The 72,089-nt window shown below is 39.8% G+C and overlaps 1 protein-coding gene across 2 annotated transcripts; it reads right to left on the minus strand.

Moving 5' to 3' along the window:
• Nucleotides 1-19,518: 19,518 nt before the first annotated feature.
• DCTN4 (dynactin subunit 4) lies at nt 19,519-52,647 on the minus strand (the record flags this gene model as incomplete). Of its 2 annotated transcripts, XM_084252030.1 has the most annotated exons (14): nt 19,519-19,770; nt 22,490-22,587; nt 23,565-23,672; nt 24,650-24,704; nt 25,969-26,042; nt 32,253-32,362; nt 32,656-32,768; nt 33,015-33,088; nt 33,500-33,520; nt 34,679-34,786; nt 36,908-36,951; nt 47,641-47,819; nt 49,892-49,962; nt 52,513-52,647. In XM_084252030.1, the coding sequence occupies 14 exons, from the start codon at nt 52,645-52,647 to the stop codon at nt 19,560-19,562; spliced, it is 1,401 nt and encodes a 466-aa protein (XP_084108156.1). In that variant the 3' UTR covers nt 19,519-19,559. The 2 variants fall into 2 exon arrangements, with proteins under 2 accessions (XP_084108156.1, XP_084108157.1); XM_084252031.1 differs by lacking the exon at nt 33,500-33,520.
• Nucleotides 52,648-72,089: the final 19,442 nt, after the last annotated feature.

The following is a 72,089-nucleotide window of genomic DNA, read 5'->3' on the forward strand; positions in this document are numbered from 1 at the left end:
GGGCCTCCCCGGTGGCGCAGCGGTTGAGCGCTGGGTTGCGAGGCTGCGCGCGGCCTCTGCGGCGCCGGTTCGATCCCCGGCTGCTCCCCGGCCACCAGAGGAGGGTCCCACATGGCGTGCAGACCTCTCCTGCCGCCTGCTGCTCCCCTCAGCAGTGTACTTCGGTCCTTCTGCCTGCTCTGCTCCCCGCTCTGGCTCTGGTGAATTCTCTCACCCTCCCGCGCTTCTGACTGTACCCAGTGCATGTATAAACAAAAACAAACAAACAAACCAGCAAACAAATAAATAAAGCATGCCTCTATAAAAAAAAAAAAAAAAAGAAATACCCTGCAGAGAGGCAGGGGGAAGTAGGGAGATTTAGGTCTGCATGGGAAGGATTTCAGGCTCTCTTTTATACTCTGTTTTTGCTTGGGGCGCCAGTTGTTTGGGATGTCTGGTCTCAAGTGCCGGCCTTTGACACAAAAGATGACTTGGCCCTGCTTCTCCATTCCTGGAGTTGGGCTGGTATTTCTGGTCAGAGTGGCCTGTCTTATGGCCCAGTGGCAACCTTACTGATTTCCTTATCTGTTCAAATCTCCCTCCCCAAACTTGCCTGCTGGGCAAGGAGTGGGGGCTTAGTTTTTAACCTTATTGAATGAAACCCCAGTAGAAATGGGCAAGCCTCACTTAACAGTTATCTAACCCTAGATAGTGCCCAGTGTCCTGAAGTCTCAAACAAAGGTTGCTCATTCAAGATGGTGCCATCCCATCAAAGAGTGCTGGAGCATGTGGTGCACCTGCAAAGAGCAGGCCAGGCTGCAGCTCATGGTGGCAGGTGGAGGTGGTCAGAATTTGGAGGGCAGGAACAGAATATTCTTTTTTCTCGGAATCTGGGAACAGAGTCCCTTAAGCTGACTTCTGCCCTGCCTTATATCCTCTTTCAGGGTCCCCTACCCTACCTTCCTGATTGGATCTTTTCTTAAGCTGGCTGGTTGGATCATTTCTATTACAAGTCAGTCCAATCAACATTTCCCTTCTACAATCCAGGCACAAAATATAAAAAAAAAAAACTTACTGTTTTGCAACTTGTCTGCTGGTGGTGGTGGGCAGAGGAAGGGGAGGGGAGTCTCGCTACCTGTGTGGTCATGTGTACAGCTTAAATTTAGGGAGGAGAGCTGGATTTGTTTCCTGTGGCTGCTGTATGTTGTGGTTCTTAGGTCCATCCAAGAAAGAATTCAGTAGAATTCCCATTCATTAGCATATGGTAAGTTTATTAAAGAAAAGATAAAAAGAAAAGAGAGGTGCTGGCATAGAAACAGACAGGCAGAGAGCTGCATCCCACCAGGCCAAAGGGTATTCCTTTATTGAGTTCTTTGGTGAAATTACTATGGAATTTATCTCATTGGGGTCAGGGTGGATTGATTGATAATCCTCTCTGCCCCCACCTCTGACTGATAATCCATGTTCCCTGCCCCCACTTAACTATAGGCAAAACTGAGGATCCAGGTGAAGCTATTCAACACAAAAAGCAGATGGATGTGCTCAGGGGGACACTGAAGAGAGACACTGGAGGGAGACATGTGGAGAAGAGTGTCCTTGCTTCTTGGCTTTGGACTTGCACAAGAGACTTGGGGGACATGGAAGGAGACACATGGAGGATAGACTTGTAGAGACACTTGGAAGAGATGTGGGTGAGAGACATGCGAGGAGGCTAACAATGAGAGCTGTCATCTCGCTTTTTACTTTGATTTTTCTCCTTTTGAAACAGAATGGCTGCCTGAGCCTCAGGCAGTTTTGCTGGGCCTGATCCACTGCAGTGTGCTACTTGTGGGCCGCCCCCAGCCTGCTTCAGCAGTAGTGGTTTTCTTGCCTTGCTGCCCCACTGGGGCTCCTGCAATGAGTTTTGGCAGCCAGCCCCATCACATGCAGTCTGCAGCCTGGCACCAAACCCTGAAAGCTATGGCCAACATTTCCTTGTCCAGCTAAGAACAAGTGGCCCTGAGGCTGCAACGGAGAGGCTTACTCTGGCCTGTTGTGAACCAGGGGAGAAAGACCCACATCATGCTGGGCCAACATGGCAGGTTCTGAGTGGCAGAATGCACAGCAGTTTCTGGGATCCTTCACCAGCTCTGGTACAGGCCCCCCTGCATCATTACACCCAGCCCTGCTGAGGTGCACTGGGTGCAGCAAGCCTCCAGTCCTTCCGAGGCCGGCTCTGGCTGTGGTTCCCTTGAGCACACCACTGACGAGCCTACCCTGACCTCAGTGCAGGTCAAGTCTGGGCAGACTCTTGGGGTTTCCCTTTTGAATATGGCACCAGGATCCTAAATAGACCAATCAAGTTTGAGCTTAATGGACCAATCGGGTTCAAGCTTTCCAGCTCCATTCAAGGTTTTGAGTCCATTGAAGAATTGAAAGCAGAGTGAGCTTAACCAGCACCAATCAAACAGAATTGAAAACAGTATAATCAGGCTGAACAGATGGGGACCCTGAAGGGGCTATAAGGCAGGGCAGGAGTCAGCTTGATTCATTCAGGAGATGGCTTCAGAAGATGATTCCGCAAACTTCAAGAACTTTGCAGACTCCAAGACCTTCACAGACTTGGAGACTTTCTCAGACTTCCAGACTTCTGTAGATTTTCAGACCCCCAAAGACCTTCACAGAGAGCCTGGCTACTGCACCTGCCTCTGGCCCTGCCCTCTGACACCACCTGAAATGAGCATCATCAGCCTGGGCCAGAGTCTCTTAAAAAAGAGATCATTGCTGTTGGCTTATGTCAACAGCTCCCAAAGAGTTGAAACATTGGTGTCTCTGGCACCACCTCCTGGTGACTGGTGCTGACTGATAACTGGCACTCTGTGTCTGGCTACCTTTGAGAGCTGTCCACCACTTTTTATCATCTGGCACCACCTCCTGGTGCTGTTGTGTCTGGTTCTGTTCTGTCTAGCATCTGGTCTTGTGCAGCCTGTCTTTCAGACTGTTGCTGTGGGCTGCTGTGGTGTCACCTTAGGGGCCTCACCTGTGATCCCCTCCAGCTTGCCACCATGAGTTGGATCCTGGTCCACTGCTTACTCGTGTGTCACCAGTTCCAGGAACTCATTGAAGGGTGTAGGGTAAATGATGGTGAGGCTTTGCTGCCCTCCCGCCATTAGGATTGATGATGAATCCCAGTGGTCCTGAATGCATGCCTGATGATGGACACCTGGGGTAGGGTGTGGCCATAAGTAGGTGGGTGCACCAGGACTGAGACTGGGGCTTATAAGGGGCATCACGGGATGCCAGAGAAACGGAACCATTAGGCACAGAGCAAGCGAGAGACCGGAAGAGAACCAGGAGTGAAGCAAAGGCCACTAGAGAACGCCAAAGAGCCCAGAAAGAGCGAAGATTTGCCGGGGGGGGGGGGGGGGGGGGGGGAGGGGGGGGGGAAGCTGACCTCCCAGCTCCCCGGCACCCCCTGCCTGCCCTGTACCTGGTGAACTCAATAAAACCCTGAAAAAACCACCGAAGGCTCCAGGACTCTCCTTTACCCGTCTGCTCGGGTCATAGAGAATCTGCAGTGTGCCCTTCCTGTCCCTACACAGTGCCATCCTGCACAAATGGACCTTGTTGTGGATCACTGGACCCTGTGGACACTATGGGGTGAGCCAGCCAATCAGTTGTAGCCTTAAAAGCTCTCTCCTTTCTAATCTCCCCATTGTTAATAAGCCCCTTTGTTGTTGCACTCTGAGCCTGAGTGGTATCCTGCAATTGTGAAGGCACACGTGAGAACCCACAGATCTGTACCCCACCTTGGCACTGTTTTACTTTCAGCTCAGATTTGCCTGGCCTTTTTTGCCCCCTTCTATGGTTTCCTGTCAGAGGTGCCTTAGACTTAGGACCAATGAGGCCCCAGAGCTTGCCATACTTTGGGCCAATCCTATTTGGCTGGACATTTACCTAGTGGGGATGGATAACTTTGGATGTTTCATTGGGAAATGATTATCCCTTTTACTCTGCTCTCTCCTTTTTACTCTCTGTCCTTTTTACTCTGCTCTCTATGGACAGCATCTGCAATCCTATTCTTTTACGCTAAGTATGCTTTGTCTTTGTGAACGTGGATGGCCAGTACCTTTAGAGTATGTGTATTTGGGATTCCAGGGTACCCCTCAGTCTGCCTGCAAACAGATCCCTGGGATTTTTTACTGTCATTAGCACAAATTTGTCCTTTTAACAATTCTTTTATGTTTTTGTTTTTTTTTCTCTTACCTGCTTATATGATGGTCAACACTTCATCCTCCCATACTCTGCTATAGATGGTTTCTCCTTGGAGGGGTCTGTCCTGCCTTGAAATTCAGGCTATTTGACTACTCTGCCACATCAGTTCTCTGATAAATCCAATAAAATTTATGATTTTGTCACTTAACCATTTTTTTTTTTACTTGAGTGGGGGTGACACTCATCACAGGCAGAAATGGAACTCCAGAGTCATCTCATTTTTACTTAAATATATTTTAAGAGGACAATTTTTTTATCACTTCTACAAATGGAAAATGAATATCATATTGTGAACATAGTGTAAAACTTTCTGCCTGCTCTCCCATTCTAAGAGGGAAAAGCATCTTTATGGACTTAATAGGCTCCATCACATCACAATGCAGCCTAAATGTTAAACCAGCCTTTCAACCACACTAATGACCAAAGAGCCAGATAAAGATTTTCGTGATGAATGGCTAGCATTTGCAACTCCACAGCATGTTCTTTAGAATCAGGGAAGTGATTAAACTCCAGCATTTGCCTCCCTTTGGCTATGGACAGCATCTGCATCTCTTTTCATTTTGAATAACCTATTATTTCATTGTTCCAACCTATAAAGTAAATTTAAAGTGTGTTTCTTGGAAAACAGTTCTCAGAGGAAAATCTGAGACTGCTTCCCAGGTTCTAAGATTCACACTTGATTCCTTAATTAACTTACTTAATTTTGCTTACCCTCATCTATTTCAGTTGACAGTGTTTAGATGTAGCCTTAAAATGTGATCAAAATGAAACAGTATTGGGCCTCCCTGGTGGCTCAAGGGGTTAAGCACAGCACCATGAAGCTATCCACAGCTTCTGCAGCATGAGTTCGATCCCCGGCCTGGAAGGGAGCAATCCACATGGCGCAGCAGACCTCTCCTGACTCACCCACTGCTGCCCTCAGCAGTGTATGTCAGTACATCTGCCTGCTCTGTTCCCCACTCTGTCTCTGGTGAATCCTCTTACCCCCAACACCTCTGGCCTGTACCCCAGCTCTTATATGCGTAAATAAATAAATCTTAAAAAAAACAAAACAAAATGAAACAGTATTTTGTGTCAGTAGCTACTATTATCTGCAAAATGATCTGAGCCAGAAACCTATGTTAAAAACAACTAGGAAGTATTATATGTTATAAAAATAAGATTATTAGGATAATTTCCTCTTGATTTAACCAGAAGGGTAGGGAGAAAACGTGACAAAGAAACAACTTTCTCATTATTTGATTCCATGTTATTTATTTTCTTTGAAATAAGGTAACATTGGTTTACAACACAGTATATTATTCAGAAATGATAGGATCCCACCTCTTCAGGTGTATATTACCATGCCACACTCACCACCAAGGCATCTCTAGTGTTCTGCCACAATCTATTGTGCCTGCTCATCCTTGCCAGCATTTGTTGTAGTCAGGTTTTTTTTTTTTAAATATAGGCCATTCTTATTGGTGTGAGGTGGTATCTCATTGTTGTTTTGATTTGCATTTCCTTGATTATAAGTGATGTTGAGCATTTTTTCATATGCTTGTTAGCCATTTGCATTTCCTCTTTGGAGAAGTGTCTTTTTAGCTCTTCTGCACATTTTTGACAGTGTTGTTCACTGCCAGGGACCAGCCTCCGGCAAAATGTCGTGTCAGGGGTTCCTGAAAGGATGAGACAGCCTCGGCGACCTGTAAGGGGCTGAAACTTAAGGGCGGAAGGGAAGGGGATGAGGTAGTGAGGAGACACTAACACTTGGATGAGGTGCAAGTATCCTCTGCCGAGAGACTCAGCAGGTCTTTATTTATTCATTTTTAGTAAGCAGAAAAAAAAAAAATACATTGTCATGTGTAAAGCAGAAACAATTAGTGTATTTTATTCCCATGGACTACTGGCTCCTACGGGTCCCAGCTAGACGGTAGCCTTCAAGGTTAATAGATAAAAAACCAGACCTAACACTAAAACTTATTTTTTCAGCTAGACAATTATCTAAGACAGTGGATAGCCGCCAGTGCATCCCTATTAGCTAAAGCCTAAGCATCAAAAGACTATTTTATTCACATGGCCTTCAGTCAGAGACCAGCTGCTACTCAGCTATCAGAACTTTTTCTGCCTACAAACTTCTTAACACAGTTAACTTCATTTAAAAACTTTCCTAAGAAACTTCTAAATAAAAAGGAAACTTCTGAAAAAACAAAACAAGGATATACTATAATTGTTATGCTGGATTGCTTGTCAGATATATACAATAAATTGTCTCCCTTTGTTAATTGGGCCGAATTGTGTAGTAACTAATTTCTAAACAGGTAATTTTTCGTGCCAATTGCTTGCAGTCTGCTGATACATATAATTTATTGCCTAATGTACTTTTCTGATAAATTTTTCTCTTTTTATGACCAAGAACAAAAAATGAAGGAATGTTAGATCTTCAGCCCCATGGTGTGAGGCACAAGGAATCTTCAGCCCCACGGTGTGAGGCTCTTTAGCTTCGGCCCCACGGTGTGAGGCCCTTCACCTTCGCTGCTTGCCAGTGTCTTATCTGGCTGGGGCATCAAGGCCTCCTGCAGCAGTTCACTTCATTTTTGTGGAGTTCTGTATGTTCTTGTAGATCTTTGATATCTATCAGTCCCTTATCAGTTGCATAGAATGCAATATTTTCTTCCAATTTGTGGGTTGTCTCTTCGTTTTGGTTATTGTCTCTTTTGCTGTGCAGAAGCTTTTCAGTTTAATGTAGTCCCAGATTTTTATCTTTTCCTTCATTTTCTTTGCTTCTAGGAAAGAGTCTTTGAATGTATTTTTGAGATGTATGTCATGTAGTGTGCCTGTGTCTTCTATGTATTTTATGGTTTCGGGTCATACATTCAAGTCTTTTTGTCCATTTTGAGTTTGTTTTTGTGTATGGCATGAGGCAGTAGTTTAGTTTCATTCTTTTGCATGCAGTGGTGCAATTTTCCCATAACCATTGATTGAGAAACTTTTCTTTTCCCAGTGCATGTTCTCAGCTCCTTTGTCATAGATTACTTGATCATATATATGTGGTTTTTATTTCTGGGATTTCAATTTGATTCCATTTGTCTATGTGTCTGTTATTTTCCAGTACCATGCTGTCTTAATTATTATGGCTTTGTAGTATAGTTTGAAATCTGGGTTTAATACCTCTATTCTTCCCCTTCTTGGAAAAGAGATCTTTGGCTAGTCAAGTTTTTTTGTGATTCCATGTGAATTTTAGCAATATTTGCTCTCTTTCTTTGAAGAATACCATTGAGATTTTTATTGGAATTGCATTGAATCCATAAATTGCTTTCAGTAGGATGGCCAATTTGATAATGTTAATTGTTCTGATCAATGATCAGGGAATATCTTTTCATTTCTTTGTGTCTTCTTCTACTTCTTTTAACAATGTTTTGTAATTTTCTTTATTTAGTTCTTTTACCTTTTGTTAGTTTTTTTCCTGAGGTATTTAATTTTTTTGTGTACAATTGTAAATGGGATGGTTTCCTTGATTTCTTCTTTAGACTGATTGTTTGCATATAAGAGGGCTACTAATTTTTGTGTGTTGATTTTGTAACCTGCTACTTTACTGAACTTAATATTTTAATGAGTTTTTCTGTGGAGTTTTTAGGGTTCTCTCTATATATTATCATATCATCTGCAAATAATGATAGTTTTACTTTTTCCTTCCCTATTTGGATTCGTTGTATGTCTTTCTCTTACCTAATTGCTCTAACTAGGATTTCCAGTATTATATTAAATAGTAGTGGTAAGAGTGGACATCCTTGTCTTGTTCTAGATCTTAACAGGAAGGCTTACATTTTTTCACCTTTAAGATTGGTATTAGCTATGGGTTTGTCATATATAGCTTTAATTGTGTTAAGGTATGTTCCTTCTACACTGAGAATTTTGAGGGCCTCCACCATAAATGGATTTTCAACTTAATCAAATGCTTTCTCAGCATCTATTGATATGATCATATGGTTTTTATTTTTTTTAATTGTTGCTTATGAGGTAGATTATATTAATTGATTTTTGAATGTCGAACCAACCTTGTGTTCCTGGAATAATCCCTTGGTCATGGTGTATTACCTTTTTGATGCATTGTTAGATTCAGTTTGTAAGGATTTTTGCATCTGTATTTTTTAGGGAGATTGGTCTCTAGTTTTCTTTTTGTGTGTAGTCCTTGTTTGTTCTTGATATGTGTTTAATGCTGGCTTTGCAAATGTATTTGGTAGTATTCCTTCTTTCTCAATTTTTTGAAAGAATTTTTGTAGGATAGGCACCAGTTCATCTTTGAATGTTTGGTAGGACTCATTTGTGAAACCGTCTGGTCCTGTGTTTTGTTTTGGGGGGGATTTTGATTATTGTTTCAATTTTGCTGCTTGTAATTTGTTTAGGATTTCTACTTTATTCAACTTTGGATTCTTGTATAGTTCTGAGAATTTGTGCATCTCCTCTAGATTGTTGAACTTTTTTGCATATAAATATTCATATAATCTCTGATGATCCTCTGGATTTCTGCTCTGTCATAATTTCTCCTTTTTCATTTATTATCCTGTTTATTTGAGTTTTCTCCCTGTTTTTCTTTGTGAGCCTGCCTAGGGGTTTGTCTATTTTGTTTATTTTTTTCAAAGAACCAGCTTTGGTTTCATTGATCTTTGGATTATCTTTTTTATTTATGTTTCATTTATTTCTGCTTGTATTTTAATTATTTCCTTTGTTCTACTGACTTTCAGGGTTTATTTTTTTGTTCTTTTCCTAATTCTTTGAGGTGGAAAATTAGGTGATTTTTTTCCCTTCTTTCTTGTTTCTTGATGTAAGCCTGTATTTCTATATACTTTCCTCTTATTACTGCTTTTGCTGTGTCCCATACATTCTGGAAAGTTGTTTTCACCTTCTCATTTTTCTCAATGTATTTTAAATTTCTTCTTTGATTTCCTCATTAATCCAGTGGTCTTTCCATAGCATGGTCTTCATTTTCCAAGTAGTGAGGGGGTTCCTTGCTTGCTTTCTTTTTGTAGTTGATTTCTAGTTTGATGCCTTAATGGTCAGAGGAGATAGTTGGTTTGATTTTGATCTTCATGTATTTGTTGATGTCTGTCTTGTGGCCCAGTATTTGGTCTCCCAGAGAATGATGCATGAGCGCTTGAGAAAAATGTGTGCTCAGGCTTTTTTTTTTTTTGGGGGGGGTGGTGTACAATCCTACAGATGTCTGTTAGGCCCATGTGGTCCAGATCTTTATTTAGGGCTATTATTTATTTATTTATTTATTTATTTAGTCTCAGTAATATGTCTCTTCCTGGTGTAATGTCCCCTTGATCACTATAAAGTGATCATCTAGGGCCTCCCCGGTGGCGCAGCGGTTGAGTGCTGGGTTGCGAAGCTGCCCGCAGCCTCTGCAGCGCCGGTTCGATCCCCAGCTGCTCCCCGGCCACCGGAGGAGGGTCCCACATGGCGCGCAGACCTCTCCTGCTGCCCGCTGCTCCCCTCAGCAGTGTACTTCCGTCCTTCTGCCTGCTCTGCTCTGGTTGGTGAATTCTCTGCCTCTGGTGAATTCTCTCACCCTCCCGTGCTTCTGACTGTACCCAGTGCTTGTATAAATAAATAAAAATAAATCTTTAAAAAAAAAAATAAAGTGATCATCTATGTCATGTTACCTTTTTTTAAAGTCTATTTTATCTGAAATAAGCATGGCTACCCTGCTTCTTTTTGGGGGCCATTGCTTTTAGAATTGTTTTCCAACACTTTACTTTCTATCTATGTTTATCTTTAGCAGTTAGGAGTGTTTCCTGGAGACAGCAGAAGGTTGGATTCTGTTTTCTTATCCAGGCTCCTACTCTGTGTCTTTTTATTGGTGAGTTTAGTCCATTTATGTTTAGGGTGATTATTGATACATAAAGTCTGCACTTGCCATTTTATTCATTTCATGTTTCTATTTGGTATCTTCTTCAGTTCTTCCCATTCATTTTTCTGTTGGTTTAGAATTAAAGCTTCTTGTATTAGGTCTTGGAGAAGGGGCTTAGTAGAGGCAATTTTTTGAAAATTTTATTTTTCAGAGAAGATCCTCATTTGTCCTTCACAGAGGAAGGAGAGCTTTGCAGGATAAAGTATTCTTGGATGACATTATTTTGTCTTGGCACTTTTTGAAAATGTTACTCCATTCTCTTCTAGCTTGTAGTGTTTCTTCAGAGAAGTCTGATGTCAGCCTAATAGATTTTCCTTTATAGCTTATATGTTTCTTTCCCCTAGTCAGCTTCATTATTTTTGCTTTGTCTTAAAACTCTCAGTATCTTAATTATTATGTGTCTTGCTGTAGTTTTCCTTTCGTTATAGTACTTTGGTGTTCTAGCTTCCTGTATATCTATTTTCATTTTCTTCTTCAGATTTGGGAAGTTCTCTTCAATTATTTCCTTCAATAGATTTTTCAGTTCCTGATTCTCTCTTTTCCTAATGGGATTCTTGTGAGTCTTTCCTTTCATCATGGTGTCATATAAATCTTTAAGTTTTTCTTCATTCTTTTTCCTTTGGATTTCATTTCCTTTTCTCTTTTGGTCCGTTTCATATCTGTATCTTCCAGAGTAATTATTCATTCTTCCATTTCATTTATTCTATTTTCATGGCTCTTCCCAGAACTTTTTAGCTCTCTATTGATGCTTTAAAATCTTGTTCATTATAGTATGTGAATTAGTATAATTCACATTAGTATAATTAGTTCCCTGGTATTGTGTTATCAATAGCTCTTTTAAGGTTTTTATAGTTGTTTCTGATTTTATTTTGGTTGCCATTTGTTTGTTTAACTGTCTTCCAGTCTTTAATTCTAAGTCTGTGCTAGTCTTTGTTGGCAAGGTGATTTTCTTGTAACAACAGAAAGCTGGGTTTTATTATCCCTTATTATCAGGGAAATGCAAATCAAAACCACATTGAGATACTACCTTACACCAGTAAGAATTGCACATATCAAAAAAACTAGCAACAACAAATGTTGGCAAGGATGTAGTGAAAAAGGAACTCTCCTACAGTGCTGGTGGGAGTGCAAACTGGTCCAACCACTATGGAAAGCTGTCTGGAGGTTCCTCAGTCTACTAAAAATGGAGCTACCATATGACCTGGCAATTCAACTCCTAGGAATCTACCCAAAGGACACAAAAACACTGATCCAAAAGAACACCTGTACCCCTATTTTTATTGCAGCACCATTTATAATAGGCATACCTGGAAACAACCCAAATGCCCAAAAATATATGACTGGATCAGGAAGATGTGGTATATATACACAATGGAATATTATTCAGCAATCAAAAAAGATAAACTCATGCCATTCACAGCAACGGGGATGGAGCTCAAAGGAATTAAGCTCAGTGAAATAAGCCAGAAAGAAAAAGAAAAATATCAGATGGTGGGTCTCCCTGGTGGCACGAGGGGTTAAGACGCAACCTATGAAGCAGTCTGCAGCCTCTGTAGCATGAGTTCGATCCCCGGCCAGCCAGGGAATAACCCACATGGTTCAACAGACCTCTCTTGACTTGCCCGCTGCTCCCCTCAGCAGTGTACTTCGGCCAATCTGCCTGTTCTGTTCCCCGCTGTCTCTGGTGAATCCTCCCACCCGCAACGCCTCTGGCCTGTGCCCCAGCTCTTGTAGGCATAAATAAATAAATCTTTAAAAAAAAAAGATCGGATGCTTTCACTTACAGCAGGAATATGGGGAAACCAAATAAGACATCAGTGTAAAAAAACAGTAACAGTACAAAACACAACAAAGCAAAAAGACAATTATAAATCAGAGACATACTGCAGGGAACGGGGAGGGAGCAGGATCAGAGGAAGGAAGGGAGGGAGGAGCATAGGGGACTGAGGTGATGGTGCACGGGTGCATTGGTAAAGGAAATTTTATGGGGACTACACCTGAGGGGGTGGGGGGAAGCAAATATTGTTTAAAAATGAATAATGATGTAAAAAATAACAAAATTACTAAAAAATAAAAAGTTGGGTTTTGTTTTGAAATCCATTCAACCACTTTACATTTTTTGGTGAATCCAGGCCATTTATGTTTAAGGTGTCTATCAAGACATAAGTGCTTATCCCATTTTTGTTTATTTATTTTTTTTAGGATTTGCCACTATGTTTTAAGAGCCATTTCATTGTCTTATATGTTTCCTCTATTACTATTTGAGGATTCTACTGTTATTAGCATATTTTTGTGACTCATTGGACATTCAGGTGTCTGGGTGTGTTTTCCTTTTAATAATGGTGGCTTTTTTGTGCATAAGCTTTTTAGTTTGATGTAGTTCCTTTTATGTACTTCTACTTTGGTTTTCTTTGCTTTAAGAGTTGAGCCCCCAAATACATCACAGAGGTCAATATCATGGAATATTTTGTCTGTTTTCTTCTGTTTTATGGTTTCAGGTCTTACATCTAAGTCTTAATCAACTTTGAGTTAATTTTTTGTATATGGCGTGAGATAGCATTCTTGTTCCATTCTTTTGCATGTGACTGTCCTGTTTTTCCATCACCAATTTTTGGGATACTCCTTCTTCTAGTGTATACTAGTAGTTTCTTTGTTGTAAATTAACTGTCCATAAGCATGGGTTTATTTCTGGTCTCTCAATTCTATTCCATTGGTTTATGTGTCCATTTTTATTCCAATGCCATACTGTTTTTGATTACTATAACTTTGTAGTATAGTTTGAAGTCCAGGAATGTGACATCTCTAATTCTTCCTCCTTTTAGTCAGGATTGTTTTGACTGTGTGGGTTCTGCATGAATACAGTATCATTCTATTTTTTAAAAAAAGGTCAAGACTTTTATAGGTATTGCATTGAATGTGTGTACTGCTTTGTTTAAGATGGCCATTTTAAGATGATTCTTGAGATCTATGAATGGGGAATATCATTCTATTTCTTCAGTCTTCTATTTCTTTTAACAATATTTTGCCATTTTCATTGTACAGGTTCTTCAGCTCTTCTGTTTAGTCCTAATTACTTAATATTTTTGGATGTGATTGTTGTTTACTTACATGAACACAATTGATTTTTGTAGATTGATTTTTGTACCCTGCCACTTTCTTGTACTGATTTGTTGTTTCTAATGGTTTTTTAGTAGAGTCCTTTGTGTATTCCACGTGTATTACCAAGCCATTTGCAAATAGTGATAGTTTTAATTCTTCTTTTCCAATTTGGATTCCTTTTATATCTTTTTTTTGCCTGATTGCTCTAGCTGGGACTTCCAATGCTATGAATAGAGTGGTAAAAGTATTTTTGTTTTATACTTAAATCTTTGAGGAAAAACTCCCATTTTCACCACTGAAAATGATGTTAACTAATGGCCTTGTCATATTAACTTTTACTATGCTTAGATATGTCCCTTTTGCTACCTTGTTTTTGAGGCTTTTTATCATAAATGGATGTTGAATCTTATCAAATGCTTTCTCTGCATTTTTTGGATATAATCACATGGTATTTACCTATCCTTTTGATTTAGAGTTTTTGTATTGTGGGAGACCTTTGATTTCTGTTTCAGTTTCCTTGCTTGTAAGTGGTCTGTTCAGGTTTTCAATTTTTTCTAATTCAATCTCAGAAGGTCATATATCTCTAAGAATTGTTCATGTCTAGGTTATTCAGTATTTACAGTAGTCACTTATGATACTCTGTATATCTGAGATGTTATTTACTTCTTTTTAAAATTTCTGATTCTATTCATTAGATTTCCCTTTTCTTTTTCTTTGTGAGCCTAGCTAGAATTTTTTTCTCTTTTATTTCTTAACTGAACCAATTTTTGATTTCTTTGATCTTTTGGACTGTCTTCATCTATTTATTTCTATTATTTCCTTCTTTCTATTCATTCTTGGTTGGTTTGTTCTCCTCTTCTAGTTCCTTAAGATTTAATTTATTTGAGCTCTTATTTCCTTATGTGGACCTACCTATATTGTATATATTTCTCTCTTAGTACTGCTTTTGCCATGTTGCATGTCTTCATTTTTTATTTTCTCCCCTTATTTTTTAAAATTTCTTCTTTGAGACCCTTATTAACACAACACTCAGTAGTGTGTTGCTGAATTTCCATATATTAGAGGTTTTCTATTTCCTTTTTGTGGTTGTCTAGTTTGATGTTCCTGTGAACAGAGAAGATACTTGACCTGATTTCAATCTTAATGAGTTTTTTGACACATTTTGTTAATTGGTCTATCCTTGAGAATATCCCATGTACACTTGAGAAGAATGTGTACTATTTTTTTGGGGGGTGGGGTGGGCACAAGGTGCTGTGCCCTATAAATGTTAAGCCCATGTGGTCTAATTCCTCATTTAAGACTATTGTTTCCTTGTTGCTTTTCTTCCTGATTGGTCTGTCCACTGATGACAGTGGGATGTTAAGGTCCCCTACAACTATTGTGTTGTTGCCGTGTCTGTTTTCAGTTTGTCATATAGTTCAGTGCTCCTTCATATAGTGCACATGTTATGTATCCCTGATGTACTATTCCTTTAATCATTATAATTACATAATGATTGTCACTGACTCTTGTTTTTTCAGCTGGGAGTCTATTTTATCTGCTATTAATTATGGCTGCCCCTGCCTTTGATCCCAGTTTGTTTCTTTCAGTTAGCACTTAAAGTCACACTCTTGTTAAAGGCTTATCACACTGGGAACTATGTCTCTACAGATAGCTCTTACCACCTGTAAGTGGGGGTATATTCAAGTACTGCAATTGAACAAGCAACTCAATTTCAGTTGCGAAGTTTGCTCCAGTCTGCCCTTTAAATGAAATATGGGAAAAACAGCTGATAAAGGGGGTCTGGTTATGAAGGGAGTTGCAATCCAGTAAAGGAGCTACATGCATACAACATGAAGAGTAAATGTCCTAGAGATGTAGAGGGCTAGGGATTATGATCAAATATACATGGGAATAAGGGGAAATGGGAGCAAAAAAGTAATTCTGGAGAATTTGGAGAGGAAATTGTATTCCAAATACAGAAAACACTAGAACAAAAAAAGTCCAAAGCAAGTAAAAAGATATTTGGCTTATGACAAAGAGAGCTATGACATTTGGCTTATGACAAAAAAATCAAGTTACAAAAGAAAAGGACTACAGTATTAACTTACTAAACAAATACTATTATTTACCAGGAACTATTCTAGGCTTTGTATTAAAACAAAAACAAAAATGACAAAAATCCCCGTTATGGGGAGCCCATGTTCCACTATATTGTCAGAAAATAAGCAAGTGATGTATATCATATGCTAAATGATGATAGGTAATACTGAAAAAAAAAAAAGAAAAAAAATAAGGCATAGCAAATATGCTTAGCAGAGAACAGTCTACATTAAACAAAAAGGCCAAGCCTCATAAAGAAAATATTTGACCAAATACATACTCAGGGTAGATGTGGGTTATTGATATCAGGGAGAAAAGTGTTCCAGGCAGAGGACAGTCATTGCAAAGGTCACGAGAGGGAAAGCAGACTCATGCCTGGGGTGGAGTGAGCAAGGGGAAATGGAAGACAAATTTTGGGAGCAGTAAAAGTGAGGCTTGGCTTTCAGGTCAAAAAAGCTATTGTAAAGAGTTTGTACTTTTTTGCTTTTAAAGCTTTATAAGCTAAGAAGCCAGCTTGAGTTTAAAGATAGAAATTACTTAGTCACTGGGTGCTGTGTTAAAAATTGACTCAAGGGTGGGAGTAGAGAACAGGGTGGTTTAAAGACCAGTTTGGATGCTACTGCAATAATCATCTAGGAGTGTGTGTGTGTGTGTGTGTGTATATATGTGTGTGTGTGTGTATATATATATATATATATACACACACACACACACACACACTGATTTAGCCCAGGATAATGATGTTTGGGAGGGTGTAAAGCAGTTGTAGTTTGAAGACAGAGCTGATGGGATTTCACTTATTGGCTATGGTATGTAAGAGGAGGCACTGATGATGGCAAGGTTTGTTATAAACAACTGAAAGGGACAGTTAGTTACAGACAACTGCAGGACAGGAAGATGTGAGACAAACTCCAGGTTGGGCTTTCAGACTATTCTAGCGTTGGTATGTAAATTTAAGAGATGGTCTAAAAAAATAGGTGAGATTAAGAGAGAGAAGTATAAGAAAAAGAGACCTGGTATACACCAAGGTTGGAAAGATGGGGAAGACCTATCAAAGGATACAGAACAGCAGTTACCAGTAAAGTAGAAGGAAAAACAGGATGCTGGCTCTGGAAACCAAGTGAGGAAAGTCTGTCAAGAAGGGGATCAACCATCGGCTGCTACCGAAAGACGCAGATAAGGACTCAGAATAGACAGATATCTGGGGACCTTGACAAGAGCATTCTGGAGATGTGGTGGGGCGGTAGCCTAAGAATGGGTTCAGGTGAGAAGAAGAATAGGTAGAGTTGGAAGTTTGGCTGTGAAGGGAGTACCGAAAATGGGTAGTAAGCTGAAGAAGGTGATGGGTGTCAATTTCTTTTTAAAAAGAAATCATAGGAGGCTGATGGAAACAACACAGGAGGAGGATTGCTGAATAAGTGAAGAGGAAGAGGTTGAGTACATTAAGTAGTTGGGCTGTATTAGGAGTGTGAAGGATTCACCGACAGTAATAGGGAAGGAGGCTAGAGTACAGGAGGTAGATGAGTGCTACTTGTTGGGTTTAGGACATTTTGTGTATTTGGAAGAGTAAGTTTGGGAGTGATCATCAGGATGAAAGCTGGAGAGCTGGCTGAGGCCTAACAAAGTGAAATCAACAGAGTGGTTTTGAGAAAATGTTCCTAAAGAGTGCAACATCCACTTACATCTCATGTCACAGCGAACTAACTTGACAGGATTTAGCTTAGTTTGTTTACAAAATGGAAGGAGTCGCATACCCCCCATCATGACTCATATGATATCCCTTTACTCCACCCATCTTCTGAATCTGAGCCGTGAAATTCCCACCTTGTTCACCACACCAAAAAAAAAAAAAAAAAAAAAAGGCACACTCAAGCTTTGTCTGCTTTATTTCACTACATGAAGTTAAGCAATAAGGCAAAACAGTAACCTGTCATTCATAAAGATAAAGGAATGCCTCTCATTCTCACAGGGGTCAAAGGATTTTTCTTTACAAATATGCACGACGCTACCTCATTATGCCTATAAGCACTTTGAACAAAAAACTTTGGTAGGTTAATCAAATCACAAATCCAAATTAACTTAGCTTTAAGTTTCCAAAATTGTAGTTTCAAGTGCTAATGACATCGAATTCTCCTGCAGTGGTGCACAACTACTAGGCATTAAAAATCTTACACCTAATTTAATATAAAAAAGTAACAAATAAAATTCCAAACTCACCAGCTGCAGGTGTTAAACCATTTCTTCTAGCACACAGAACATAAGCTTGCACTGAAAACTATCTCAAGGAAACATTAAACCAGGGGCTCTGCTATTCTGCAATTTGGCTTCTTAAGAAAAAAAACTCCTATGATCAGAAGTGTCTGTTTTTGTATCACATGGGGCTGATGAGACCCATCACGTCAACATTATTACTTTTGGGAACAAATAACAGTGATATGCCGTAAGTGCACGGCCAACAATGGTGTACAGTCTATGCAAAGGTGTAGACATCTAAAGCTAGTCTCTATTTAGAGGCCCAATCCTTCCACTGGCCAATAGTGAACAGTGGTTTCACAGCAGGCTCTAGTAGGTCAGGAAATAAAAATGAACTTGACACTCTGTGGGGTCACAAAAATTAAACTATTTCTATAGTCTGTAAATTTGTCATTATATAACCCCTGTCCCACCACCCCAACTCCTAAGAGGCTAAACCTTATTACTGCCATAATAGTAGAGATAGGATTTTTTTCCCTTACATTGAAGCAAATATATTAATCTGTGGAATATTGTTTCATAAAACTGGCCTGACCTTAAACGTACAATTTAGTGTCTTTCAAAGGCTTTCTATTTATTTTTATCCTCTCAGTGGAGCTGAGAAGTTACTATGTCCTATCTGTATTCTAGATCATTATATATCTTTCTTTTTAAAAGTAAAGACTTCAACTTAAAAAACAATCAGGGTAAAAAGAAAATTTTTTCCCCAAAAGTATGTTGGCCACTTGCTAATAGTTCACTAACAAAAAATGTCACACAACTTGTCTACTTTGTGAAGTCTCACTTAGAAACTATCATAGAAATTAAGGTGAGTAACCCCACACCAGGATGCCAGGCGAAAACAGCATGTGTGCTGTTAGGCAAGTGTTCTGAGCGATTTGCTGAATTATTTATGGTTTACAATCAAAATGGTCTTGTTCAATATACCATATGATAAGTCTTAAACACAGGAACATAGTATTTTTCTTAGCATCTAGTTTTGGATTTAAGAGATGAAAAGTTGTAATTTCCCTTTCAAATCAGTGGAAAGAACATTAATTCAGATCATGCTAAAAATCCAACCTTTAAATATTTTCTGTATGCCAGAAGTGAACTTGTCCATCAAGGATTCTTTGGGCTCTTTCCCAACCCCAAATACTCAGAGCAATTTACTGAGTTAAAGAGACAGAGTAGAGATGAGAGGCCACAGAGAGTAAAACACAAAGGCTGCCTCCCCATGGCCAAGTTAACTATGACAAGATTTACAAAGAATGGAATTTGCCACCCCCTTGACAGGATGTAATTGCCTACTTCTTAAATTCTTCCTAACTAGCTCCACATTCTACTGGGAAAGATTTTTTTTTTAACTGATAGGTTAAAAAAAAATATGGATTAATATTTTGTATTCATTTGGCAGAGGACACATGAAGTGCCTTAAGAATGTCACAGGTTTTCCCAATCACCACAAAACTAAAGATCTTAGTTTTTGATCAAATGGAAACCCATGGAAAGATGGAAGCCATGGTGGCAAGTGAAGGGTAGTTTTGACAATGCGGCTGTATCTCATGGACTGCAAAAACCAGTGGGTGCACCGACAGGGCATGAACAGCAGGCCCCTCTTTCATTAACATTTAAAGTTTTATCTGTGAAATTGTGATTTTTTTTTTTAGTGAGATCAGACTGGGAGATAGTACGGAAAGTTTCTCGGGTGGCAAATCAAAGGCCACTCCAAAGAACAGCCATCCTCTATCTTGGGATGGGATTATGCTGTGGTTATTCAACGTGCAGGGTTCAGTGAGGGAGACACAGATTTACTCGTTAACAGCAGTGAGAGCAAGGGGATTGGCGGTTATACCCTGTGTCCCCAGTGCCGGCCTATGCTCACACCCCTTATAGGAACAGGATTCAGTAGTGCATGGGTACATCATTATAAACAAGGCCTAGTGAAGTAGAGGTGTCCACATTTTAACGTGGGTGGTAGTGATACTGTCCTTTGGGGTCTGGCTGCCAGTGATACCTCTTAAGGAAGAAGTGGGCCCAAGCTGAGTTCCACGTGCTGGGTGAGCCAGATGACTTCGGCGCTCTGGTCACCTTCTTCAGTGGGGCGGACGGATGTCACGTTTTTAAAATCATGTTTCATCTTAAAGCACACGGTCACTTCACCCTCCTCACGTTGTGGGGTCACTTTGATGAAAATACCCACTTTGTTGGCTTTTCTGAAGGCTATAACACTATGAAGGAAATAAGCACGACATTAGACAGCACTCAAGTCAGCCAAACCACTAAGACATACTGTCGTTTTGTGGCCCAACAGGAAAACTCATGACAAGATATGACCTCCACCTTGCTTATCAGCAACGAAAGAGTTCCTCAGCAAAATGCTGCTCTCTTACTTTTTTAATATTAAAAAGTAAAATATATAGTTATAAAATTTAAATGGAAAAATATAAGTCTTTCTCCATATTTTCTCTTTCAGCACACAGAGAAAAACTGTACATAATTTGGTTCTTAACCTACCACGTATTTTATGGAGTTTAGTTCTACTTTTCTACTTTTATCCACACAAAAGGGACACACTATTTAATAACTTGCTTTTCCCCACTGTTTATCACAAACACATTCCATATTGCAGATATGCTCTGCATTCTATTTTAACAGAACTCTATTATCTATTTACCACTGGCATACACTGAGATAATGGCCAGTTTTCCGGTTATAAACAATGGTGTCTCCAACATCATTTTACACTTATCTTTGTGTACATGCGGTAATATTTCTATCAGGTAGAGACTGAATCTAACTCAGAGCTTTAATGAGATTTTTGGAATACCACAAATCAGTGTGCATTTTGTAAGTTACTTAGTAAAATTTGGGGGAGAGAAAAATCTCTTTAAAAATCTCTTTGAGGTTTCCGTTTCAGTTTTCTGACATGTACTTGAAGTTTGTGATGTAATAACTTAGTTTCAAAAAGTAAAAGAGCAATGAAATAAGCTGAATTTCCAAATGATACTCATTTACTCTAAGAAGTTACCAGAATGAAACATTTACATAGTTACATAGTACTATTCAGTACTAATTTCTAGGTATCTGAAAAGTTTATACAGCACAATGATGTGAAATATAATTGATTGAAGTAATTGGCCTGGAATTTGGTATCTCAGATGATTTTTCCAAAAGTTTTCCTTGGTGGAACATATTTCTGTACCCTATCAAGTAATTTAAGGATTTACATAGGCAAAGATTACAGAGAATACATTTTACATTGTGCTAATTTAACACATTTGTACCATAACAAAAGTCATGATTTGTATCAGACTGGAAATAAATCACTTAAAAATAGTAAAAAGGAAAAAGTTTTTCCAGCTTAAAGTTTACAGGCAACCACTGATGTCTGGGAAGTTTAAAAAAAAAAAAAAAATCCAATCTCTGAAGCTCACTTAGACCTGCTAAAGAGGCTCTCTGGGGTGGGGCATGCGCCTCTACAGAAAAACAAACAAAAAAACACTTGCCCCGGGGCTTTCTGGTAGCTGGATTTTGGTAATAGCTGCACTATTTCACACTTTCCTCCCCAACCCATTCCATGTTATTTTTTCTTTCTAATCTTACTGAGGGAGCTCTGATCATTCTGTTACAAAACCTGAAATGCTCCCTTTGCTACCGTTTTTCAGCTCCAAGCCCACAGTCTGTCTCCCGCTCCCTACACAGGATTCTGCTAATCACATTTCTGTGTGGCAGGCTGGCTTCCTGCAGGTTCCCTTCCCAGGGGCACGGGAGGATAGTGGCTTACAAGAGGGAGGGGTCTGCTCCTCTCTGGGAGCTTCCCATTTCCTGGTGGTTCCAGTAGGCAAACACCCCCGCCCCTTTCGGGCCAAAGTATTTCTTCACCCAGGAAGGGGCACTATCCAGTTGTAGCTTTCCAACTCTTGCATATGCAGCTTCACCCTGCCTCTCCTCTGGGGCCGCCTGAGATGCCAACACTGGTTAGGAAATGTGTCCTCCCCATTAAGAGGTCTGACTCTTAATTTTAGTAATTCTAACTATGCTTCTGTTTTCTCAGCCCTAGGGATGGTAGCTGCTTCATAAACTTACTATTTCTGGGATATTTCGGAGTTTTTTTTTTTTTTTTTTAATCTTTGAAGTTACTCAGTTAGCATTTCTTTATAGGAAATTCTCTATTCAAATAACCGGATGTAATTTCTGTTTTTATACTGAAACCTAATTAATCTAGAGAAATGTTTTTATTTCTCAATTATTAGGTATAAGAAAGGAAAGTCAATTAGTGACTCAGGGGAGAGGCACATAAATCCATGATGAATCTGTAGGGACAGAATATTTTATCCTGTCCACAGTTAAAAATCATGCACTGAAAATTTATTATTAATAAGGGAAAATATATTTAAATGAAAAACACATTGAAAAAACTGTGCTTATAGAGAGATCCCAGAGATGAAACAAATATATAGAAGGACAAACAACAAAACGTTCATGGTGCTTCTCTCTGGCAGTGGGATTTTATTTCATTCTTTGTGACTTTGTATATATTCTATGGTCATTATTTTTGTGTAGGAAGAAATAAATTATTTTAAAAAATAGTTAAAAAGGGCCTCCCCGGTGGCGCAGCACTTGAGACTGGGTTGCGAAGCTGCCCGCAGCCTCTGCAGTGCCGGTTCAATCCCCGGCTGCTCCCCGGCCCCCGGAGGAGGGTCCCACATGGCGTGCACACCTCTCCTGCGGCCCGCTGCTCCCCTCAGCAGTGTACTTCTGTCCTTCTGCCTGCTCTGCTCCCCGCTCTGGCTCTGGTGAATTCTCTCACTCTCCCGCGCATCTGACTGTACCCAGTGCTTGTATAAATAAAAATAAATAAATCTTTAAAAAAAAAAAAGTTAAAAAATTGGGACATAAAAGTGAGCCTCCTTTGCCAGTCATCTGGGGACACAAGAGATCACTCACTCAGGATCGTCCTGAAAGTCCTGGGGTTCTGCCAATTCATCATACTCTGCTGCTGCATCCTTGCCAGCTAGGACCAGCTCTTTGGGAGGCACCACCACCTGGAGAGTGACACAGAAGGAATCACGGCCTCAGGGGACACTTATTCAAGGGAACACCTCAGAGTGTTACACTGACCATGACAGACAGAAGCAAGCAGCAAATTTCAAGAAACACACAGCATTATTTCACTTATACAAACTTCAGGAATACAGAATTCCTAGTAAAAGTACAAGAAATTTAAAGGAATAATGGGGTTCAGTGAGTGCTTACTTCACTTGGGCTGCATTGGGAAATTCAATGGGGACATGGGGGCTTCAATTATATCTTTAATGTTTTATTACTTAAGGGCTCAGGGTACATGGGCGTTTGCTATATTGTTTATAAGTTTTAACATATATGAAACAGTTCATCACTCTTAAAAAAAAATATAAAGGAGATACATTGGTTCCAACAATGTTGTATCATGCTGAATTATGAGTTAGTAATATGAAGAGAGGTATGGGCAAGTGTATCACGGAAGTGGGGATAGAATGAGACACTGTAGATAAAATGTATATTAACTCTCCAGAACGAAACATCACAACCCACTGAAGCTTCTTGATTGAAAACAATTACTAAGTAGATTGTAGAATGCTAGATTTGGGGATCTGGGGGAAGATCATCCTGAAGAATGGACAGAGGTGAGGTCATTGGGGAGCTCTCAAGGAAAACACTTCATCCCAAAGTCCAAGGGATGCCATAATAAAAAATATATTTCAAAAGATCATTCTGGTGGTAAGATAGAAGATGGGCTGGAACAAAGCAGGGTGGACTAAAAAACAACGAGGTCAGTTAGTTAAAAGTCACAGACTAAAAAAGAAATGACGAGACCTTCAAACAGGACAGTAGCAGTGTGTCTGTAGATTAAGTGAAAAACACAGAGGAGATGGAATCAAAGGAACTTGATGACTGTTTAGATGTGGAATAGAGTCCATTAAGCCAACAAATTAGCCACTCCAGGAAGTCAGCCAGTCAGGATGAGGCAAAATGCTCCTACCTTTGCAGTGCTATTGATATCATCAGCGTCCCCCTCCTCACACTCCAACAGTGTCACATGGGTGAGGCTCTCCACTGGATTTGTGAGAGTCAGGAGGACCTGGCTCTCCTGGTGAAAAGGAAAAGCATCTCTCAGACATGTCCCACTACTGCCACCTAGGACCACTTTATTAGCACTTACACCAAATACTTCAAAACCATCAGCTTACCTCCTCCCTACCATTACTCCTGAGCACCTATAACTATCATTAAATTCTCAAAGTGCTCACTGAGTCCTACTCTAGTATTTTTATGGGATATACACTCCCTAGAATTGCTATCTCACTGAGGAAATGAGACAAAGTCCATAGAAAGGTCCAGTTACTGGATTGAGATATTCTGAGGAATGTATATTATTTAAATGTAAATATCGACTGCTTCAAGTTTATAACTCCTGTCTCAACCAGGCTGCACTTAAGAACTAGAAAATAGGAAGTCTTCATAAGTGTATGAGAGCCACAGACTAACCATATGTAGTAACAGATCAAGACTACAAAAGACTAGAGTATTCCTGAACAATAATTTGTCCTTGCTTGATATTTTCTTGAGATTAGCAAGAAATCCTTAAAAATGAATAGGGACTATGTAAATGTCTTCATGAACAGCACAAAAAGGAAGAACTTAAGAGGCTGTTGTAGAACATTCTTTAATATATGTGCATGCATGTGTGTGTATGCGTGTGCAGGGCATAAATAAAGACCCCCAATCAAAGGGCTGTGGTAAAGAAGAAATCTAATTGATTCCTGATTATTTGACATTTAGGTACATGGGATGGTAGAGAATCTCCTGAATGGAGAAGACTTGAGATGCCTCTCCTTCCCCGCTTACCTATGACTCCACCTTTATATAATGGACACACTGTGCTGCACACATTTCAAAGACGCTATTATCAAGAATTCCAGTTTAAAGAAATTTAAAATCTCAGTTCCTTTATTATTCCAAACTGTCTTCATTTCTATCCCTTGCTCATTGTAGCCCATGCCAAATATACATGCCACTGAACACACACTCACACACATCCTTTCTCCTGTTAAAGACAGTACTAACCTTCATGTGGCGAAGATTAGGAATTGACATGATTCTCACTTCTGGGATGTAATTGCTATACATGAATAAAAAATTTCATTAATATTCAGTGAAATCTGTTAAAATTATTACTATTTTTCTCATCTAGTACAGCAAAGGAAAGATTTCCTTATATTAACTGGAATAGTGAAAGAGCACTGACTGTGTATCTGGCCCTTTTTAGTTCCTTCCCCTAACTCACCAGAACATGTCTCAATCTTTTTGATTGTCAAAGACTTCTTTTTAATTACAGAGTAATCTACAGAATTGAATAAGTATATTTTGATTTAATCAGTTATTTCCCATTATTAGTTTGAAATTCAAATCATTTCAATTTCTTTGTCATTAAAATGTCGCAATACACATCCTTGTTATTTCTAGCTGCTGATGCTTTTGTTTCTACAGAATAGAAAGGTGTATGAAGTTTTCTTGCTCCAAAGACTCTAGCAATTCATAAACCTACCAATAATGTACACAAATATGCTTATTCCTATTCTCAAGAGTACTAGAAGCTATTTATTATTTTTTAACTTTTCCTATCTACTCTCAACATCTGTCCACATATTTACAGGTGATTTGGAATTCCTCTTCTCTAAGCTACCTGGTGAAATCCTTTGCCACCTATCCCATTTCTTATCTTTCCAATTGCTGGAAATCTGAGTACTTTGTAGTTAATTTTTTACAATTCCTCCCCCCACCCCCTTTTTTTTGGCAAAGGTCAAAGCTATTTTTCTTAGTGGCTTCTGGGTTTCCTGTCTCTTTCTGCCTCTCTATCCCACAGTGACAATTTCTATAACTTATTTGACTTATTTCTCTATAACTTTTAGGAGGGGCTCTCTCACCCTGAGGTCAAGATAATATTTTCCTAATCCTTTCTGCTTGATAGTTGATTTTTCATGCACAAAATTCCCATTCAGTGACAAGCCCCAGTGAGTTAACACTAACTTAATCACTACCTCACTCATGGACATATTATTAGAACATAGCTAAATAAAATGAACATTGTTACAGGATACACCTTCAAACTGTTATAATTTTTTACTTTACATAAAAAAATAATTTTCAAACTCAAGTACTTAATAACTTGTGGTGACTCATGATTTCTAATAACCAACATACCACACCACCACAGACCACACCATTATTGTGGCCCTGATGCCATCAAGCACCATTGATTGTATGTTTACACATTTGCCTTAAACTTCATGGTATATAGCAAGATTATTCTGATGTACTTTTTCTGATAAATATATTTCACATTGGAAAAAACAAAGGAACAAAGCCAATCTTAGAATACTCACACAGCAACCATTTGGATTTTGAATTTGATAGATGTTGGATTGAATTCTGGTTTGCTCAAATTATGTTCACACGGCTAAAAAGGAAAAATTGTAATCTGTATCAGGGAAAAGAATACTCTCTGCTGATCTGCATAGTGGCTACATTCAGGAGGGCAGCACTGACTAGAGTTTAGTTTTATTCAGCTACAAGACAAGGCCACATATGCTTTGAAGAATGTGCACTACTGATAACCAAAATTTACAAATGCAGCTATTTTGGACTTCTGGATATAAGCAACCACGGTGCTTCAAAACAACTGAAATAGTAACTAACACAAACTGAGTTCTTACTGTGTGAGCTGAAAAATGTGCTCCTGAGTTTAAGGGGATGTGAGCATTACATTGACTGTCAGGTGGAACAGGTACTACAGTACTGCTTGTCCCCATTTTGCAGATGACAATGGAAAAGGGCACAGGAAGGTAAGCAGTCTGTGCAAACTCACAGAGCCTATTAAGAATTGAAGCTGGGGGCCTCCCTGGTGGCACAAGGGGTTAAGATACAACCTATGAAGCTGTCTGCAGCCATTGCAACACGAGTTCGATCCCGGCCGGCCAAGGAGCAACCCACATGGCGCAGACGACCTCTCCTGACTTGCCCGCTGCTCCCCCAGCAGTGTAATAACAGATATTTGTTTTTTTTTTTTTTCAGTAGTCCAAAAAAAGTACAGTATAAACATACCCATTTCCTGCCCCTTGTTTCTCTCCTCAGAGTCAACCTGTTTCTCCTGTGTTTTCTCAAAGATAGCCTGTGCATGAGAAAGTATATGCATCCATATCTTTTCTTCTTCACAAAAACACAGAAGGGAGCCCTTTGCTTTTTCACTTTATCTTGGAATTCTATACCAGCACACAGAGGTGCCTCTCTATCCCACAGTGACAATTTCTATAACTTTTTTCCCCGTGTCAGACTGTCAATCATCCAAACGTTCACAGGCCAGAACGCTGGACATAGACAAGCCTCTCTTCTCTCTGCCACCTAATGACACACACATGGCACAGCAGCCACATCTGCAACGCCTCTAGGGGCAGTTCTGCAACTTATTTAACCAGACTTATTTAACTTGATTGCTAGTCAATCAGGATGTTTCCATGATTTTGCTACTACAAATGCAGTAGCAATGAGTACTACATGTGAATCATCGCCCTCAGGGTTGCATGCATTTGTTATCTTCAGACACTGCCAAACTGCTGAGTTTTGTTTGCTAATTTGATGAGTATGAAATGGTATCTCACTGCAGTTTTAGTGCACTTCTTCCTGATCTGTGTAAGTTTGAGTACCTTTCCTACCTACTGGGATTTAATTTTCTCTGCCATGACTTGTATGTTAGTATCCACTGAGTATTTTTATACCAGGATATCTTTTCCTTACTGATTTCACAGAAAAGTTCTTTACCCATTCTGGATACTGATACTTTGTTCATTACATAATATACAAATTACATCAGTGTGTGGCTTATCTTTTTCATCTCTTTATCAGTTTTCTTTGGAGTGGTGGTAGAAGTTTTACCGCTAATGTATTCTAATTGATAACTTCTTTATAGTTTGTGTTGATTTGTCTTAATGGAACACATATTACACAAAAGTCTCCCACCTTTCTTTCTGAAAGTTTTCACCTTCGTATTTGCTCTTTTAAGTTTCCAGTGTTCCTAAATTGACTTTTGTGTATGACGTGAGGTAGAGACTCAATTTTTTTTATATAATTATTTAACTGAGAAAAATTTAATGGGTCTTTCTTTCTCTAATGATTTTCAAGGTCATATTTAGTAAATCTTATTTTCTCACAAGCATGAGTCTTGTTTTTGCTTTCTTTATTCCATTAGTCTTTAACAAGTATATATATTTTTTCTTATTTTTTTATATATTACATGTTTTCACTTCTCCTCCTTATACAAAAAGTAGTGTACCTGCCATGCAAATTGCTTTTTTCATTTAAAAATGTCCCATCCTGGAATACTGTTCTAGGTTAAAAGGTAAATAACTAAACAATGCAAATGTGTCATCCTTGATTGGATTATGGTACAGAAACAAAAAGTCACAAATCTACTTTGAGGACAGTTAAAGAATGTGAATATGAAATGAATATTAGGTGATATTAAGACATCATTAAGTTCTGATGTATAGTAATGGTATTGTATTTATGGGGGAAAATGTCCTGTTCTTAGGAGATGCATATGTAAGAATTTATGGGGGAGTATCACTGACTGCAGTATTTTCAAAATAAATAAATGAAATGAAACATGGCCAAAAAAAAAATAAGTAACACGAAAATGTCCAACCCTAGCATATTCTTTTTTTAATAGATTTATAGTACTCATTGTGTGGATATACCACAATCTCTATATGTTTTGGTTTATATGTGTGGAAGTGCAACTTGAAGATAGGGTGCTAGAAGTGAGGTCAATGGGTCAATAGAAAACTGCTTATTTAGTTTTGGCAGACACTAGTATATTAATGGTATACTCATAATTGACATTATTTTAAATATACTTTTATTAATTTATTTTATATTAATATTTACTATTTACTTCATTCATTAATGTTACTCTTCCTTCTGATTTATTTAGACTTACTTTGCTGTTCTTCTGACTTCTTGAACTGGATACTGAGACCACTGATTTCTTAACATTACTTCTTTTCAAATATTTAAATATCTAAGCATAGTCTTAGCTGAATCCTACAAACTCTCCTGTATAGGAATCACTGATTTCTAACTTAGAGTTGTAGTATAGTCAAATAATATGCTGTAATAATTTCATCTTTTTTTTAAATTTAAATTTTATTTTTATATTCCCCATACAATTAAAACCCCCTTATTTTGACCCCAACCCCTCCTTTTCCCGCTCCCCACCCCCCATAAAGTGTCTCTGGTTCATAGTTGTTTGCTGATTTTGATATTTTCTTTCTTATATTCTTTTTCCTGGTCCCTTATTTAAGTTTTCTAGATTCCTGCTATGAGTGAGACCATAATTTCATCTTTTTAAAAGATGATCCAACATGTAGTTACTTTTTATAAGTGTTCTGTGCGTACTTGAAAATATATTTGCAGACTGGGTAGTTTTCTATACATGCCATTCAGTCATGTATGCTAATCTGTATTGTTCTATACATGCCATTAAGTCATGTTCAAATAGTCTACATTGTTATTTGAAAATGTTACTTAGTGCATATAATCAATTCAACCGGGTCATGATCTATATTTAACACTTTCTGGAATTGATTTGCTAATTTTGTTGAGGACTTTGCATCCATGTTCATGAGTTTTCTTGTAATGTCTGTCTGGTTTTGTCATTAGGGGAATACTGGATACTGTTAAGGTAAAATGAGTTAGAAATATTCTTACCTCTGCTTCCTTCTATTTTCTGAAATTTTGTTGAAAACCGATTGTCATTTTTTCCAGTTAATACATCTGGGCCTGATGCTTTCTGTTTTGAAAGGTTATTCATTACTGATTAAATTTCTATGATATGGGCCTATTCAACTTGTCCATTTCTTATGTCAATCTTGGCAGATAATGTCTTTTCAGGAATTGGACCATTTCATCTAGGTTATCAAATTTGTGGAACAGGCTTACTTCATTATTCCATGGGATTTAATGTGATGTCCCCTTTTCATTTTTGATATTGGTAATTTGTGTCCTCTATTTTTTGACTAGAAGCTTATTAATTTTGTTGACATTTTCAAAGAATCAGTTTGAGATTTCACTGATTTTCTCTTGTTCTCCTGATTTCAGTTTTTTTTTTTAAGATTTATTTATTTATTTATACAAGAACCGGGGAACAGGCCAGAGGCGTGGGAGGGTGAGAGGATTCACCAGAGACAGAGCGGGGAACAGAACAGGCAGACTGATGAAATACACTGCTGAGGGGAACAGCAGGTGTGACAGGAGAGGTCTGCCATGCCAAGTGGGACCCTCGCCGGCCGGGATCGAACCGACGCTGCAGAGGCTGTGGACAGTTTCACATCGCAGCGCTCAACCACCTGCGCCACCAGGGAAGGCCCTGATTTCAGTTTCATTGATTTCTGTTCCAAATAATTTCTTTTCTTCTGTTTACTTTGGATTTACTCTTTTTTCTAGTTTCCTAACGTGTAAACTAACGATGACTGACTTTAGATCTTTCTGCTTTCTAATATATGCATTTATTGCTATAGATTTTTCTCTAAGCATGACTTTTGCTGCACCCCACAAATTTGCTATCTCTGTAGAGATTGATTTTTTGCCCCATATGTTAAAGTGTGTTGTTTAATCCCTACATACTTTGTGATCTTCCAACTATGTTACTGATTTCTAGTTTAATCCATTAGAATCTGAGAGCAGATATTGTATGGTTTCTATTCTTTCAGATTTTTTAAGGTGTTTTATATTGCCCAGAATATAGTCTATCTTGGTGAATGTTTCCTATGATCTTGAGAAAAATGTATATTCTGCTGCTGTTAAAAGGAGAACTCTATAGATGTCAATTATTTCCAGTGATTGATGTTGGCGTTGAATTCAACTATGTCCTCACTGATTGTCTACCTGCTTGAAATGCCAATTTTTTTGAAAGGTACTGCAGTGTCCAACTGTGATGGTGCATTCACTTATTTCTCCTTCTAATCCTACCATGTTTTGCATCATGCAGTTTGACACTCTTTTGCTAGGCACATAAGAATTAAGAATTGTTCTGTCTTTTTTGAAAAATGTCACCTTTGTTATTATTTTTATATTTCTTTATCCCTGATAACTATCCTTACTTGCAGGTCTGCTCTGCCTGAAATTAACACAGTCACTCCTGCTTTCTTTTGATTAGTGTTAGCACAGTGTATTTTTGTTCATCTATTTACTTTTAATGTATATGTGTTCTTTATATTTAAAATGGGCTTCTTTTCTTTTTAAAGATTTTTTCGTTATAGAAATCTTCCACATGTGATTATACAAAGCAGTATTATAAATCCCTATATACCCACCCAGCTTTAACAATTAGCAACTTATTAGCAACAATAATCAAACTTGTTTTCATTTGTACTTTCCACCCACTCCCCATGCCTGATTATTTCAAAACAAGTATCAGCTATTATGACATTTCATTCATAAATATTTTGGTATCTCTTAAATACATTTTAAAAATAACTACCATTATCTCTTTAAAAAAAGTAAGTCAACAGAAACCCAGGCAGTGCTTAAATCCCCACAAAAGGGGATTTATAAATTTTTCTTTCCTTCCTCACTCTTCCCCTTCCATTTCCCCTTTTCTCCCTCCCCCGGCTCCTTTTTTTCTGTTTTGCTTGAATCAGGATTTAATAAAGTCTGTGCATTGTGCTTGATTGATATGCCTCTTAAGTCTCTTCTAATTTAAAGCTGTGTTATTTGATAATAATAGCCAGTAATCACATGTGGTCATTTAAATGAATTAAAACAAAAGATTCAGTATTTCAATTACAGCATCACATTTCACGAGATCAACAGTCACAAATGAGTAGTGGCTACCATACTGAACTATGCAGATGCTGAACATTTCTATCATCACAGAAAGTTCTGTTGGATAGCACTGACTGAAAAGCATTTTTAGTTTAGTTTTGTTTTTTTTTAAGATTTATTTATTCTTATACAAGAACTGGGGTACAGGCCAGAGGTGTGGGAGGGTGAGAGGATTCACCAGAGACAGAGCGGGGAGCAGAACAGGCAGACAACCAAAATACACTGCTGAGGGGAGCAGCAGGTGAGACAGGGGAGGCCACATCATGTGGGAATCTCCCTGACTGGCTGGGAATTGAACCGGCTCTGCAGAGGCTGCGGACAGCTTCATAGTGTGGCGCCCAACCCTCTGCGCCACCAGGGAGGCCCTGAAAAGGTTTGTTTTTAAGATTTTCTTTTACAATTTATTTATTGAAGAAACTTGTTTGCTCTGTAAATTCACAGAGCCTGGATTTTTCTTTTTCAATTGATTATTTTTTATTACTCCTTTTTATTCCCTCTCTTCTAGCCAAAAAGCTACACTTTTAGGGGTGAGTACTATGAACATTACCTTCAAATGCCTCCATTTCCACACCTGCAAGGGATAACAATAGTACCTATACCTCATAGAGCTGTGAGGATTAAGTTTATCTTGAAAGAATTAAGAATAGTGTCTGGATGCCAAGCGCATCCTTTCAGTGATTTACCTGCTACATTCCAGGTGTTCTGCTATTGGCCAGGTACCAATCACGTTTATTTTTTTTGTTCTCTTATATCAATGAGAACATGTAACTCTATAAAACGGAACACTCACCCGGCAGCGCAGGGACCGTTTAATCAGAAGATGTTTGTGACGAGGATAGAGCTGTGAAGCACAAATTGGTTGGAAGTCAGGCTGTAAGAGGCGCTGCTGAAGAGTGGTCACTAGCATGGAAGGTAGAAACCAGGCTTAGTTTATAGTGGCTTGCTCAAACTCAGACTTATATGCAGTATTTACATGAGAAAACACTGCCTTTATGAAGCAGGTTCTTCAAAAAATGGTAAAATAGATATCTGACATTTTAAAGTTTTTCATGATCACTTCTATTTTATGTTCTACATGATTCATTTTATTATGAACTAACACCATTACAAAATCCCAAAACACAAGAGATATAAGTAACAAAAGCAGAAACAGATATAAGATAGAGACAAAGTTGAATAGTGTATAAACTTACCCTCTGTTAAATTTACTGGTCTTGTATAATAGTCTTCAGGTAGAGGCTCCACTTCTTCTACAGCCTGAGCTGGCTCAATTTTTATCTCTTTCTGGTCCTCCCCTTCTTTAAGGCTGAAGGATTAAAAGTAGAAATTTCTCAAGGATCCACTTGATAATCTTCAAAGCCTATGACATCAGTTATTGAAGCATTCTTCTACTGTAAAATATTCTTTCTGTTTAGGTCTTTTCTAAGTTTGAGAATCTTCCCCATTCGCTATGATTTTGCTTTATAAATTATATTCCTTCAATATAATTTATATTATATTTAATATCCCTGGTACCTCCTTTTCGCCTCAGTCATTTAATGTACAAACTTACGAAAGTCCAGCAAGGGTACTGATTGTTGCACCAGCTCGTGGTCGCTGAAGTCGGGTTCCGAGACCGTATTTATCCTGAAAAGTTCAGAACATCCAATTAGAAATTCCATATTTATACATTCTATGTTCCAAAAGAAAAGATATGGGGTGGGGCAGCATGAGAAGCTCAGGGAAATAAGCAAAAACAAACAAAAACAAAAAAAACCCAGCTAATTTGAAAGATTCTTTTAGACAGACTAATGTATAGTTCCACATCATCTTAAAGTAATAATAAAAGTACCAACCATGGAGACTAAAACTGCATTAATACTGTCAAACTGAACCAAATGTGAATTCGCTACTATCAAGTATAGAAAGAGCTAAGCTATCGCTAAGACTAGTACTATGTGGAGCATCTAAGACACATGATGAATATGTCTTCTTGGAACACCAGTGATCATCTGCTAACTTCTTCAGCGTTGGCAAGAATCATAAAAGAGAACTTACCACTACATGAATAGTGTGTTGCTGTAGGCCCCAAAATAGCAGCAGGTTGCAACAGAGACAAAAAAATGCAGCATAAGATAGAAGCAAACTCATACAGCAGGCAGGTTGTAAGGGAAAAGTTGAAAGAATGCATTTAATTCCAATTTCTCTCCTAAATGTACTTGTACATATGCCAAATTATGCCACTGAACTATTCAGAAAAGTTCACTAAGACTTCATTAAGGTCTTTGGCAATTGTAGATCCTTTCAAGTTTTAATGTTTTAATCTGAGCTAGGTATTTTTAAATGTCCTTTATCGATCCTTAGGTTTCAAAGGCTTAACTCTCAAGTGGAAGTGGGATGGCAAGTTATTTAACCTTTATAGGTTTCATTCCTCAATTATAAAACAGGAATATATCACCTACCCCACAGAACTGGTTATGAAAACAGAATGGTAAGAGTAAAGTGCTTAGCACAATGTTTGACACAAATCATTGCCCTTTAGTGTTATGGGTCTGTTTGGCTCCAAGCAAATACAACAAAGTACTACATACTGTTGGTAGTACTCAATTAATTTGTTCATCCAGAACCTGGGGGACAATAACAAATATTCTAAATCTTAATGTAATGCTAAACAGTAACCATTTTGGGGGAATAATCCACAAAGAAAGAGGAGTGATGGAGAAAGAAACATAAATGTCCTTAAAACTTAAAAAACTCAGGCCTCCCCTGGTGGCGCAGCGGTTGAGCGCTGGGCTGCGGGGCTACCCACAGCCTCTTCAGCACCGGTTTGATCCCTGGCCGCCAGTGAGGATCCCACATGGCGCAACAGAACTTTCCTGCCATGCCCGCTGCTCCCCTCAGCAGTGTATTTCATCACTCTGCCTGCTCTGCTCCCTGCTCTGGCTCTGGTGAATTCTCTCACCCTCCCACGCTTCTGACTGTACCCAGTGCTTGTATAAATAAATAAATCTTAAAAAAAAAAAAAAGTTAAAAAAAAACCTTAAAACTCAAACAGAACTAATGATATGGCAAAAGCAGAACTGCTGAACTTAAAGGTCTGTAATTCGAGGAGCTTTTCCCTGCTACCCATCAGTTAGGAATTCAGGGACCCTGGCTACTTCCTGAAACTGTCACTGCTCTCATGCCACACAGTCTTGATCAATGAGCTGCAAACTCCATTTTGGATGAAATTCTCACCGAAAAAGCCAACGGCATATAGTTTCTACGCCGCGCCAGTTTCTTGCGATCTCGTTCAACCTTCTCTTTTTGGGCAAGCTGTTGGTAGTACTCAATTAGTTTGTTCATCTGTAAGAAATCAAAGACAAAGTTATTTGTTTCACGAAAATGTTAACAGGAAACATGCAAAATTAAAATTAGTCAACTACACTGATGAGACAAAATGAATAGAGAAGACAAATAGTTTGCCCTTTTCTTCAAAAACAACTTCTCTTTACTACATAACCTTTTCAGAACTGAAATGAATCAAGTTTAACAAGAAATGTGCAATGAAAGGTTTACTAACTTTATGCTCTTTTTATTGTGTTTTTACTTCGCTGTTTATTTCCCCTCAGCTCAGACTGCTCCTATTTTTTTTTTTTTTTTTGGCAAGGCCACAGGATCATCTATTTTTAAGAATATGACATTTTGCACTGCTTTATCCCTCAGTCCATCACACATTTTCACTTTTAAAATGTTTTCATCATAAAAGCAATAATTGTTAATTGTGAAATTTTCAAGAAAACAAACACAAAGAATCAAAAAGGGAGACTTCTCTTTAACCTCTTGGGCCCACGTCCAGCATTCCCCTGAGCAGAGGTATCCACTATTATTAACAGAGATCTTTTTATACACTCACAGACACAGGTCTGATGATGTTATATTTTGCATACATTTAAAAAAAATCTATGAGCAGACCTATAGCTTTGATAAGTTTAAAAACAAATACAAGTTTTTATTTTTTAATATATGTATTTCCTTTGCAAGGAAAATATATCGTAACTTTCTTTTTCACTGAAAGTATCATGAACTTTCCATCCAATACAAAAAGATCTACCTCATTCTTACCAAAGGCTGCATCTTACTGAATGTACAGATGTCCTGTAAGAAATGTAAACATTTCCTATGAAATGATAAATGGTCTTCTGGTACCCACTTTGGGTCTCTTGAGTCAGCCGCAGTTACATTTTAGAAACACCAAGCTAATCCTGTTATTACTTAAAGGTATCGCAAACTTCTTTACTTGGTCTACATGGTCCTGCATGGTCTGATCCCAAATATTACTCTTCATTTGCTTAATCCTATGCTCCATTACAGTCATATTCCATTTCTTTCCTACAATTTGCTTTGTTTCTTCCATTTACAAGCTCTTTGCATATAGTGTTCCTTTGCTTTGAATTCTTTCCTATCTTTGTTAGTTGTTCTCAGATCTTAGTGCAATCCTTAGACATGAAGCTGACAAGCTGAAATTCCTCCCTTACATATTAGCATGGCATAACATCTCTCCTTTACTTTAGTTAGCACAGTTTTTCCTTTATCTGGGGACTATTTGACTGGTTTTTGTTTTCCCATTAGACTTAAGCTCTATGAAGGTAAGAACCATGTGTCCTATTGTCCAGCACAATCCCTGGCACATAGTAAGTACTCAACAAATGTTGAATGAATAAATATCGTTGTGCACAAGTTCAGATATTTCTGTAGATAAGAGCCCAGGAAATAGATAATGCTGAGAACTCAAGAAACCTGTACTAGTTTACAATAACAATAATGAATGTTAGAAGGTCCAAGTTTCTAAAGCATCACCTCGGATAGGTTTGGTTATTCCTAATTTTGTTGCTGATATAGGTGAATAATTACAAATTATTAAGTTGTAGTTCGACTGTAAATACTTCATTTCAACAGCATTTCATTATCTTTCTTACATTCTACTTCCAGGGGAAAAAACAATAAAACCCAACACCTTTACTACATACTACAGAGATCTATTCACTGTGAACTATTTAAAGGGTGCTCAAGTCACGATTCTATAAGCTACCATGACTGAGTCCAAGGGCATCTTCTGAATTAGTGGGGTTCTCAGGAGTTAAGATGTCAACATGTTGATGTGATTTCAAGAGCATCTGTGAACAAATGGAGCCTTCATTTTGTTGGTACTTCTATGAAAAACAAAAATACATTTTTTTCTTTTGCCAATTTAAAATTTGAGTAGGGAGCTAAAACTACATCTAGGTTTCTCTATTAACTCAGACTTGGAAAAAATCGCCATGGTGACAATGTCTAACAGTGAGAAGCACTTTCTATGTGTAACAGATACCAAAATACAGAAACATCATGGATTTCTAAGCATAGGCCACATTGATGAAATGGAAGCTCTTCAGTCTTTTCTCCATTTTTAATTATTTCATCCTCTCTCTGAAGATCTTTACTTACCCTCTGTGTGTGAGGATTTTCAGGTTCCTGCCAACCACCACTAGCTGCAAAATAAAGGAACATTAAACAATTTGATAAATTTTCAAAAATACAGGTCATCTGCAGGCCACAAAATGAACTTAAAAACACACAAATCGCAAAACTTCCAAGAATGAGTCCAAGAATTATATAGATCAGAATGAGAATAAATTTTTTTCTTTAAACAAAATGGAGATAATGCTCATCACCACCACAATGACACATGTATAGCTTCTGTCCCAGGCAACTGAAACACATTGCGTTTCATTTTATTCTTATAATAACCCTCTCTGGCAGGGACTCTTCTTAGTAGTTTCATTTTATAAAAGAGGATACTGAGACTCAGAGGGATTAAATAACTTGTCCAAAGTCACACAGAGTCAGTGGTAAAGCCGGAATTCCAGCACAGGCAGCCTGACTCCAGAGACCCAGTGTTATCAGGGTCTCCGCAATTTTTTATGATCTTGGTGTAAAGAAGAATTTCTTATATAAGAAAGAAACAGCAAAAATCACAAAAGAAAAAATTATTCCAGAAAGCAGAAAGTAAAACCATAATAAATACTTTCAATAAATGGTGCTATAAGAATTGGATATCCACATCCAACAAATGGACATTGACCCTTACTTCACAATGCATACAAAATTTACCCTGCAATGGACAAGAGGTTTACATGTAGGAACTAATAATATTTCTATAAGAAATTATAAGTGAAAATCTTATGACTGGCTTAGACTTAAGTTTTCCTTATTTGAACACAAATACGAAATACAAAAATTGTATGACTATATCAAATTAGAAACCTGTTTTCTTCAAAAGACCCTGTTGAGAAAATAAAAAGACAAGGTACAAACTGGGAGAAAGAATTTGCAAAACATATATTCAACGAAGGGCTTGTATCCAAATAGAGAATTTTTATAATTCCACGATAAAAGATAAAAACCTCAATTAAAAAATGGGCAGAAAACAAAACCAGCTGTATTTGCTGAACTGTTAAGATTGTCTGGATCTAGAGCTGAACACTTTACATACAACTCAGTCAAGTTTTATTACAATCTCACAAAAGAAATATCACTGTTCTCATTATAGGAAGCGGAAAATAAAGGTTTAAAGAGATTAAAGAATTGCTCCCACAGCCTGTTAATGACAGAAGTGGACTTCATGCTTAGGCCTGTCTCCAAAGTCATGTTTTAATCTGCGGTCTTCAGACATATTTGTAAAATTTTTTGAGTGAATACTCTGATGGATGTGTAAACGTATAACACCACATTGTATACATGTGCTGCTGCATATGTACCCTTGTAAATCATACAAAATAAAAATATTTTAAAGATGCCATAAATATATTTGCAAAATATTTGTACAAACACCTGACAAATAAAATATCTTCTTTGCATGGTAAATAAACAAAGTAAGAACATACAAATTAAAATCATAATGCTAACTGAATGACTAAAATGAACAACTGACATTATTAAGGGTTGGTGAGGAACTGGAACTCAGTTACATTGCTGGTGAGGATCCAAAATGGAAATTGGAAAAGAGTTTGGAAGTTTCTAATCAGGTTAAACATACCCTGTGACCCAATTCTACTCCTAGATATTATTTACTCAAGAAACCACACATCTACACATCACTAAGACTTGAAGGCAAATGTTCATAGAAGCTTTATTTCTAGGGTACAAACACTGGAAAAGACCCAATGTCCATCAACTGAAGAATGAATAAACAAACCAAATACAATAGAATACTGCTGAGAATAGAAAGTAAAAAAACGGACAAGCCTCAAAGGCATGTTAAGTAAAGACTACAAGCAACTGTCCAATTATACAAACTTCTAGAAAGAGCAAAATGACAATGACAGAAAGTTATCAGTGATAATCAAGGGCCAGGAGGTAGGAGGGAAGGCACTGACTGCAAAGGGACATGAGGAAACATATTAGGGTGATACAAATGTTCTACAACATGACTGTGGTGGGGACTACATGATGATACATATTTACCAAAAATCATCAAGTTCTTAAAAATGGAGCGCTTCATTTTGAGCAAATTATTATCTTAATATAACTAACAGAAAGGATGTAAGCTATAATGAGGTACCATTTCCTAACTATCAGTTTGGAAAAATTAGAAGAAGTCCAACAATACCAGCAGCTGCCAAGGATCTGGAGCCTACTCATATATGATCAGTGGGGACAAAACCTGTTAACCATTTAGGAGAACTAAAGATGTCTACAACTTAAAGCCAGCAATTTCACTTTTGGTTATGGAGAGAAGTCCATACAAAGTCCACACAGCATTGCTGTCAAAAGCAAACAATCAAAACCAATTTAAATGTCTATGAAGAGGAGTCTGAGAGCCTCCCGGGTAGCACAGGGGTTAAAAGCTTAGTGCCATCAAGCTACCACCAGCCACTGCAATAAGAGTTCAATCCCCAGTCAGGGAGCATATGACTCAGCAGAACTCTCCTGTCTTGCCCACTGCTCCCCTCAGCAGTGTATTTCAGTAGATCCACCTGTTCTGCTCCTCACTCTGTCTCTGGTGAATGCTCTCACCTCCTGCACCTCTGACCTACACTCCAGTTCTTGTATGCATAAACAAATAAAATCTTAAAAAAAGAGGAGACTGAACAACTATGTATCACAAACATCAAACTGATAGAGAAAAGTAGCAGGACATATAGAATGTTTTTATTTGTTTCAAACTGAAAAACTATTTTAGTGGCTACACACATATATGGAGATATAAAGACATGTGCAGTCATTAGCACTGAATTTAGGATTGTGATGATTGTTTATCTGGGGGGTAAAGGAAGGGGAATGCAGTGCTAGGTGGATATAAAAGGGGCATAAACTTTTTCACTGTTTCATTTCTTGAAATGAAGTACTGTCAATGAAGTTGACAGTAAGTACATGAAAGCATATTATCTGTATAATTAAAAATAACCATTTTTCAAAACAAAAATGGATCTCATTGAAGGTAACACTGCAGCCCCTGGGAAGAAAAGTCAGCAATAACATCCTTTAGCACACTGTTTGTATTTTAGAGGTTGCTTTATGTAAAGCAAATACAAAAATAATTATGTGAAAGAAATGTTTTAGTGGTACCATTTTCAAAATCTTAATGTTTTACCTAATTGCATCTTTAGAAACGGCAACTTATTTGAAATGGCAATTTGGGGAACATAGTGATCTCATTATTAGTTTTTCTATGTACATTACTGCACAAACACTTATAAATAAACCAATAGTTCCAACTGAAGCAGTTCCAGGACTTCTCGGACACCAGTGACATCATGGAAGAATCTCTACTCTTATTTAAGAGCTTTTAGCTTTCAAGTGTCACTGTTAAGATATCCTAGGGGGATGTTTCTAGAAGCAAACACAAGTTTAAAGCTCTGAAATATAAGTTCACCAATTCTAATGCCTTATAATCCAAAAAGCAAAAACATTCATTTACAGAATAGTAAACTGAGAAATCTATTTGGATTTCTGGATTTTGTTTCTTCAACTTAGAAACATGGAAAACTATACTTCATCTCACTGAGGTATGAAAGCCACTTTGAGGTTATTCTTAACCTTTAATTTTTAAACAAATTCAAACAACTTATCTGCAACATTGACAATGAAATATAAATATTTACTAACTTTTAAAAAGATGCTATAAACTTTTTCTACATAAACCATATTCAGGTAAATCATCTACACACCAAGCACTTATAAGAAACTAAGATATAAAATAGTTGTCGGGCCTCCCTGGTGGCGCGAGGGGTTACGACACAGCCTATGAAGCTGTCCACAGCCACTACAGTACCAGTTCAATCCCCAGCCAGCCAGGGAGCTACCCACATGGCGCAGCAGACCTCTCCTGACTCGTCCGCTGCTCCCCTCAGCTGTGTATTTCAGTCAGTCAGTCTGTTCTGTTCCCTACTCTGTCTCTGGTGAATCTCCTCACCTCCCCACACCTCTGGCCTGTACCCCAGTTCTTGTATGCATAAATAAATAAATCTTTAAAAAAATAAAATAAAATAGTCGTTAACTTTTTGTTAACTCAATGACTATTTTATTAACTCAATGTACAAAATATTTTACAAACACAATGTACAGAAAAATGATCAATGCCCTTTGATAACAAAGGACAAACTCAACAGAATAAAAAATTAAAATGTTAAAAATAGTTGAATCTAAAGTAACTTCACTCACATTTACTTCCAAATTGCATTGAGAATTTAGACAAAGCTTTTAGCTAATTCTTCATTTGTTATGTAAAATGACACAATGAGTTTATTATAGGCTTATTTGTATACTAGTAAGCTAAATTTTTTTTTTAAAGATTTATTTATTTATGCATACCAGAACCAGGACGTAGGCCAGATGTGCGGGAGGGTGAGAGGATTCACCAGAGACAGAGCTGGAACAGAACAGGCACACTGACTGAAATACATTACTAAGGGGAGCAGCGGACCAGACAGGAGAGGTCTGCCATGCCATGTGGGGATGGAACCCGAGCTGCAAAGGCTGCGGACAGCTTCACAGCGCTGCGCACAACTGCCTGCGACACCAGGGTGACCCACTAATTACATTTTTTTTTTTAGATTTATTTGTTTATTTATACAAGCACTGAGGGTGAGAGAATTCACCAGAGCCAGAGCGGGGAACAGAACAGGCAGAGTGACGAAATACACTGCTGAGAGGAGCAGCAGGTGGAGGAGAGGTCTGCGCGCCATGTGGGACCCTCATGCAAGGGCCGGGGATCGAACTGGAGCTGCAGAGGCTGCGGACAGCTTTGCAACCCAGCGCTCAACCACTGCGCCACTGGGGAGGCCCTAATTACAATTTTTTATGAAAATCCAAAAAGGGAATCTTTAACAAATCTAAAAATTTTTCAGAAAATAAATGAAATTTCAGAATGAATGAAAAAAGTGGGAAGTTAGCAATGCTAGTCTTTTTATAAATATATATACACACACACACACATATACACATAATCTTTCCACTCTGATGTTAACTGTGGAGTATGTAAAATGTAAAGAGGGAAGTTTCCTAGTAAAGGTGAGTGTAATCTTTCCCTGAAACACTCAAACAATGATAGTAAATAAAGCCCCTGGTGCAGCTGGTTGACTCTGAGGATGCGGAAAGTGTGGATATAGAGGGTTGACTGAAGTAGTAAAGTTGAACTTATCTTATTGCTTAACTATTTTTTAAAATATTATCTCACAAAGCTGTGTCTGAAAACAAAAAATCCAAAGAAGCCAATAATTAAACCTATGAAGAATTCAGATATTCAAAACAAGGTCTTTGTTTCCAAGGAACTCATTACTGGAGCTGAAAACACTTGACAAATTCACATATAAAAAGAGTAATAGTGCAAGACAGTTCATGATACCCAAAGAAAGAGTAGTAACAAGAAAATGACAAAAGAATATTACTCAACAATCAAGAAATATAAATTCATATCATTTGTGGCAACATGGATTGATCTGGAAGGAATAATACTCAGTGAAACAAGACAGAAGGAGAACGATGAATACTGGATGGTATCACTATTATGTGGAATATAGAATAACTAACTAAAGGTCAGATAAAGACAAGCTTAAAAATTAACCCTTGATAGCTTACTATAGAACTAAAGCACCAAGGAGGGTATAATGTGGGGGGGGGGAGTGGGGGTGAGAACAAAGAGAGAAGGAAGCAAAATGGTCTATGGTGATGGAAAAGGGATGAGTTGGTAGTGGTGCACTATGGTGGTAATACCTGATGGGGGTACACCAGAATTATCTCAGTTAAAAAACAAAGCATATTTTGTGGGTCTGCTAAACTTAAGCAGCCTGTTTGGCCACCAATATTGTTACCTGCAGTTCTGCATTCCTATACAAGGTCAGAACTGCCCTTCAGAACCAGTCAATCAGCCATAGGCGCCAAACCTTACAAGGTGCCTTTCAAATCAATCTAGAGCAGAAAGCTTGATCACCCTGGGAAGCTGATGATAGATGCATAAACTTACTCCGACTCATACATCATGAGGTATGACCTGGAATGTCCGAGAACCAATGTATGACAAGGGACCCCAGAAGCTGATCAGTGGAATGCCTTGTCGATAACATTAGGACCATGGCTGGGGGTCTGGTTTCAATTACAACACTTGATCATCAAGCAGATAAGAATTACTTGGTCAGTAGACTCATGTCCCTCCCGAAGCCCTACACGACATTCCTTAGTTTCACCCATCCATTTCTCCTTGTCCTCCTAACCCATGTAACGGATGCTGTGTAATTATTCTATCAATAAAAACGGCCAGGATCTTGCTCTTCAGCAGCATCCTGCATATGTAGCCTGCTCCACAATTCCCATTTCTTTATCAGTGTGGTGTTGCCTGAGGCAACATATTTAAAAAAAAAAGAAACAAGAAAAAAAGGAGCTATAAAATTTAAGAGGAGGGACACATAGGCAGGACTTGAGTTGTGACTTTATAAGGGTTAGGGTCGTTCATGGAATCTGTAAAGCTTATTGAGGAGTTTGGGGGTGAAGACAGATCATTTTAACCCTACTTAATCCTTTTAGTGTGCACATTTTGGTTACCAACCATTTTTATTTCCACTTCTGAGAACTGCTATTTACATACTTTGCCTATTTTTCCAATAGGTTTTTCTTATTGGCTTATGAGGTTACTTATTTTCATATGATATATGATCCAAATATTTTCTTTGGGAGACAGGAGATCAACATGGCGGCAGGGAAATGCTGCGAGTAAGTCCTCCCATAAAAAAAAGTTAATAGGGAGGAATAGTGGCAGGTCCCTCCGAAAACCAGGACGTGGAAGATAAATGGCGACTCTGGCAAACTGCCCAAAGAGGAAAGCTGCCATAATAGAGGACGAAAAGAGAGGAAAGCTCAGAACCCTACTACCCTCGCCCACCCACAAAGCTGGTACATGCCGACCAACAGAAAGAAAAAAAACAAAAACAAAAACGAGAACAAACTAGAGATCAAGCAGGACTGTGAGTGGAAAGGAACTATTGCAGGCACTGCACCCCTCCAAAGGGAACTGTGGAGAACTGTGCGGGAATCTCCACAGAGGTGTGAGAATGGCCTCCGCTAGAGGAAGATAAGGACTCTGTGAAGAGACCTGCAAATAGCCCAAGGCCAGCAGTTAAGCTTGTGTGGCAAAGTGCATACGTGCTTGAAAAGCATACACAAATCACGGCTGCCTAGATCCCCGCGCCTGCACCCTAGGTTCATGGGGAGACACTTGGGAACCGTCAGTGAGGTGAATGACCCTCACTGAATAATCAAAATCCAGGTGTTTGGGCACAGGAGCAGGGTGCAAAAGGCGCTATTTCTGAGGACAATGAACTGGGCGACCGCCAACGTCCCAGAGCTGAAGGCTTTGGAACTGAGACCCGGGGCACGAAATTCGGGGCGTTGGATTCCCAAGGCACGAGGCAGACACATCACCCATTGAGCCATTCCATGATGCCATGGAGCCATTCCATCACACCCCCTTTCAGTTCCCCAGAGACCCACGGGAAAAAAGCACAGCTCTGGAAGGATACTAGGAAAGACCTCTGGTGCCACCTAGCCATCAGAACAAAATTATCAACTTCTTAATAGTTGGAAGTCAGGGTTTCCAAAACCACCCTCGGGCTCTGAGAGGGGGTGGGCCACACAAACAGGGGTAAGAAGGGAAACAAGGCTTGGAGCAAGACCCCATTCTGGAACTGAGAGCTAGGCACAGGATTTGGGCCTGGGACACACCATAACAGTGGGCACTGCACAGGGCGACAGCCGTCGTTTTGGATCTGAGACCCTGAGATTGAGAACTAGAGCACAGAATTCAGAGCATGGGATCAACACAGCCATGGGCACATCAACAGGTGAACACCAGGCAGACACAGCACCCAGCGTGAGCAATAGCCCCTGTGTTGAGGTGCTCCCCTCCCCCCAGGCTAATCTCCCTATTGAACACTGATGCAAAAATCCTCAACAAAATCCTTGCCAACAGAATCCAACAATGCATCAAAGGGATAATACACCATTATCAAGTGGGATTCATTCCATGGGCACAAGGATGGTTCAACATATGAAAATTCATCAGTGTAATCCAACACATCAACAAAAAGAACAATAAAAACCATATGATCATATCAATAGATGCTGAGAAAGCATTTGACAAAGTCCAACATCCATTTATGATGAAGGCCTTTGAAATTCTTGGGATAGAAAGAATATAACTTAACATGATAAAAGCCATATATGACAAACCCACTGCCAATATTATTCTCATGGTGAAAAGCTGAAGGCCTTTCCTTTAAGATCAGGAACAAGACAAGGATGTCCTCTCTCACCACTGCTCTTCAATACAATACTGGAGGTCCTAGCCAGGGCAATAAGACAAGAGAAAAACAGACAAGGAATCCAAATAGGGAAAGAAGAAGTAAAACTATCACTATGTGCAGACGATATGATAATATACATAGAGAACCCTAAAAACTCCACAGAAAAACTACTCAAAATAATCAACCAGTTCAGTAAAGTAGCAGGATACAAAATCAACACTCAAAAATCAGTAGCCTTCCTATACACAAACAATCAATCGAAAGAAGAAATCAAGAAAACCATCCTTTTTATAATTGAAACAAAAAAAATCAAATACTTGGGAATAAACCTAACAAAAGAGGTGAAAGACCTATACAAAGAAAATTATAAAACACCGTTCAAAGAAATAGAAGAAACACAAAGAAATGGAAAGACATCCCCTGCTCATGGATTGGAAGAATCAACATTATTAAAATGTCCATCCTACCAAAAGCAATATACAGGTTCAACACTATTCTAATAAAAATCTCAATGACATTCTCAAAGAAATAGAACAAATACTGATGAAATTCATTTGGAACCACAAAAAACCACGACTAGCCAAAGCCCCACTGATGAAAACAAAGGAGAAAGGAGGTATCACACTTCCAAACTTCAAGCTATACTACAAAGCCATAATAATTAAAACAGTTTGGTATTGGAACAAAAACAGACACACAGACCAATGGAACCAAATAGAGAGCCCAGAAATAAAACCACACTTATACGGACAACTGATCTTTGACAAAGGAGCAAAGAATATGCAATGGAACAAAGTTTGTTCAATAAATGGTGCTGGGAAAACTGGACAACCACATGCAAAAAAATGAAACTAAACCACTGCCTTTCATTGTGCACAAAAATGAACTCAAAATGGATAAAAGAACTGGACATAAGACCTGAAACCATTAAATATATAGAAGAAAATATAGGTAAAACACTACAAGACATACAACGCAGTAACATTTTTAAAGACTCATCACCCAAAGCAAAGAAAGGCAAGGAAAACATAAACACCTGGGATTACATCAAACTGAAAAGCTTCTGCACAGCAAAAGAGACATTAATGAAAACAGACAGACACCCCACCCACTGGGAAAAAATCTTTGCAATCCAGACAACTGATAAAGGACTGATCACAAAGATATACAAAGAACTCACACGAGTCAACAAAAACAAAATAAACAATCCAGTCAAGAAATGGGCAGGAGAACTTTTCTCCAAAGAGGAAATGCAAATGGCCAACAGATATATGAAAAAATGTTCCACATCCCTTATCATCAGGGAAATGCAAATTAAAACCACACTGAGATACCACCTTACACCAGGAGGAATGGCACATATCAAAAAAAAACAAGCAACAACAAATGTTGGTGACGATGTGGTGAAAAAGGAACTCTCCTACATTGCAAGTGGGAATGCAAACTGACCCAACCACTTTGGAAACTGTCCAGAGGTTCCTCAGTCTACTAAAATGGAGCTACCATATGACCTGGTGATTCCACTCCAAGGGATCTACCCAAAGGACACAAAAACATTGATTCAAAAGATCACCTGTACACCTATGTTTATCGCCGCACTATTTACAATGGGCAAAACTTGGAAACAACCCAAATGCCCAAAAATAGATGACTGGATTAAGAAGATGTGGTATATATACACGATGAACATTATTCAGCAATCAAAAAAGATAAACTCATGCCATTTGCAGCAACACTGATGGAACTAGAAGGAATTATACTCAGTGAAATAAGCCAGAAGGAAAAAGAAAAATATCGGATGGTTTCACTTATAGCAGGAATATAGGGGAACCAAATAAGACATCAGTGTAAAAAAATAGCAATAGTACAAAATCCAACAAAGCAAAAACAGACAATTATAAATGAGAGACATAGTGCTGTGGAGGAGGAAGGAAAGGGATCAGAGGGAGGGAGGAGCACATGGGACTGAGGTGATGGTGTACAGGTGCTCTGGTGAAGGAAACTCTATGAGGACTACACCTGAGGGGGTTGGGGGGGAAGCAAATATTGCTTAAAAATGAACAATGATGAAAAAAAAATTAATATAAAAAAATATTTTCTTTGTCACTTTTATCTTTTAGTTTTGTTCTTGGTATGTTTTCATGACAGGAATGTTTATTTTTTATTAAAAGCATTAGTATTTGATTCTAAAAAAGTACCAGATTTGAAAAACTAGTTTTTTAAAATATTATGGCCCATCATAATACAAGAAATCAAAGATTTAATGACAAAATACTCTGAATTTAGCTATTACCATCCAACAGGTAACAGAAATAATAATCTGTGGGCAATTATAGCATTACCAATTTCATGAAGTCTCATGTTGAATTCCATCTCACTCACCCACAGATTTGTCTGCCATGCCCACATCTCTAGAGGTCCAACGACAAAATCCACATGCCAGGTAATAGGCTTTCTTCATGGTGGTCTTGGCTGGATCATCAGGAAGCTGTGTGGAAATACTCGTTGCCCGGGTGGAGAGGGTGTGCATGCATCCAGGACAGTCAAAGCAGTTGGCACATCTACAATAGAGACATTCATTCATTCAGTAAATATTATCAAGTATTTACTATGTGCTAGATATTGTTCCAGGTATTAGGAATTTAAGGGAGGAACATCTCTCAAGCGAAAAGAAAAAAGTACTCCTGACTCTTACAAATTTTGTTTTAAAATTTCAAAAGCATGATACTTATTTTTTAAAAATGCAATCATCACTAAAGTTCTTGAAGAATTAAGAGCCTATTCCATAGAGGGAACCACTGTCAAAAGACAAGAATTAACTGTTTCAGTCTCTTTAGGCTTGTACAGACCACAAAACGCTTAAGTCCTTATACATGACAGACCAATTATACAATAGAAAACTAAGTGGAAACAATACAGTAAGCGGTGAAAATGGGTTTGGAAAATAACTGCTTGTTTGCTGTGCCAAAGAGCTGAAACAGTATCAAACAATGCTGTCAAACTTGAGCAGTTTAGAGGCAGGGCATCTTCAGGGCTTTCGAGGTTTTTTTTGTTTTTTTTTTTTGTTTTGTTTTTCTTTCTCTTTAGGCATTACTCTTTCTGGGGCTCAGCCAATATTTCTGCTTCAGGGGCCTCTGTGCCCCTGAAGGTGTTTCGTTTTAAAGTCCTGCCACCTAAGTCCAGTTCTGGACTTGGTCTGAAGTTTTATCTGTAAATCCAATTACCTGTAATATTTTGTTACCTGGGTAATATCCTTGAATGAAGTTAGTAACAATACCTTCCTCACATGCATACTTTGAGGATTAAGTGACACAATTCATATGCAGACAGCATAGAAAGCAGTGGTAATGAGGACTGATTTCTCTGGAACAGGAAAGACAGGTAACAGTGGTTTACATCCATGGAGGTGTAGGGATATGACTGGTTGCAAAATGACTTTCACACCAAGCTAAATGAGCAGTGAGTGCCTCTACTACCCAGATCTTGATTTTTAATACCATTCTCCAATTAAACCAGGGCTTCTTGGAGAAAGGGTTAACTCTAGGACTGAGGCAGAAAACCTACCAGATGAACCTAGAGTGGTACTCAAAGGAACGAACAATTCTCCCTCACCAATGATGGAGGTATAATGTAGGCATACAGGAATCCACTGAAAGAGCAGCCAAAAGCCAAAGTTGGAACAATTTGAGGGAACAATGAAAGTAATATTGGATTACATGCTAAAGTATGAAATAAGTATTTGTAAGCCCATTCTGCTTTTTATGCAAATAATAAGGGAGAAGAAAAAAATTTCCATGCTAAAGAATTCCAAATTGATGTAGTTAGCCCTGAGGAGGGCGAGCATAACTCCTCATATTTAAATGTGGGCTGTGACTGATAGTGATTTTCCTTTCAAAGAGTACATAAACTGTGGAAATGGGGTGGGGGGCGGGGGAGAGCAGAGGGTAGTAACTTTACAGTGGAGATTCCTGACAAACATTAAACTCTGGTAATCAAGGTTCAAGCCAGGTAGTCAAGATTAATATCAACAATGATAAGTTGATGATAGTATGCATCCTTCATATAATGAGATGAGAAATGCACTTTACTTTTGTGGTCCTCCTCCCAAAACTCATTCCCCAGCTGATGAGAAAAAACATCAGACAAATTCCAACTGACACACATTCTACAAAATATCTGACTAGTCTCCTCAAAACTCTTAAGGTCATCAAAACCAAGGAAAGTTTAAGAAAATATCAAAGCAAAAAGAGTGGAAGGAGATATGCCTATTAAATATAAGATCCTGGAACAGAAAAAGATTAGGAAAAACTGAAGCAATCTGAATAAAATGGGTTTATTTAATAATAATGTAGCAACACTATTTATTAAGATAAATATGCCATACTATGTAAAATGTTGATAATGGAGACTATAGGGTAAATTGAAATTCTACCATCTTCACAATAATTCTTAAATATGAAACTATTATAAAATAGCTTATTTAAAGAAAATCAAAGGACATTTCATTTTTGGTAAAGGTAATGCCAAAAAAATGAAAAACAGCTCATCAAAAGAGTTAATTCTATGCATTTTTTAAACCAAGTAATTAAAAATAGTTAGGGAAAATAGAAAAACAAATGGATCTCAGTCTTACCTATTCTTTTTTAGTTTGGCTTCAGCCGATGGCATATTTTCTAAGCAACTGGGACAATAATGGGAGTCCACCTAGAAAAATAAATCAAAAAACCAGGAGTAAAGAAACTCAGTTTAGCTTGTATATATGCCTATGCTAAATACTAAAAGTTAAAATGCACTGTGACTGCAGCTCTCTTGCCTGTTTGTGACTATATAGGTGTTTCTTTTCACAAACCTTTTCCCTTTGCAATACAGGAGTGGCAGCTCTCCTACCCACCTGCTACTATGCAGAGGCCTCTTTTTTCTTTGTCTTTTCAAAATGTTTCAAAAAAAAAAAAAAAAAATACTGCAATTGACAAAAAACAATGACTGCCAAAGAACCTGAACTTGAGGTTTATTCCTCAAGTCACCTGTTTTTCTTATTATTCAGTTTTTCTGAAACCCTTGTTTTTCCTTTCTGGTCTTTCCTGTTCTCGTTCATCAGGGTTTTATGTATTAGATGGCTAAGTTATCTTTATAAAAGAAAAACTATTATTATCTATGAACAGGTTGATAACTCAGTTTATAAACCTGTAATCTAGCTTAGCATTCGTGGACAGTAATAACTTTACCACATGTAAATTGTAAGGGAGACTAAAAGCTTTCTCATTACTAAGGTAACAGGCTCACTGAAGAACAGTATAAATTAACAATATAAATTTTCAAATTCAGCTACAGTCAACCAACAAGATTTTTAAATGATAATTAGGTTGGCAAGGTAGAATCTTACTGTATTTAACTAGACAGTACAAAATTTAATTCATTATTTTTAAGGCCTGAATAATTATTTTTAATTTTATTTTATATTTTAATTATTTACTTGAATGTAAGTGAAACCTTCTTAACAGTTCTAGACCTCTAGTCCACTCTAGACAGAAAGACGGACTGACTTGAGCATAAGTACTATAACAGAAATAGGCTTCTTTTTCATCATTAGTATAAACAGGAACCTTCTTTGAAAAAACAACCAGCTCAAATAATAATCAGAAACATAAAATACAGTATTGTTAACTAATATTTGCACTGACTTTTCATAAAAGGCAAAATATAATTCATTCCTTCTTCCCTTCTTTCCAGATTATGCTTGACCCTTCATGTGCAGCTCCAACTCCAGGTTCTCCGTGGAACTTTCTAATTAGTTTTAGCCCTCACTAGCCTCATCTTTCCCCAAGCCCTAATGGCCTCCAATTCACAGGCATACACTACTCTGTAAAAGATATAGTCACAGATGAAACATCCTAGCTGAAGAGATCATGGAGACTGAGCTCCCTCACCACCACCAAATGGGAATCTAATTTAGTAAGTTCTGGGGTGGAGATGGAACAAGGGAGACTCTAAAAGAGAAAGGACCTGCCAAGGTGAGAGAGGTAAGAAGAAAGGGAGGGAGGGAGGAAAGGATATTGGGGGAAAATATAAGAAAAATCAAAATAATACAAGAATCTTTTATTACTTAACTGTTTTACTATTCTCAGTATTATAAAAAGTCTCCAATAGGGTTATTACTATTATCAATGTGTTATGTAGCGTATGGTAAAAAAAGTCCTATAGTATAGGACATGGTTTCATATGCATTTTTAACAATCCAGGTATCTTCAATGAAGCTCTAGGAGTTAGGCTGCTTGGTTTCTAATCTTGGTTGTCCCTCCCACCCCCAAATTTCTGGTTGTATGACTTAGGACAAACATTATGTCTGCTTTGTAATCTGTAAAATGATTTTTTTTTAAAAAGGTATCTACTCCATTGATTTATAGGAATATTATAAATTAGGTAGAGCACATAACAAAGTACTGCATAAACGGTATCTATTATTACTATCAGCTTTTCCATCTAGCAGGATTTATGTCTTAACTTGTTTTTTAATTTCAAAAGTTTACTGTTTAAACAACAAGCTATGCCAAGGACTGCAAAAGTTTTGGGATTTTATTATTTGGTGATTTTTGGGGGGGGGGGGGCGGGATTTTGCAGTGTCAGCAATCCAGTGGCTAACGCCCACTTGTGCCTGTGAAGGAAGAGGCTATACCTTCAGAATTGCCGTGAATATAACAGGTTAAGCTTCTTACAGACCCTATTCTAAGCGCGTTTCATTCAGTTCACCCCATCCCATTCTCTTTCTTGCTACAGGCCTCGGCCAAGAAACAAAACAAGGCAGTCTGATGAGGGCCCAGTTTCTGGCCATAGGGGCAGAACTTCCAGGATGGGAGGGGCAAGAATGAAAACCCCTGTCTTCCCAGCACCCCCCAGCCCCCGCGCCCCGCAAGTGGCCAGAACTAAGCAACCCTACAACCCTCTCTTTCCCACCTACCCAATTAGCAACCCTCCCCCAGGCCACAGCCAGGTCACTAAACCCAGTTCTGCCCAATCAGGGGGCGCTCTACAACCAGAAGATCCATTCAGCCCCACCCAAGGCCGCACCTCCTTCCCAAGTAACAAATTAAAAACAAATTAAATCACAGGTTAGATGTGAGTGACAAAGACAGAGCCAATCAGCAATTAGGAAAATAACCACCCGCCTCCAACCGGCGGAACTTCCCCGCCGCCCCGGTGACTCGGTTGAACGCCTCTCCCACCCCACCCCCACGACTCATGGGCCGGCTGCGTTACCTCGTGAGACACACATTCCAGCGACCGCAGCTCTTTACAGTAGCGGCAGAAGTAAAGCTGCGAGAGCGGGGCCCGAACCTTCTTTTCTCCCTGGACCAGATAGAGAACCCGCTCCGATTGCAGCAAGGACGCCATCTTGGAGGAGGAGGAGCCAACGACGCTCACGTCTGTCACATGACCAGGGCGGCGCCGCCCTCGCCGTCCTCTCTACGTCTTTTAACGTAGCCCTTGTGTTGAGCGTTCCGACCGGCGAAAATCGCAGTGCGCGTGCGCAGCCAGGATCCCAGTTTCTCTTCGGTGATGGTGTCGCGTCCCCTAACCCCCTGCACCTTACTGCGTGTTCACGGCTGGGGCCGAGCGCAGACTTCTGTCGTTAGGTCCGGGAATCACACATAAAATCCAAAGACGTAGTCCTCCCCTTTGTTTTTTGTAGAAAGGAAGGCTGCTTTTGCTTTGTTAACATAGGTTCTCCGCTCCCACCTTCTAGGCAGATATAACGAGAGTAGATACCACATTGCATGCATGGAGCATTGACTTTTCTTGTATTAGTTAACTGCTTTTATTATTATTATATTATTATTTATCTCCCCAGGGACAGAGTTCCATGAGAATTAGAAAGCTGAGTCACGCTAACATGTTCTTCGGACAGCCTTGCCACCTATGGTGCACAACTTGAACAGAAATTACCTCCTTGCAAGTGTCTTAAGACTGAGTTGCTCCACAAAGAGGACATATCTTTTTTAAAATTTTTTTTAAAGATTTATTTATTTTTATACAAGAACCGGGGTACAGGCCAGATGCCGGGAGGGTGAGCGGATTCACCAGAGACAGAGCGGGGAACAGAACAGGCAGACTGAAGAAATACACCGCTGAGGGGAGTAGTGGGCGAACTGGAGAGGTCTGCCACGCCATGTGGGATTCTCACCGGCCAGCAGGGACCGAACCCGCGCTGCAGAGGCTGCGGACAGCATCACAGTGCGGAGCCACCAGGGAGGCCCTCTTTTTAAAATTTTTAAAAAAAGATTTATTTATGCATACAAGAACTGGGGTACAGGCCAGAGGTGCAGGGGGTGACAGGATTCACCAGAGACAGAGTGGGGAACAGAACAGGCAGAACAACTAAAATACACTGCTGATGGAAGCAGCAGGAGAGACAGGAGAGGTCTGCTGTGCCATGCGGTAGCTCCCTGGCCAGTGGGAATGGAACTGGTTCTGCAGAGGCTGCAGGTTGCTTCACAGTGCTGTGCTTAACCCCTTGCCCACCAGGGAAACCCCACAAAGAGGCCATATCTTCTTCATTTCCAGGTTTCCAATACTTAAAATTAGAGATATGCCTGTATTGTGGATAGTCAATATGCAAGCATTACCTCTATGCATACTGCCATCAGCGTTTTCCTTGTTTTACTAATTGTTTAAGGTTTAATTGACAATTAAAATTATTTATCATTAAAGTGCACACCTTGATGATTTGCTATACATTGTGAAATAAACACAATCAAGCCAACTAACATATCTGTCACCTCATACAGTTACCATTTCCTCTTCCTTTCCTTCCTCCCTTTTGTCCTTTCTTTACTTTGTAATAAGAAGACTTAAGATCTGCCTACGTAGCAAATTTTAAGTATATTATGCAGTATTGTTAACTATAGTCACATTGTTGTATAGTAGATCGTCAGAACTTATTCATCTCCCATAACTGAAAGTTTCCACCCTTTAACCCAAGATTTCTTGGTTTCCTGCCCTCACTACCCCACCCCCATAATTGGTAACCATTATTCTTCCTGCTTCTATAAGTTTGCCTATTTTATTTACTTTAATGAGTACCATTGTTTTACATCCTTGTTAATTTTTTGACAGTTTAGGATTTTCCCCCTCAGGTGTAGTCACCATAGCTCTCCCACCAACAAAGCACCCATAGTCCTCCATAGCAATACATTGTGCTCCTCTCTCCCTGCTTCCCCATTTTCACCCCTTGTCCTTTCGTCCCCTTCTTTACCCCTCCTGGATACCTCAGATCTATAGTCAGTTTTCAAGTTTGTTTTTTTTAACTTACATGATCAATATTTTTTATTTTCCCTTCCCACAAACAAGTGTGAAAGTTTCTATTTAGGAAAATAATTTAAATCTGACCAATCAATACATTAGGTCAGCACTTGTACCCACTACTATTAATCTCTCAATAGCTATTACTTTCTATCTTTTACTTCTACATTCTCTTGCTCTGAAGATTCAGGTACCTCTGCATCCTCAGTGCTACTCAATTTCAGGTTCAACCACATCCCTTACTAGTGTGAATAAAATAATTGGTCAAACTGGTCTCCCAGTCTCCAGTCTTGTTCAGTTCAGCTTGCACTTGCTTAAGTTCTTTTTTTTTTAAGATTTATTTATTTTTTTAAAGACCTATTTATTTATTTATTTATTTATATAAGAACCAGGGCACAGGCCAGATGTGCAGGAGGGTGAGAGGACTCACCAGAGACAGAACAGGGAACAGAACAGGCAGACTGACTGAAATACACCACTGAGGGGCACTTGCTTAAGTTCTTAATGGTGATTGAGCTGCTCTGGTCTTCAGATGGCTCTCAAATGCCAAAGTCAAGGTCAAATTCCAGGGTCCCATATTTAAGCTAATTTCTGATCCTTTTTCTCTTGCTCATACCTCAGATTCTGGTCCAACAGAACTACTGCTTCTGCTCCTAGTACACATTTTTGGATTTTCTACCTCGGCAATGTCTACTCACCTGACAAGTCACTGTCCTCCATGATTACCATGGGCCTGCATTCTTCACTGACGCAAACTAGTGGGATCTCTCAAATGTGCTAGAGTTTCTGTGGTTTCAGGTCCTTTGGAAAGGCTTATCCTTGTCTTGGAATGTGCCTGTCTCCTAATTTCTATTCTTGCCTCTGGCCACCATTCCCCGATAGGTCAATTTCCCTTAATGCCTTTTTCATTATAAAACATCTGTGATAAATATTAACTCTTTTCTCCAATCTCAGCGGAAGAAATCTTGAGAATGGAGCAAGTTTCAGCTTACCATTGTTAACCCAGAGCCTAGCATAGTACTTATCAAATGAAACCCAGAGTAAATCTATTAAATAAGCAAAGACTCTCTGTAAAAATATTCACTTGCACATTGTTTAGTACCTAAAATGGAGAAATCATCTGATAACTAAAATAGGAGAAAGATTACATTACATGTATGTAATGTAATGTACATATGTACATATGTACATATGGTACAGATAGTGGCATATCATACAATCATGCTTTCTTTTTGTGGTTGATTTCTGGTCTGATACTTATGTTCCGAGAAGATTCTTGGTATTATTTCAATCTTCATGAATTTGTTGCTATTTGTCTTGTGCTTCACTGTGTGTCAATCCTGGAAACTGTCGCATGTGTAGGTGAAAAAAAATGCATATTTTGTTTGTTTGGACTGCAGGGTCCTATAAATTTCTATTAGGTCCATATGTGTTAATTCTTTAACATTATTAAGTTCCCATTTATTTTTTGTCTCATTGATTTGTTCACTGGTGAAGGTGGGTTGTTGAAGTCTCCTACCACAAATGTGTTTTTTCCAATGTTTGTTTTCTTAGTTAATAGTAGTTATCTAATGAAATTTGGTCCTCCTTTGTTTGATTAGTACATGTTGATATGTGTATGTCCTCCTCATGTATTTTTCTCTTAATCACTATGTAGTGTCCATCCCTGGCTTCTGCTCTCTCTTTTTTTTTAAGCTGGATATTTATTTTGTGTGATATAAGTATAGCTGTTTCTGACTTTCTTTAGGTCTTGTTCACTTATTGCTTTGTTTCACAACCCTTTACCTTGAGCCTTTGTTTACTTTTGGAACTCGGGTGCATCTCCTGGAGACAGCAGAAGTTTGGATTCTACTTCATAATCCAACCAGAGACTCTGTCTTAATTGGTGAGTTTAGCCCATTAAGATTTACAGTGATTATATGAAAGTCTGTTTCTGTCATTTTGTCTACAGTTTTCTGGTTGTATCTATTTTCTTTTTCAGTTCTATTAGTGTGTTTCTCATTTAGATACTATACTTCCTTTCATTACTTCTGGGGTGGGGAAGGTGTCTAGTTTTTGCAAACTCCTTCAGTTTTTCTTAGTCTGAGAAGGCCTTTATTTCTCCTGCATAGCTAAAGGAGAGCCTGAAGGATATAGTATTCTTGGTTGGAAGTTTTTATCTTTAAGTTTTTTGATAATGTCTTTCCTGTCTCTCCTGGTCTGCAGGGTTTCTTCTTAGAAGTCCAACATTAGCCTGATCTGGGTTCTTTTGTAGGCTATCTGCTTCTCCCTCACCAATCACAGTCTTACCAAAACCCAGTCACCTCAAATCCAGTCACCTCAAACCCAGTCACCTCAGTCACCTGTTGCTACACCATAAGTCAGTTGTGGCAGTTGCTTACGCCTCAGAGTCCAACAACTGCCCTTAATTCCTGGATCATAGAATTGACCAATCAGATGAAAACTATGAGCTGATTGGTGCTAAATGGTCCAATCAGCCAGAGGAGTCAAAAAAGTTCCAATCAGACTTGTGAGGGTGACATCTTGAAAGAGGATATAACTCAGGGCTGGAGGGAGCTGGTAAGAGACTCTCTGTACCAGCCTCCAGACTCTGTTCCTGACCTCTGAAGAAAGAGGAAAGAAGAAGGAGCAGAAGCTGGCATCCAATAGCCGACCTCTGAGGAGGGAAGCGAAGCCAAAGACATTGCCTGAAAGGAGCACCAAAGACTCTGGGCCTGGTGTCACAAAGAGCTGTTTGTGTCTCAGACGCTGCCTCAGGAGGACCGGTAGTCATCATGAGTACTGGCCAGAGCTGTCCTGGTGACAGGTGACTGGTACTCTGCTTGTACTTATGGTGAACACTATCTGGGTGAGATAGCGGGTCACTTGTGTCTACACAAAGCTCTTTGTTTCCTCAGTTTGTAAAGTAAACCCCATAGTTGTTCTTCCCAGAGCTTGAGGTCTCTTGCAATTGTGCACGTGGGTGAGACAGCTTTTCAGTGACTCTTTTGTCTTAGACCTTGGTAGCCATTTCGGCCTATCCTTGTATCCCATCTTCCTGCCCCTGTGGCACCAGTTTCAACAATATTCTTTCTTTGTCTTTAACACTTAGAATTTCTCCTCTATATGTTTTGGTGTTGCTAACATTTTTCTTGCCCCAGTTTTCTTTTAGCTCCTTAGAATTGTGTATATCCTTTTACAGATTTGGGGCATTTTCTTCTGTTATTTATTTAAATATGTTCTCTGTTTCTTTTCATCTCTCCCCCCCTTCTGGGAAACCCATTATTTTTATATTTTCTTTCCTTGTGATGTTGGATAGTTCAGAAAGTGTTTCTTCTTCTTTTTAAAAGATTTTATTTATTTTTTATATATTTATTTTTGCGTAGAACTGGGTATAGGCCAGATATGTGGGGAAGGGGCTGAAAGGATTCACAAGTCAGAGTGGGGAGCAGAACAGGCAGATTTACTGAAATACAGTGCTAAGGGGTCAGTGGGTGAGAAAGGAAAGGTCTGCTGTGCCATATGTGGATTAGTTCCTTAGCTGGGTATTGAACTCAGGCCATTGTGGTGAGCTGTCATGGTGACTGGGCTGAGACTAAACCCCTAGGCCACTAGGGAGGCCCCCAGAAAATGTTGTTTCTTTTTACTTCATTTTTCTTTTTTCTTCTTTCATTTTTGTAAATTTGTATCTTCAAGTTCAGTGAATCACTCTTCCATTTGGTTTATTCTACTTCCATATCTCTATATGGTATTTTTCATCGCCTCTTTATTTCTCTTCATGAAACACCTTTGTTTCCTTTGTTAGGGTATCATTTTCAATATTCTGTGCAATGATTTGTTTCTTAGGACAGTCATTTGTTTTTCTGTATTTTCCTGTATATCCTCAATCCTCTTTCCTTCATGTTCTATGATTTATTTGAATTTCTTTATGATTCAAGCTTGAATCCTATGTCTGATAGGAGAAGTGTATCTTCCATGTCTTTTGCTTAGGTCCTTGTGATTTGTTCTGTTTCTGTGGTGTAGCATTTCCCTTAGGACTACTCCAGCCACTCATCATGTTATTCCATCTCCCCATTGCCTTCAGGACTTCACTACTGTGGGTTTGGCCACTGCTAGGCATGTCTCCGCCCCTATCACACTGAACTGCAGAAATCACCAGAGGCTGGTTGGTGGTAGCTGATGATGTCAGGTGTGGGGGAGGGTGGGGGGTGGGGAGTGGGGGCAACAGGGGGTGGGGTGGGGAAGGGGGTGGGAGGTTGGGGGGGAGTCCTGCCTGCATTCTGGCCCCTGGCACCCCTGAGTGCCATGTACCTGGTTGCTGCAATGCATGTAAATCTCAATAGAAGCCTGAGAAAGCCGCTGAGGGCTCCAAGATATGTGGGGGAGGGGCTGCTGGATCAGAAAACCTGCTCAGTGGCCTTCCTGCCCCTACAGTCGGCAAGATAATTTGAAGCAGACGGGTATGGAGCCCTCCGAAGACCTCAGGAGGGATTGAGGCGATGGCAGCACAGGTAGTGACCAAAGTCCAGAAGTTGCGGAAACAGCTGAAGATGCTGCAGGAGCATAGAAGGTGGGCAAGGTCCAGGAACTGTAGGACAAGACCTCAAGTGGAGGAGGTGACGGCCCGCGTCCCCTGTGGCAGCAGAATCTTCGGGAAAGAAAGGACCACGATTCGGAACTCACCCAGTGCTGTGCAAGAAAAGATTGATGGACTTGGGCTGACAATCCTGCCAGAATGCGGAGGATCTTTGGCAGGGTAATGTTATGTTTTGGCGACCCTGGGGAATTATGGTATTGTTTGTACATCCCAGGAGATGGGAATCTTGGGGTGGCCAGTGGGCCTTGATGCCCAAAAGCAGCCTGTGTACTGTCCAGCAGCCAGGCAGAGGAAAAAGCCAACTTAAAAAGGCAAAAGCTGTTGCTGATATTGGGAAGCCCTGAGCTCCTGTTAAACAGCCTAAGTATGTTGAAGAAGGCCAGTGAGTCTCTTAAAATCACCTGTGGGTGATGCCCTGCTCACTGTTGAGTGAGGTGAGGAGAACCCGTCTTTGGGGGATGGGTGGGGAATGTGGCTTGCAGTGGAGCCCACAGCCAAAGAGGGGACCCAAGAAAGGCCGCATGTGGAGCTTATACCAACGGATCCCCGACCCATGTGCTTGTGCAATGGGTTGGCCTGAGTGCAGGGGTCTGCATGTCGCATTGGTGGCTATGAAAGTCTAGTGTTGGAGTGACCACAGACAGAAAACCCTGAGGATTGGGCAATCACCCCCAAAGAGTACAGAATCGCCAATCCAAAAGTGAGTGCATCCTGCGGGTGGATATGGTGTGTGGCTTGTGGCCGAGACTACAGCCAGAGAAGGCCAGGAAGCCTAACGGCTCCTGGTGTGTGACAGCAGATGCCTGAGTGGTTCCCCTCCCTCGAATGAGCATTGCCTTCAGCAGCAGAAGTGATGGATCATCTGCTGGTGCCAATAATCATCTTTTGTGTTCTGCTGTATCATTTCACTATTCAGTTGTATTTTTTTTTTTTTTTGTGGGCTATGGCTGCAGTGTTTATGCTTGTTAAAGGAAACTTGTATACAGATTGTATGGCAGAAAACGCTGAGGGGGTGGATAAATGGTTTTCAGGCTTTTCTGGCCTCCCACCATTAGGATTGCTCTGCTTAATGAGGCACCTGCAGTTGTTACATTGTTGCAAGCTGTCTTATTTACTTCTGTGGGCCATGGGAGGAATATTGAGATAGTCACCAAGAGAAACAAGCAAGAGAGAAGAGGCAGGAGAGGGAAGGGGAGAAAGAAGCCAGAGAAGCCCAGAGTGAAGACTTGCTGGGGACGTGGAGGCCTCTGGGCCTCCTAGCCCCCTGCCACCCCTGCCTGCCATGTACCTGTTTGCCACACTACTTGTAAAGCTCAATAAAAGCCTGAGAAACCCACTGAGGGCTCCAGGACTCCTCTTTTACCTGGTCTGGTCTGCTCAGATCATAGATAACCTGCTTTGTGCCCTTCCTGGTACTACACAGAGGCACTGAAAGATGTGGCTTGTGTCACAGGTGCTTCTCACAGTGGGGTTTTCCAATTTTAGCTCTCATATGTGAGACATGTATTCTTTCTGGGTATGGCTTATTTCACTTTGTTCATTGTCTTCTAGGTTCATCCACTTTGTTGCACATGGAGGATTTCCTTCCTAAGACTGAACAATAATCCAGTGTGGATGTATGTGCACACATACTATAACATTTTACCTATCCATCTCTCAACAGGTTTCTATATATTGCTGTTGTGAATAATGCTGAAATGATCATGGGAATGCCGCTATTTCTTCAAGATCCTGATTTAATTTTCTTTGTATAAATACCCCAAGTTGGATTTTATCATCATAAGGTATTTCTATTTTTAATTCTTTGTGGAACCTTCATTCTATTTTCCATAGAAAATAGAACCTTCGGGGCCTCCCCGGTGGCGCAGTGGTTGAGCGCTGGGTTGCGAAGCTGCCCGCGGCCTCTGCGGCGCTGGTTCGATCCCCGGCTGCTCCCCGGCCACCAGAGGAGGGTCCCACATGGCGCGCAGACCTCTCCTGCCGCCCGCTGCTCCTCTCAGCAGTGTACTTCGGTCCTTCTGCCTGCTCTGCTCCCCGCTCTGGCTCTGGTGAATTCTCTCACCCTCCCGCACTTCTGACTGTACCCAGTGCATGTATAAACAAAAAAACAAACAAACCAGCAAACAAATAAATAAAGCATGTCTCTATAAAAAAAAAAAAAAGAAAAGAAAATAGAACCTTCATTCTATTTTCTTTGTGGAACCTTCATTCTATTTTCCATAGTGGCTATACCAGATTACATTCCCCCAACACTGCACAAGGGTTCTCTTTTCTCCACATCCTCACCAACACTTGTTATCTTTTGTCTTCCCATAATACCTAACAGGTTTGAGTTGATCTCTCATTGTGATTTTGATTACATTTCCCTGATAATTAGGTTGAGCACATTTTCATATACTTTGTGACCACTTGCATGTTTTCTTTTGAGAAATACCTGTCCAGGTCCCTTGTTAATTTTTAATTGGGATGTTTATTTCTCTTGAGTGGTTATGTTTTAGACATTAACTTACATATTTTGGATATTAACTTCTTCTCAAATATATTATTTCCAAACATTCCCTCCCATAGAAAAGATCACTTGTTTACTCTGTGATTGTTTCCTTTGCTGTTCAGGTGGTTTTTAGTTTGATACATTCTTGTCTATTTTTGCTTTTGTTGCTTGTACTTTTGGGGTCATATCCAAGAAATCATTGCCCAGACCAATGTCAAAATTTCCATGTACGTTTTCTTCTGACTGTTCTACTGTTTGAATTCTTACCTTTAAGTTGTTAATTCATTTTGAGTTGATTTTTAAGATCTGGTGGGGAAAAAAGAGTTCACTTTCACTCCTTCACCTGAGGACATTCAATTTCTCCAGCAACATGTATTGAGGAGATTATCCTTTTTCATTTGTGTGTTCTTGGCATCCTTGTTGAAGATCAGGGAACTGTTGATACATGGATTTATTTTTGGGCTCTCTGTTCTGTTCCATTGTTCTATATATTTACTTTTATGCCATACCAAACTGTTTTACTTGCTGTAGCTTATAAAATCAGGAGGTGTGATGCCACCAGCTTTGTTCTTTTTGCTTAAGATTGCTTTACCTATTGAGGGATTTTTGTGTTTCCACATGAAATTTAGAATTATTTTCCATTTTTTGTAGAGAATGCCATTGGGAGTTTTGGTAGGGATTGCATTGAACCTGTAAATCACTTTGGGTAGTATGACCACTTTAACAATATTAATTCTTCCAATCAAAAAATATGGAACTTCTTTCATTTATCTGTGTTTTCTTTAATTTCCTCATTGATGTTTTATAAATTTTTCAGCATACAAGTCTTTCATATATCTGGTTAGGTTTATTCCTAAGTATTTTATTCTTTTGGTGCTATTGTAAGTGGGATTATTCTTTAATTTTCTTTTTCAGATAGCTGTTTTTAAGTGTATAGAACCACTGATTTTTTATGTTGATTTTGTATACAGTAATGTCACTGAATTTATTCATTAGTTCAAAAGCGTTTTTGGTAGCAATTTTTACATTTATGATAACGTCACTTCTGATTTGGATGACTTTCATTAATTTTTTTTTTGTCTAGGTACTCTGGTAGGGCTTTTGCCAGTACCATGTTGAATAGAAAATAAAGAGTAGGCATCCTTATCCAGTACTGGATCTTAGAAGGAAAGTTTTTACTTTCCCTTCAATGATTATGATGTTAACTGTGGATACTTCGTATATGGCCTTTAGTATGTTGAGGTATGTTTTCTTCTGTCCTTAATTTGTCAAGAGTGTTAGTAATGATTGTTGAATATGGTCAAATGCTTTTTATATGTCTATTGAGATGATCATGTGGTTTATCATCTTTCATTTTGTTAATGTACTCTATCACACTGATTCATTTACTGATGTTGAACCATCCTTGTATCCAGGGATAAATCCCACCTCTTTGTAGTACATGATTTGTTTAAATGCTATGAATTTGGCTTGCCAGTAATTTATTGATGATTTTACATCTCTGTTCATCAAGGATATTGACTTGTAGTTTTACTTTCTTTCCTTTCTTTTTTTTTTTTTTAAGATTTTATTTATTTATTTATTTATTTATTTATTTATTTATTTATACAAGCACTGGGTACAGTCAGAAGCGCGGGAGGGTGAGAGAATTCACCAGAGCCAGAGCGGGGAGCAGAGCAGGCAGAAGGACTGAAGTACACTGCTGAGGGGAGCAGCGGGCGGCAGGAGAGGTCTGCGCGCCATGTGAGACCCTCCTCCGGTGGCCGGGGAGCAGCCCGGAATCGAACTGGCGCTGCAGAGGCTGCGGGCAGCTTCACCCAGCGCTCAACCACTGCGCCATTGGGGAGGCCCTCTTTTCTTTTTTTTAATTTAATTTTTATTTTTATATTCCCCATGCAATTGCGACCCTGATTTTGACCCCAATCCCTCCTTTCCACCCCCTCCCCCAAAGAGTGTTTCCGGTTCATAGTTGTTTGTTGATTTTGATTTTTTTTTCTTTCCTATAGTTACTCTTTATCCTGGTCCATATTTAGGTTTTCTAGATTCCTGCTATGAGTGAGATCATCCGGTATTTTTCTTTTTCTTTCTGACTTATTTCATTGAGCATGATCCCTTCCAGCTCCATCCATGTTGCTGCAAATTGCATGTGTTTATCTTTTTTGAATGCTGAGTAATATTCCATGGTGTATATGTACCACATCTTCTTGATCCAGTCATCTATTTTTGGGCATTTGGGTTGTTTCCAAAGCTTAGCTATTGTAAATAGTGCTGCTATAAAACATAGGGATGCAGGTGCCCTTTTGAATTAATGTTTCTGTGTCCTTTGGGTAAATAACTAGGAGTGAAATTGCTGGATCATATGGAAGCTCTATCTTTAGTAGGTTGAGGAATCTCCACACAGCTTTCCATAGTGATTGGACCAGTTTGCATTCCCACCAGCAGTGCAGGAGAGTTCCTTTTTCTCCACATTCTCGCCAACATTTGTTGTTGCTAGTTCTTTTAATATGTGTCATTCTCACTGGTGTGAGATGGTATCTCATTGTAGTTTTGATTTGCATCTCCCTGATTGCAAGTGATGTTGAACATTTTTTCATATGCCTGTTGGCCATTTGTATTTCCTCTATGAGAAGTTTCTTTTTAGCTCTTCTGCCCATTTTTGGACTGGCTTAATTTCTTTGTTTTTGTTGAGTCTCATCAGCTCTTTGTAGATTTTTGTGATCAGTCCTTTATCATTAGTGTTGTGTGCAAAAATTTTCTCCCAGTTGGTGGGGTTTCTCTTTGTTTTGGTTATTGTCTCTTTTGCTGTGCAGAAGCTCTTTAATTTGATGTTTGTTGATTTTGTATCCTCCCACTTTACTAAACTGATTAGTTTTTCTGTGGAGTTTTTGGGGTTCTCTATGTATATTATCATATCATCTGCAAATAGTGATAGTTTGACTTCTTCCTTGCCTATTTGGATTCCTTGTACGTCGTTCTCTTGTCTTATTATTCTGGCTAGAACTTCCAGTATTATGTTGAAAAGCAGTGGTGAGAATGGACATCCTTGTCTTGTTCCAGATCTTAATGGGAATGCTTTCAGCTTTTCACCATTGAGAATGATATTGGCTGTGGGCTTGTCATAGATGGCCTTTATGATGTTGAGGTTTGTTCCTTGTATCCCGAGAATTTCAAGGGCCTTTATCATAAATGTGTGTTGTACTTTGTCGAATGGTTTCTCAGCATCTATGGATATTATCATTTGGTTTTTATATTCCTTTTTGTTGATATTTTGGATTACATTGATATTTGGATGTTGAACCATCCTTGTGTCCCTGGAATAAATCCTACTTGGTCATGGTGAATTATCTTATGGATGTATTGTTGGATTCTGTTGGCAAGTGTTTTGTTGAGGATTTTTGCATCGGGGTTCATTAGGGAGATTGGCCTGTAATTTTCTTTTTTTGTGCTGTCTTTGTTGGGTTTTGGTATTAGTGTAATGTTGGCTTCATAGAACATATTTGGTAGTATTCCTTCTTTTTCAATTTTTTGAAAGAGTTTGTGTAGGATAGGCACTAATTCACTGCTGAATGTTTGGTAGAATTAATTTGTGAAGCTGTCTGGGCCTGGGCTTTTGTTTTTGGGGAGTGCTTTGGTTACTGCTTCAATTTTACTGCTTGTAATTGGTCTGTTTAGTTGTTCTATTTCTTCTTTGCCCAGCTTTGGATGATTATATCATTCTAGGAATTTGTCCATCTCTTCTAGGCTGTTGAATTTGTTTGTGTATAAGTGTTCATAGTAATCTCTTATTATTTTGATTTCTACTCTTTCATTTATAATCCTATTTATATGTGCTTTCTCCTGTTTTTTTCTTTGTGAGCCTTGCTAGAGGTTTGTCTATTTTGTTTATTTTTTCAAAGAACCAACTTTTGGTTTCATTGATCTTTTGGATTGTTTTTTTAATTTCTAATTCATTTATTTCTGCTTTGATTTTTATTATTTCCTTTCTTCTACTGGCTTTAGGTTTTTTTTGTTGTTCTTTTTCTAGTTCTTTGAGATGTGAGGTTAGTGTCCAGAGCATGCGCAGTGTTGCGCAACACGTGCCATCAATTAAGTTTTGCTTTACCGTTTCGCCTTCTGAGAAACCACAGGTTTTTCCTGTTAATCAATTGAGACTGGGAGGTATGATGGGAGGAGCTACCAGGATATAAGAAGAGAACCACGAGAAGGTCAGGGGGTTACTGAAAGAGGAGCAGAGAGAAGGTCAGGGAAGGTAGAAAGACAGGGAAAGGTAAGAGAAGGTAAAGAAAAAAATAAAGAAACAACTGCTAGCATCAAGTTGTCTCAAGCCCCTCATTTCAATCCTCAGCCCTTCTCTTTTCGTGCCTACGAATCCCGCGGGTCGGGACAGGTGGCACCCAACGTGGGGCACGAAAAAGAATGAAGGAACCGCTGAAGGACCAGCTGTGGTAAGCCTGCAAGTAAAGGTAGGTAGCTGGGATCATGGGCAATTCAGTGTCCAAGGGGCAGTTAGTTATTTCCCTGGAAGCTCTCCTAAAAGAGTTTGGGGTTCCTCTCAGTAGAAAAATTCTTAAAGGATTTGTAGAGACCCTTAGTATCACTAGTAAGTGGTTTCTGGAGCAGGATCGGGTCGATTGTGCCAACTGGAATAAGGTGAAAGGAGATATCATCTTACATCAGCAATTATATGGCCTTGAGTCTCTTCCTGGCACTACTTTGACTGTCTGGGGTGTGGTGGGAGATGCTCTTAATGCCAGTGGCACTGCTGCCGCTCAGTTAGCCACTGAGGCCGTCAGGACCGCTAAACAATCGGAGGAAGAAGGTAGAAGTTCCATTGTGAGTTCTACATGGGTAAATCCCCTTTCCTCTACTCAAAAAATACCAACAGCCCCTCCCCTAGATTATTCTACCAATGAGTCGGGAGGAGGGGAGGAACAGGATGAGGAAGGCCTTGGTTGTTATAAGCCAGGGAAGTGTAAAAGGAGATGGAAAACACCTGGGGAGCCACCTGCTGAGCCACCTCCTAGAACACTCAACAGGGTGATCTTCCGTTAATGGAAAGATTGTGCTCTATGATGGAAAGAGTCCTGGTTTCCCAGGCTCCTAATTATGCTTACCCAGTCGTGGAAGGGACAGATCCTCAAGGGGTGCTTACTAGAGTACATGTCTCCACAGCTTTTAAAGATTTGAAGGCTTTGAAGGAGGCAGTTACTCAGTATGGCCTCCAGAGCGCTTTTACACATACTGTTATAGGACAGGGAGAGGGGCAGCCCAAACCCCGAAAACCTGCATATTCTAAATGGGTTCTGCCATCCGCCACATCAACACAAAACACATGAGACTTTAATGGGAAGGAACTTTAATGCAACTAGGAAACAATACAGGTAAGGCAAAGAGTCTAGTTTCTAAATGAAGCATCCAGAGTTACCCGTCTCCTCGTGGGTAAAACTCCATCCATATGGGATCGGCCCAGAGCAAGGCCCCAAAGCCTGCCGCAAGTCTAAAGCATCTTCCAGTGGGGACCCACAGAAAAGAAACAACCAGACAAGCCCAGAAGGAAAAGAGCAAAATCAACATCAAGATAAAAGCTGCCATGGTCACCTCCCCACGGGTCTCACCCACATCTGTGTCACCCAGTCCACGACCAAAAACAAGCGCAGCTTCTTCACGTGTCTCTAGGCTCCATGCGCCTCCTCCAGGGCTCCTGGCTCCATCCTGCTTCCTTCCTCAGTCTCTTCTTCTGCTTCTCCTCTTCCTACTCAGCTCCACCCTCCCTTGGGAGGGGCAGGGAACCTCCCCCTTTCCTGGGGACCACCCTGTTACAATACCTTATTGGATAGCTGGATCGGCACGAATCCGACTCCTAATGATTGGAAGGCGCTAGTCAGAGCAGTGACTTCCCAAGGGGATTATTTGGTATGGAAAGGTATATTTTTAGAGAACTGCACCCATACAGCTAAACTCAATGCTGATGCTGGATTTCCGGTTAGAAACAAGGATATGTTAGCAGGAGAAGGGCAATACGGTAGTAACGACTGACAAAAGGATTATGATCCGGCTGTATTTGCCCAAGTTGCAGCAGCTGGACGGTCAGCCTGGAAGGCAATAGGAGATAGAGGAGGAGCCGACATTCAATTAACAAAGGTCATTCAAGGGTCAGCAGAACCATATGCGGAGTTCCTAGCAAGATTGATGACTGCAGCTGGCAGAATTCTAGGTAACACTGATGCCTCCCTACAGATAGTTAAACAGCTTGCATTTGAAAATGCTAATAAGTGGTGTCAGGAAGCTATTAGACCCTGGAAATCTCGGGCTAGTTTGGATGATTATGTGAGACTTTGTAAGGATATTTGTGAAGCGCAAGTTACTAGTGTGGTGATCGCTCAGGCCTTGCGTGGTCCAGTAACTGGACCCCGAAACCGTGCCTGTTTCGCTTGTGGTCAGCCAGGGCATATAAAGGCCTCCTGCCCGTTTTTGGGGTGGAGCGGGGGCGCTATGGCACCACGAACTGCTAACCCTCAAAAGAAACCAGGAGTTTGTTCACGGTGCCGAAAGGGTAGCCATGAATGAGTGTCGGTCTAAGACAGATTATCAGGGAAATCTGCTGACCCCCCATATGAGAGGGCAGCCGGGAAACTCGTGGGGGAGGGCGCAGCCCCTGCGACCCTCTCAGCCAATTATAGGGGCCTTTCAGAGCAATCCCCAAACGAGGCAAAGTTTTTCTCTAACCTCTTCTGCACCTCCCCAGGAAGTGGCGGATTCGATTTGAGTGTCTCCGCATACACTGTTCTGACTGCTAGCATGGGAGTGCAATGCTTACCTACGGGCCAGTATGGTCCTCTCCCCGATGGAATTGTGGGGCTAATAATTGGCCGCAGCTCCAGTGCCCTTAAAGGCCTTAAGGTCATCTCAGGCCTCGTTGATACTGATTACACTGGAGAAATTAAGATTCTTGCGTCTGTTGCTCGTGGAGTTATCTCTATATCCCCTGGTGACAGAATAGCTCAAATTATACCATTACCAAGACTAGCCAGTAATGGAAAAGTCAACTGTGTAATTCGTGGTGCTGAAGGTTTTGGCTCTTCAGGCAACCCTCTTGTGAATTTGCCTTTGACATTAGATAAGAGGCCTCTAATTGAATTGATAATTAATGGCAGAACATTTAAGGGCCTTTAGGATACAGGGGCAGACACTTCCATTATAGCCAAGGAGCATTGGCCTTCACAGTGGCCCGTGGCTACCGCTTACACCTCCTTGCAGGGTCTGGGAATATCCCAAAAACCTTCCAGGAGTATTACTGTGCTCCGCTGGAGGGACAATGAGGGCCATAGTGGGCAATTTCAACCTTATGTCCTCCCTGGAATCCCCATGAACCTCTGGGGACGAGATGTTCTGGTGGAGATGGGGGCTTCATTAGTCACGGATAGTCCAGCTGGCCAAATGATGATTAATCAGGGCTACATGCCTGGACAAGGTTTGGGTAAACAACAGCAAGGGTCTCCCTCTTTTAATCTACAGGAAGTGACGAGGGAAGCGGGGGATAAGCGAGGGCTTGGTTACCCTTTTTCTAGGGGCCGCTGTGATTAGGCCTCCACCCACGCCCATTCCTATCACCTGGAAATCTGACACACCTGTGTGGGTACCACAGTGGCCCTTGCCAAAAGAGAAGTTAGAAGCCACAAGAATGTTAGTAGAAGAACAGCTACAGGCCGGACACATAGTCCCGTCTACTTCCCCCTGGAATACTCCCATCTTTGTTATCAAAAAGAAGTCCGGAAAATGGAGACTATTACAGGACCTTAGGGCAGTGAATGCGACTATGCAGATTATGGGACCAGTGCAACCTGGCATTCCCTCTCCAGGTGCCATTCCGCGAGATCATTATATCTTGATCCTTGATCTTAAGGATTGTTTTTTCACTATTCCATTACATGATCAAGATTCCAAACGCTTTGCATTTTCTATCCCGGCCATTAATGCTGCTGCCCTGCATGATAGATATCAATGGGTGTGCCTTCCTCAGGGTATGGCAAACAGTCCCACCATCTGCCAAATTTATGTCTCCAGAGTCATTGCTCCTGTTAGAGTCAAACATTCGCAGGTGCATGTATATCATTATATGGATGATTTGTTACTGGCAGCTCCTATGTCCGACCTGCTGTATGCCTGTTTCCAGGACCTGGAGAGTCATTTACTGATGTCAGGTCTAAAGATTGCTCCTGAGAAGTTACAAATGGCTGAGCATTTTCAGTATTTAGGATACGATTTGAGTAAAGGCAGTTATGCTCCAGCAGTACCAAAACTGGCAGTAGCTCACCTTCGCACCTTGCATGATTTCCAACGCCTATGTGGCGATCTAGCATGGATATGCTCTTCGCTCTCTATTACATCAGGAGAGCTGAAGCCTCTTTTTGACATGGTGAAAGGAAATGCAGACCCCACTTCTCCTAGAGCCATTACGCTGGAGGCCCGTGAAGTGATTACTAGAGTCAAAAAGGCTCTAGCCCAGGTGACCTTAAATAGATTGTCTGTCTCTCGCCCTTTTGATGTCTTGGTATTTTGTAGTAACCTTACTCCCACAGCACTATTATGGCAAGATGGTCCCGTTTATTGGATCCACCTTAACATCTGTCCAAAATGAGTCTTAGAGCCATATTTTCATTCGGTTGCCAGAATTGTACAAACGGCTCTGGACTCCAGCCTACATCTTTCAGGTACTCACCCGTGAGAGGTGATTCTCCCCTATAACAAAGAACAAATTCAGTGGTTAATACACCACGATGAAACATGGAGTATTCTTTATTTTACCACTTCAGTGCTTTTTGATTCGCATTATCCTAGCAACCCTTTATGCAAATTTTTACAAAATCATCCAGTCTGTTTCCCCAGGATCCTCGTTACTGAACCTATTGCGGGAGCGCGGACAGTGTTTACAGATGGCTCCAGTAATGGTACAGCCTCTTTTGTCTCTGAAGGGGATCGAAGGTGGTCTCGGTGCCCAGTGGTTCGGCCCAAGTCGTTGAGGAGACTGCCGTCCTCTCGGTTCTCGAGACCTACTCACGAGAACCTATCAATTTGTATTCTGACAGAAAATATCTGGCACATGCTTTAAATGTTTTGGAAACTGTTGCTCATATTTCTGTCCATAGCTCCATTGCACCCCTCCTTCATCAGTTGCAAACACTGATTCGTAATAGAACTCATCACCTTTTTGTGGGTCATATCAGAGGTCATCTCCCATTGCCAGGACCTTTAGCGTCTGGCAATGCCGCGGCTGATTCTCTTACTAGGGGACATCTAATTTGTCCAGCACTTCAGAGTGCTATGGAAGAACATGCAGTCTTGCACACCAACGCCACGTCACTTAAGGGTCCTTACGGGTTGACTCGTCGTCAAGATTGTGACATTGTTTGTGCCTGTCACAAGTATGCGCCTTTTGCTCCAGCTGCTGTGCCGCCCCCAGGAGTTAACCCCCAGGCATCCTCCCTAACCATGTTTGGCAAACCAATGTGACTCACGTACCCTCTTTTGGACGACAGAGCCTGGTCCATGTCTCCATGGACACATTCTCTGGTTTTCTTTTCGCCTCCCCACATTGTGGTGAAAAGACTTCTGGTGTCAGCTCACATTTGCTACAAGCATTTGCGGTAATGGGCCGCCCACGTGTCACTAAGACAGATAACGGTCCTGGTTATACCAGTAAGGCTTTTGCCTCCTTTTGTGCGGTCCATCGTATTGTGCACAAATCAGGGTATAGTTGAACGTGCCCATGGTTCTCTGAAAACTATGCTTTTAAAACAAACAGGGGGAGAATACTCCCCCAGGGACCGTTTGACTACAGCTCTCTTTACCCTTAATTTTTTGACCCTAGATACCCAGGGGCGGTCAGCTGCTGATCGGCACTGGTCGCCAGACCCTCGGCAGGTCACGATGCTGCAAGTGAGATGGAAGGACCAGGTCAATAATGAGTGGCAACCACCCGTGCCAGTATTAATACAGCTGCCCGGCAGCATTTGTCTTTTTCCACAGGATGCGGAAGTGCCCCATGGGTTCCCGCTCGATTGGTTCTGTTTGTTAATACACCTGACCCTGCTAACCTTGATGACACGAGTGTCCCAAATGTCAGTACGATGGGCGATTGTGCATCGGCTGCCTTTTTTGCTCCTCATTGATCGTCATGATTCCACTTTTCCGCAAGTACTTGCCACTAATCTTACTACTGGTCTGGCTTCCAAGCCATTGGATAGTGCCCTGTTGGGCCAGGGTGAGGTGAAATTATTTAATGGCATTTACTCTGCTAACATTAGTTCTACCATTGAACAATCCGTTAGTATCCAGAATAATAGATCAGAGAGTTTGTCTACTGTTGTTTGCCTGTCCTCTCCTTCTTTTTTGTCCTCTCCAATAATGCAGGAAATGCAACTGTGTTGAACTGTTCAGCGGAGCCCTGCACCCTCTCTGCCTGCTGGA

The sequence above is a fragment of the Talpa europaea genome (genome assembly GCF_964194135.1).
Source record: "Talpa europaea genome assembly, chromosome: 13".
Lineage (NCBI taxonomy): Eukaryota > Metazoa > Chordata > Mammalia > Eulipotyphla > Talpidae > Talpa > Talpa europaea.